This window comes from Bos taurus, chromosome 9 (assembly GCF_002263795.3).
Source record: "Bos taurus isolate L1 Dominette 01449 registration number 42190680 breed Hereford chromosome 9, ARS-UCD2.0, whole genome shotgun sequence".
NCBI classification, from domain to species: domain Eukaryota; kingdom Metazoa; phylum Chordata; class Mammalia; order Artiodactyla; family Bovidae; genus Bos; species Bos taurus.
In genome coordinates, this window is record NC_037336.1 from 21,224,166 (window position 1) to 21,296,254 (window position 72,089).

Sequence of the window (72,089 nt, forward strand, 5' to 3'; positions counted from 1 at the left end):
CTCTATTATTTAATTCTATGGCTACAACATGCAATGTTAGCTACCCAAATACACAGTTCCAACCGAGATTTCACTGCTGAATTCAAGACATATACGAGCGGCCATGGATGTCTGAAGTGCATCCTAAATGCAACACATCCAAAACTGGATTTGGATCCTCATCCTCAAACCTGCTCCTCCTAGGTTTTAAGTAAATTGCACCATCTAACCTAAATTCCTGGTAGACATGTTTCATGCCTTCCTCCCCTTCTCATGCTTCACATTCTATCAAACAGCACATCCTACCAGTTCTACCAAAATACATCTTGCATCTGTTTTTTTTTTTTTTTATTTCTCTATTATATTATCCTCATCCAAGCCATTATTACCTTTTGAGTGGATTCTTTTCTCAGCCTCCTAAATGTGATCCCTGCTGTCTTTGTTTCTGTTTTTGTCTTGCTTCATTTCTTACACAGCAGCTACATAAAGTGAAAGTACATCTGATCTCTCTCTCTTCGACTTAAGATTATTAACTGGATCCCAGGCAATGCCAACCCACTCCAGTACTCTTGCCTGGCAAATCCCATGGATGGAGGAGCCTGGTAGGCTGCAGTCCATGGGGTCGCTAAAAGTTGGGTATGACTGAGCAACTTCACTTTCACTTTTCACTTTCATACATTGGAGAAGGAAATGGCAACCCACTCCAGTGTTCTTGCCTGGAGAATCCCAGGGATGCCGGAGCCTGGTGGGCTGCCGTCTATGGGGTTGCACAGAGTCGGACACGACTGAAGTGACTTAGCAGCAGCAAATTCCTTTCTTATCCTGCAATATCTGACATGATCTTACCTGGTGGCCCACCTACTCTCTCTACTCCAATCAAAACAACCTCCTGTTCCTGAAATTCTCCAAGCTGTTCCATGGTTGAATTATTTTTCTTGGGTTCTTTTTTTTGTTTCTGCCCAGAATGTTCTTTACCCTCTTAATTTTTTTGCATGGCTTAATCTTCCTTTAGGCATCAGTTTATTATCTCAGAGAAATATTCAGTGATACTGCCAGCAGTTCCCCCCCACCCAGAGAATTTATTATTATTAATTGATTTACTTATTCTTACATCTGTCTCACTAATCTATACACATCATGTGGGAAGGCAGTCTTTCTCTTTCACTGGCTTCTATCTGAATACCTCATACAATGTCTGGCAGCTGGTTATCAAGATAAGTATTTTCCAAATAAGTATATTTTAATTGAATAAATGAATGTCAAACTTCTGTAATTTAAATTGATGTTCTAATTTATGAGCCAGTTGTCTGTTCACCTGTGATCAAAGTTGTTATTACTGGGACTTCCCTGCTGGTCCAGTGGTTAAGAATTCGCCTTCCAATGCAGGGGACATGGGTTCAATCCCTGGTCAGGGAACTAGATCCCAAGTGCTATGGGACAACTAAACAAGCCCAACTAAGATCCGATGGTGCCAAATAGATAGATATTTTTTGAAAGTCTTTAACATTGAATGACAGATACAAGGATTGGATAGCCTTAGCATTTAAATCAATGACAACAAAAAGAGAGACAAGCCAGTCATGTTTGTTATACCTAGTACATTAACCTATGAGATAGCCTGTTTTTATTTATGTGGCTTACTTTTCACTCAATTAAAATTCAGAACTATATACAAAATTTTAAGGAATTAATTTTCCAACATCTTCAGGATATCATTTGGCATATATCTTTTTTTTTTGGTTAGTGAATTTCTTCGAAGATATAAACTTTCAAAGTATTACGATTTTGAAAAAAAGTTTTTAAGATCATGATAGCAGGAAATAAATAGTCTAAATGATAAAGATTTCTGATGGCAAAATTCATACACTTTGCTTTTATATTCTGTAGTCTATCTGGAAATTCCTTCCGCCAAAAGTATGAATCATTTATTACAACCTAGCAAAGACTCAAACACAGTTAAGCATGGGTTAGTGATGGAGGAGCCTGGTAGGCTGCAGTCCATGGGGTCACTAGAGTCAGACACGACTGAGCGACTTCACTTTCACTTTTCACTTTCATACATTGGAGAAGGAATGGTAACCCACTCCAGTGTTCTTGCCTGGAGAATCCCAGGAATGGCGGAGCCTGGTGGGCTGCCATCTATGGGGTTGCACAGGGTCGGACACGACTGAAGCGACTTAGCAGCAGCAGCAGCAGTGTCTTCTTCAGTTTAGGTTAGAATGTTAACACTTTTTAGTTTAAAGTAGGAAATGTGAAAAAGAGAAAAATGAAATAAAATTTTAGGTAATTCCTTTAAGCCAATCACCAAACCAAACTTTATTTCAATAGAGCATTGAAATAGGTCATACCAATGGCTGTTAAAAATAGAGCCCACTGAAACCACCTGGCAGCGGCACTGGACACCAAGGAAATATAATCAGTTACAGAACGTTTTGCCTTACTTCGTGTACATAGCTTAAGAACTATAAGTTCATAAGGGCCTGGTTGATCCTTTGTTCCCAATGGGTGCTCATAAAATAGTTGTGATGGCCAAAATTAATTGATTTGAGTAGGAGAACAGAATTTGAAATCACTAACATCTCTTCTTCCAAAGCTGATATTATTTTTCAAAAACACCATCCCACGCCCTGGAAGGTATCTGTTCTAAACATTAGATGCTTCTATCTGTTCTTAGCATTAAATTTGAGCTTTTGAATATCTTAAAACATTTGAGAGTAGTTTATTTGATTTTGCCCTTCAAAAACTTTTTTCCAATCAATATTTGGCTAGCTTTGAGAAATCTGGCAATCATGCATTATTTGTTAATGATGATGACTGTCCCACTCACTTTCCCTCTGCCTTTGAAACCAAATCTGGAGAATACTTCTATTCAATAACGTTTTCCTTCTAAAACATCTGGCTACTGCATTTTTACCTCCCTTCTCAATTAGGTTCAAAATTGATATAACCTATGATTATCTGGTAACCATATTTGTGGAATAAACTAATGCATTTATTCTAAGTATCAGATACCTTGGCGGACAGAAGAATGAAACAGTTGAAATACAAACTGAATCAGAGAATCTAGGATATGAGGTTAATATGCACACAGTGATTGCAGGTAATTCTGAAGCCTTGTTTTTTTGTTTTTCTGAAGCCTTCATTATTGTTTACCAGTTGAATAAAGTGCTCAAAATAACTGGTTTATTTTTTACAAATATGTCCTGGTAGTGGAGATCTTTCATAAGCTATGGGTGATGGATGCCAGAAGTCTTGCCTTATGGTGACAGAGCAGAGCACAGAAGATAGTGGACCTCAGACCAGTGGAAGCTGGGGCATTTACATGAATGAAGGTGCTCAAAAATGTGTACAGAGATTACGGGACAGATTAGTAGAAATAATTCCCCAAAGTCTCCTATAGATATCTGAGTACCCTCAATGTCCTCCATGTCTGGGAAAGAATTCATGGAGGAAACCAGACACCTCGCATAGAGGGCAGTGGAATTTGGGGACACAGAGGAGATAATTACTCAAAGTCCACAGTTTACCTTAGGGTTCACTCTTGGTGTAGATTCTATGGATTTGGAAGTTTGTTTCTAATTGTAAGTTGTAACCACACTTTTTTCTAATAATGCTGTTGTTTAGTTGCTAAGCCATGTCTGACATTTTTTGTGAACCCGTGGACTGCAGCCTGCAGGCTCTTCTGCCCACGGGATTTCTTAGGCAGGAATAATGGAGTGGGTTGCCATTTCCTTCTCCAGTGCATCTTCCTGACTCAGGGATCCAACTCGCATCTCCTTCATTGCAGACAGATTCTTTACAACTGAGCCACCTTTGGGTTGGAGAAGGAAGTGGCAACCCACTCCAGTGTTCTTGCCTGGAGAATCCCAGGGACGGGGAGCCTGGTGGGCTGCTGTCTATGGGGTCCCACAGAGTCGGACACGACTTAAGCAACCTAGAAGCAGCAGCACCTTTGGGTTAGTCCCTTTCAAGAGATTTATTCACTTATTTACATTTCTTTTTCTACTGTGTAAAATGTATTTATTTGAAGAGCTTTAAAAGTCATATAAAATGTTTCTGAAGAGGTAAAAGAGGTGAATTTCAGGAGGGAAAAACTATTCCAGTATTACATTTGGAGTCCTTGTAAATGGAATTAGCTTGTTTCTGTGAGTAAATTTCCCAGTTATCTTGGGGATTTTCAAAGTATTATGAAATAGTCAACGAAATAGTGTGTGAAAAAAAAAATAAAAAAAGTATCTCAGGGTATAATGCCTATGGGTATTCCAGTACAAGTTACATCAAATTAGATCATTATGGAGGTGGCACATAGAATTTATTCATTCATCTAGACTGTCAGTTATGTGCCACATTTTCAGCATGTTTCATATGAATATCCTGGAGCCAGGGACAGACGATGTGTCCTGAATGAACACACCCCACTGCCATACTCTCAAGAAACTTAAAGACAGACAAAGAGGTTGTTTCACTGAGTTATATGAAACTAGGAGGTGATGCAATTACACACAATCGCCACTTGATCGGCAGTTCTTCCAGACTAGAGGGGGAACATAGAAAGCAGGATGGCAGTAGATGCTTCATAGGTGGCATGCCCCTTGAGGTAAGACTTGAAGCAACTGACGAAAATGCAAGACAGTCATCTGAGTTAGCTTTCACATGAGATAACTGTCTCATTTGCCAAATGCATCATTACTACTATTAGAATCATACTAACCAAACATGATGGTGATAGATGGGACAGCAATCTTGGAGGGAGAAGGAGTCATAAAACTGAGAAATTAACTAGACCTGGCCCTCTGACCTTCTCTCACATAATTTTTACTCCAACAGACATGGTACTCTAAGCTTAGTGCTAAATCATGGACTTTTTAATCAAATTGAAGTACTGCAATGATAACTCTGCAAAATAATTTCTGTAAGAAGAGTGGAAGTACACATTATTTTGTTTCAATTGGAGGCCTTCTCTGTACCCTCATTGAATTGTTTTCCTAGATGTAGCAGGGCTTCTTTTTCTTTAGTCCTTCTGCCTCTTCAGTCATAGATTAACGGCTCTACCCTTGGAAGTTTTCAGACTTTGGAAAAATAGCAAACAACATAAATGCAAAATATGTTAGCAGGTAGAAGATTTATGCTCTGCTTCCTTTACTTTGGCATATTTGGATAAAACATCAAGACACTGAAAAGTCTAGGAAAATGGAAATCTTGATTTAGAATAAGTATCCCCTCTCTCTCTATTCTCTGTCTCTGTTTACTTCCAGCCACTCTCCTGTAACCACATTCATAGACATTTTATGTGTTTCTGAACTTGCAAATCATACCATCAATCTATCTGTAAACACACACACACTTTTTCATCTTTTTCCTATAACACATGCTTCAATGGATTGGGTGCTGAGATCAAACAAATAAGACATGGTCCTTGCTTCCCTAGAAGTTCTAGTTTAAAGCAGACAATAGGAACACAAACATACAAACATTCATGCAGCTTTGCAAACAATTACAGTAATGAATAATGCATATACATGTAAAAAATGTCAGTATACACCACCATGTGTAAAATAGATAGCTAGTGGGAACCTGCGGCGTAGCGCAGGAAGCTCGGCTTGGTGCTCTGTGTATGAGCTAGAGAAGTGGGATGGGGCCGTGGGAGGCCCGTGAAGAGAGGATCCTTGTACACACACAGCTGATTGCCTGGTGCCTCAGTGTTAAGAACCCGTCTGCCAACGTAGGCGATGCAGGTTTGGTTCCTGGGTGTGGAAGGTCCCCTGGAAAAGCAAATGGCCACCCAGTCCAGTCATTTTACCTGTGAAACCCTATGGACGAGGAGTCCGGTGAGCTATCGTCCATGGGGTTCTCAAAAGAGTCAGATAAGACTTGGTGACTCAACAACAACAAAATTAGCTGATTCACTTCATTGCACAGCAGAAACTAACACAACATTGTAAAGCAATTATGCTCCAGCTTTAAAAAATGTTAGTAAATACGGGTTATGAGGGAGAAAATGGAAAGTGAACTGAAAAACCTTTCAATGGTTAGAACTGAAAGAGGACAATGGTTAGAACTGAAAGAGGACTTTGAGACTATCAAGGTCAGCAGGCTCATTGTACAGAAGGGAAATCTGCCAGCACTGTTTCAGAGCGTGGGTGAAGGGGAAAGAAATCATAACATTACCTTCCATTGGTGGAGCCAGGCTCTTTGTAGGTCAGATTTCTGAAGGCTCTGAGCAGAAGGGATTGAGCTCTCTGTCCAAATGATGAGATACGTTATCAAGAATTTTTCAAGTGGTGACACTTGAAAAGGCCTTCTAAACCCCTATTTGGACTCAAAACCCTTCTCTTGTACCTTTAAGTAATCCCTTTTCTCAGAATCAGATGCCTTGTGCAAATCTTCTCTTGCCATCTCAAACAAGCCTCCCAGCTTTTTGCCAAAGACACAGAAAATGGTCTCCAGGATAGATTTCAAGGTTTCCTGATGGTCAGACTACTGCTGTTAGGTTTCAAAAAAGGTATTCCTGATTTCTGGGGTAAAGGATGAAGCTACATAGCACCTTTTCCCCCAAACACTAGCTTTTCTTTCTTTTTCGAGTGGTCCGAAGCCATCAAAATGAAAGACCATGAAAGTCAATTTTAACAAGTCCAGCTCAATATAACTGGGTGCAGAGGATCTTCAAATGTCCTATTTTATTCAAAATGCTATGTGGAGCAGAACAAGTAGTAATATAAAATGAATGTCTATCTTTTTTGACCCCAAGTTCAACTGCATTATTAAAATATAAACCCTCATTTCCAAATATTGTAATACTTTGAAAAGAACCTATAACATAAAAATGTTGAAACAGGCTTGACTTTATTTTGGAAACTCTGACTGTCACCAATTTATCCCCAAAGGGAGGCATCAGCATTAATATTGACAATACATTCCCTAAAATAGCCACCATGGAGTCCTGCATACACGGTGTACTCAGGAAAGCTTGCTCATCAATTTACTGACTCACTAAGACTGTTTCTGCTCTGTGTCATCAATTTAAAACATCTTTATCTGGAAATAATTTATAGAAATCCATGGTCCTTGAAAATTAAAAAACATACTGTATTGTTTTCAGATTTCACCATTCTGTTTTCTGATAAACATTCAAATGACAAGGCAGGCTTCAAGAACAGTCATTGCAGCCTCCTTTAATCCTTTTTCATGAGTTGTCCTTTCTTTTTCTTTCTTTCTATGTTTTGGCATCAATAGAAAGCCCTATATTTAAATATTTAATCTAGAGGAGATTTCATTCCTGTTGGAGAGTTTTGGTTGATCAGTATGTCCAGTGATAATATCATCTCATTTAAGCCAATAAATCATCAAAACCATGAACTAAAGCCTCTGGTATAAGAGCACCCCCTTCCCATAAAAACTTAAAAATCACGTGTAACTAATGTTATTTAGTTCCCTGAAAAATATAAAACTTTCAACCTACTTGCATTTAAAGTTAAAAAACTAAGCATTTTCATTTATTGAAGCTATATGATCTGCTTTCTACAAGAAGTTTGAAGGAGCTTATAGTGGAGAGAAGATAGCATAAACAGGGCAATGGAAAAGAAATGGAAAAGAAAACTTGAATATCAAAGTAAAAGATATGAAGATTACACCAGGAGAGTAAGCAGATTATTGTATTTGTTTCTGATTTTCTGACACTTAATGTGAATTTGTACTTCTATTTCAAGACCCAGGTCAGACAGCACCCTCTCTGTGAAGCCTCTTCTGAGTACCTAAGGGCCAGAACTCTAGTGGTCTTTTATACTTATGCTAATATGAGTACCTATCTGATTTTGTTGCAGTACTACTTATAAATCATCCTTTGTTTCTACGGTCAACTCAACTCGCTAAAGTCAGGAACCTTCACCTTTCTTAGGTCCCTATTGTTAAAACAGCATTTGGCATCCTCCAGTAACCTGATTTTCCTCTTCTCTGGATACTTTTGCAACTTTCCCATTATCCCTTGAGTTCTGAGGTATCATGTGTAGATGAGTCTTTCTTTCTGAAGACTTGCACTACCTTTCTTTGACTAGGACAAAACATGTATTAGAAATTTTTTCTAATACATATTACATTATGTCTAAATTAAATTATGGCTTTTTCATTTTCCCTACATTCTTTTCTAAAACTCCTAAAAAAAAAATCAGAGCCCCTGAATTGATTTTCAATAATCCATCCCTATTCTACTCATATATTTAATTCTTTTTCAATGTTTTGTGAGTTTATCAACTTTATCTTTCAGAATAGATCACTAATTTGGTATGTTTGATTTCCTTTGTAATTGTTCACAAAAAAAATTTTTTAGTTCCAAAAATGTTTGCTTATTTTTAGTCGTAATCTGGTTTTCCTTTCTTCTTCCTTTTTCTTAAATATATTTAATATTGAAACAAATCTTTCTGAGAATGTAATCAGAATATTTAAGTTCTCTTACCTTCATTGAACTATTTCTTTTTCGTCTACAGTCATTCGTTCTGTTCCTTTAGCTTGTTTCTTGGCATCCTTTGCATTTAAGAAAATCAGAACTAATTTTTTTAAACTCTCTGATCTTTTAGTTGGCAAATCATACTTGTGAATAAAGGACTTTATTGATGAATTAATGTAGCTGTTGCACCCTCTCTGAGTAGGTCTGGATCTATTTCCTCAAAAAGGCTTTCCCTGGAAGTGAGCAGGCTGTTTTCCTGTCCGTGTGTAAATACATGAGGATGTGTCAACGTGGAAGAATGATTTACGGATGTGTGGCCAGAAGGTAAGCAGGCTACCTAAAATGCCAAAATAACAAAAAGGTTACTCTGAGAATTGGGTATTTCAGTATGTTTTTCTCCTGACTTGAGAGGTCTTTCCTCTTACATTCCTTTTTGTGGTTGTACAGCTTGATGTCCATTCAGCTGGGCTTCTGTCGCAAGAGACAGATGTCACATTGAATGGCTAGACCATCTTAGGCAGTTTATTTAATTTCTTTAGGAAGATGTTCTCTGGCTTAAGCTAAGGAAGAAATGCCTCTGCTGTCAGTCAATTTGTGGGGAAGTGGAGAAAAGCCACTAGAGTCCTGTTAGCCGACAGATTTTTAAATACTTATCTTGACGACTGGTTTCAGTTCTCCCCCACCCCCATGCCTCCTGACTGAACTTGGAGCTTTTCCCAACATACCCAACACATCTCCTCTGACTGTGCTGGACTTCCTGTATGCTTTCTCCCAGTCTGGATTATTTATCAATAAGAACTTATTCTCTGGAAATCATTCACAATTTCATTTGTGCTGCTGGTATCACTTCTTATTTGCTTTGCAACTATGGATTTATTTTCCCTGTAAAACAACTTTGATGTGTAATGGAACTGGGAAGGCAAAGGATAAACCCACTCCCTATGTTCTCCGTTTTTTAAATAGGGGCTCTGTGAGCTTGGATTCCCAGTTGGAGTTTAGATTTGCTGCTTCATTTGGCCTCTGAACTTCCAAAGGTAAGCATTTGTTATCTACTGTACTTTTAAATGTTTATTCAACTGATTTGCCATTCTTTAGAATGTTTCCTATGTCTAGTTATTAATCTTTACAAAGGTTCTAGTTTTATTCAGAAAATTACAAAAGCCAGACTCATAGAAATTATCTTTGTGTCTGTAATAGTGTTCAAAAAACATGAAGGTCAGCTGAACTCAGGCTCAGGGATGAATCTGATACCTGAGTCACAGGTGTCAATACAGCTGTGAATATTAAAGGGATAAAAATGTCCTTGATACAGATCATTTAATAACAACAAGAAGTAGGCTGCTTAAGTGTTTTTAAATCTTCTTAGTTTCAAAAAGTGTATCTAAGGTCCAATAAAAATCTGAATAATTGAAAGCATACATATAATATATGCTGTATCCTAATATAATATATAAGTACTATATATTATATATAAATATGTATAATTATTATATTTATATACCAATTTTTCTTAAAAAAGAAAAACAAAAGTAGCTCTCAGTTTCTTCATCACCTTTGATAAAAATTATCTTCTAAGAATTCTATCTAATTCTCTTCATGAAAAGTCACCAGCCATATGCTCATTTAATCCCACAATTAGAGTCTGTCTTCTATTACTTTGCAGGCAGTGAGAATGAGAGGCCCTGACCTTCTCAGATTGCTCTGAAATCATAAGGGCACTTTGAAAAGACAGTAGCTGTAGCTTCTCTCTTGTCAGTTATTTAGTTTCAATACTTTATAGTAATTCCAAAGACAAATTACATTTTCATTCTCCTTTGTGTTTCTCCATATTGATTCAGGCTAGAACATGGGTTTGTCTTTTGCTTCCTGGTGAAATTTATTTCATTAAATCTTTTTTAATAGGATAAAGTATATATTATGTTCCCCATATTTTTCTTTCTGTTTCAAACATACATTAAGCCACCTTTCACATACCTCAAAATACACTTTAAACCTTACCCAAGTATAAAATCATTGTGAAATTAAATATAATCTCCTGTAACCAATTAGTTAAAAAAAAAAAACCAATGTGTTTCATTTATCATTTCTAATTTTTCCAGTGAAAAAGTCAATATGCATCAGATTAGATGACATGAAATTCATTTCACTGAATGAAGTCAAAATGCAAGACAATGCAGGAATATAATACTATATATGAAAGTGTGAAATGTACACATAAGGGTGAAATGTAGACATAAGGACTTAGGTGGATTAATGTGGACTGAAATACACTTCTCATCAACATTGAAGTAGGGACATAATAGCTACTGAATAAATGGTTATTGAATTAACAAAACAAATCATTAAGCAATGATGCTATCACATTGCAATAGCCTGATGCATTCATTTCAACCATAGGATTGTTCCTCATTACGGAATTTGATTTATATTCCATACTAACATTTCTTTACATGGTTTCTTCTTCTAGTAACCTGTGGGATCTCTGGGTGCAAGGACTGTGTCTTATTTATTTTTATACCACAGTGCCCAGCAGCATACCTGACACTGTTAGATGCTTAGTGATTTTTCTAATTGAATTGAAATCAGTTCAGTTCAGTTCAGTTTAGTCATCCAGTCGTGTCCGACTCTTTGCAACCCCATGAATTGCAGCATGCCAGGCCTCCCTGTCCATCACAAACTCCCGGAGGTCACTCAGATTCACGTCCAATCGAGTCAGTGATGCCATCCAGCCATCTCATCCTCTGTCGTCCCCTATATTAGCTAGACAAAATAGCCTCTCCCATTTAATAAGTCTAGGAAAATTCCTAGCTCTAATAGATGGGCTTTTAAAGATGGTACTTACTGGGAAAACTATTTAGCTATACTAGCTTCATGAAACTCTCCATTCTCAGAAAATGACACTTAACAGAACACAAGCCAACATCTGATTTATGCTACACATATCACTGTCTGGTGAAGCTGGTCAAATTCTCAATAATTGTCCAAGTTGCATTTTTCTCCTTCTTAAAAATTCTCACTCGGTTCCTTATCTGTTCTTGCATGGTTTCCACTGCAAATGGGACACTGGTGTTGCATCTCTGAGGACCACCATCCACCCACTGGAAACAGTTGTTTCCACCCACTGCACTACTGTTGTCCTAGATGTTTCTCTAACCCAGGGTCCTAACACTAACTGCATGTACTCGACCAGCACCAAAGTGACTCTCAGCCTCCACCTGAAAGTGGTTTAAGGAGTTCTCCAGCAGCTCTCTGCTATCCCAGTGTATCGTATGCTCAGGAGCCTTGGCAGTAAAGTTAGTAGTAAACTGAGCGCTGACACATCTCTATTACAACATGTACAAAGATTTATTCTTCTCTGCCTTTTTATATGCTGATATCTCCAGCAAAAAATCCATATAAAATGCCACAATCAATATTTTATAAATTTTTCATTAAATTAACGAGCACCTTGATGAAATAATACATTAATCAATGGATTAAGAAAGCTGCATGTGCTTGGCAGAGCTGTTTACCTGGACAAGACTGCCTTGTTTTCTATTTCCTGTTCTCCAGCACCAGGGCAGCCAACTTCATGCCTTTTCTTTTTCGAGATTTCAGGTAACTCCTTGCCTTCTGTTCTGATGCATTTAGAACTGATAGATATAAATATCCATATAAATATAAATATCTGACACATATAGTGAACTGATAGACTTTCTATAGCTGGCATCCCAGTGGCACTGGACAAAGCACCAGTTTTCACTGGAAACCCTTTTATAACTCTATTCGAGGGATTTCTTCTGATTTTTTTTTTATATTAACATCACAAAGGACTTTTGCCTTTGGCATAACCACCAAAACAAGCTGAATAAACTATTGCACTATTTGTTTTTAATCCACCAGAGCGCTGAGGAGGCAAAGAACCCTAGTTGATTCAGCTTCAAAATGTTAACAAATCCTGCTCTTATTTCTGGTGAGACACATGCCCGCTCTCATATTTGTTGAGTCGTTGTTGGGTCCGACTCTTTGCAACCCCATGGAGAGCAGAACATCAGGCTTCCCTGTCCCTATCTCCCAGATATCTCCTCACTATCTCACTTTTAGTGGAATGGAAAGAGAATAAATATCTTATTAAAGGGTATAAAGAGGAAGAAACAAGCCACAGCTTGAATGAACTTCTAATGACCATGGGAAGGCTGGCCTGACAGATACAATGCCAAGAAGACCCTGTGAGAGAGTGAATCCACACTCACCCAAGGACCCTTTTCCATACACAGGTCTCCATTTGTAATACACTTACAGCTGAGAGCTGGGCTAAGGACCCTCCTGGGAGAGCCTCCAGTGTGGCAGCCACAGAAACTAAGGTAGGCAACTTCAGAAGCCTGGAGGTAAGAGGAACAGAGAGAAAGCCTCCCAGGCAGCTTGCAGTGACCCTCGCAAAGCTAAACGCAGAGGGGGAGGGCAGAGAGAGATTATCTGTAATACAAAAAGAGCTGGCAGCTGAACTATAAACTGGAGACAAAATCTCCATGGTTCAAAAAGATAGTGACTTTGCTGTAAAATGCAAAGATATCTCTGGAATCATGCTAGTATCCAGATGTTAGACTTATCAAAGAGGGATTATTGAATAATGACAATAAAAATACCAAAGGATCTTGTGGGAAAGATGGACCACATGTGAGGAGATGAGGAATTTTAGTGGAGAAATGTAAAACCCTGCAGGAGAAATATAGAAAAGATAGAAATGAAAAATGTTACCAGAAATGAAGAATTCACGGCTTCACAGTTGGGCACGGAGGAAAACATTGGTTCACTGGAAGTCGGGACAATAGAAAGTATCCAAACTGAAATATAAAGTGGAAAAGAGTCCCTCTCTGTAGATCCATAGTAAATAGTCAGCATTGATGTAAAAATAATTTCAGGAGGAGAGGAAGGAGAGAAAATGAAAAAAGGAAATATTTAATAAAACATTGGATGAGAGCTTTCCAAAATTCAAGAAAATCATCCTCTCCATAGATATCAGAAACTCAATAAAACCTAAGCATAACAAATCCAAGGAAAACACATATATAGGCATATGATAAACAAAATACTGAACACAAAAGATAATGAAAGCATCCTGAAGAAAACAGATACATTTCAACAAAGATATGTTATAAAAGATACATTGCAAAAAAGATACCAAAAAAGAACCACAATATGTGTGATGTCTGACTTTTCAACAGAAAGGAAGCTAGAAAAAGGAGGAACTGCACCATTAAAATGCTGAAAGAAAAAAAAAATGAAAAAGAAATTAACCTAGAATTTTATTTTCAGCAAAATGTATCTATAATAATAATAAAGAAAAACATTTTCCTACTGACAAAAATCAGATATAGCTTTTATCTAGACTATTTGTACTATAAAACAAATACTTTAAAAAGGCAGAAAGAAAATAATAGATTAAACCTGGATCTACAGGAAAGAATGATGAACATCAGAAACATAAAATATATTTTATAAACTATATGTACCCTTGTATCTTTTCAAACTTTTCACTTTTTAAAATAAAAATAATAATGTATTTGGGGTTTATAACATGTGTGAAGTAATATATAATGCCATTAGAGCATAAAAACTGGGACCATATGTTTAAGACTCATGAAAAAGTATCCAATTATTTAAAAGTGGACTATGATAAATTAAAGATACTTATTTATATTATAGAGTAGTTACTAAGCATATAACAAACACACACAGAGGTATACACGCACACACACCCACACACACAAAAGGGTACAATAAAATACGAAAAATACTTGATTCACCTAAAAAAGGCAAAAAAGGAAGAACATATTAAATAATGGATAAATATAAAACAAATAGTAGTTTCATAAATTTAAACACTACAATATCAATAATTGTCAGACAAAATGAAAAAGCAAAGTTCAATAAATGCTATTTATAAGCAACACATGATAATTATAAACAGTAAATACTTGAAAGTAAAGATGTAGAAAAAGCTATACATGCAAACACTAAACATAATAAATCTGGTATGGCTTTATTGCAAACCAGGGGTATCCAATTGTTGAACTCAAAACAAGACTCCCACTTCTGACCAACATAGAGTAAGAGAGGCTGAATTTATCCTCTTAATTGAATCAACCAAATAGAAACAAAATAAAGGAAACCACCATTCTGTATGTACTGGGCAGGAGGCAGTGAAGAATAGTCACTCCTGAGGGTGAGGAGAGGAACCAGATGAGACCAAAGGTTCTCCACAGAGGGTCTTGGTGCGGGGGGTGGGAGGGGGGGTTCCAGAGTGCAGCACAAAGTGGGAGAATGTCTTTAGAACCATACAGATTCCCCGAGTTGAGGAGACCAAGGAGGCTACAGTTCACAGGATCGACAACAGGAATCAGAGTGATAAAAGGAATTAAATATCTACCACATCATGGTTTTTACCTCATTCAACAAATTGTGTTGATGGTTTTTCCTCCATAACAGTACTGATCAAATCTGGGGTATTTATTATTCTTCCTTGAAATTTCAGTAAGGCTCAAGCTTGGTTGGTTGAAGATGGTTGTTGTTGGTGGTGGTTTAGTCACTAAGTCATGTCTGACTCTTGTAACCCCATGGACTGTAGCCTGCCAGGCTCATCTATGCATGGGATTCTCCAGGCAAGAATACTGGAGTGGGTTGCCAACTTGGTTGGTAGAAGATAGCTGCTATGGGGTAATTTAGCATAAATCACTTTCACTTTTAGATAGCAAATGACCAAAAGTGCATTAGTCATCAAAAATACTTCTTAGCTCATCTTCAAGTATTAGACCTTTCCTGTATCACAGCAGGGAGAAGGCAATGGCACCCCACTCCAGTACTCTTGCCTGGAAAATCCCATGGATGGAGGAGCCTGGAAGGCTGCAGTCCATGGGGTCGCTAAGAGTCGGACACGACTGAGCGACTTCACTTTCACTTTTCACTTTCATGCATTGGAGAAGGAAATGGCAACCCACTCCAGTGTTCTTGCCTGGAGAATCCCAGGGATGGGGGAGCCTGGTGGGCTGCCATCTATGGGGTCGCGCAGAGTCGGACACGACTGAAGTGACTTAGCAGTATCACAGCAGAGGCCCTTCACTACACTATAACCTCAACCACTGAGCAAGCACAGTTATATATAGTATTAACAGTTGCTTGGTTTCACTCTCTAGCTGACTGAGTTTTAGCAAGGGATGAAATAATTTTTACTGACAAAAATGTAGATGGTTTACATAGCCCTTTACAACTTGGGCTGGAAACTTTAAAAGGAATATGATAAACACCCTCCCACACTCTTTTCAGGCTACTTGTAGATTAAACAATATCACATCTGTTTGTGAGTCAAAAGACTTACTCTATGGCTTTTGCATTTTATCTTCATGTTTTCTACTCTCATAAATAATACATACATGACTATGCTGCTGCTGCTGCTGCTAAGTCGCTTCAGTCGTGTCCGACTCTGTGCGACCCCAGAGACGGCAGCCCACCAGGCTCCCCCATCCCTGGGATTCTCCAGGCAAGAACACTGGAGTGGGTTGCCATTTCCTTCTCCAATGCATGAAAGTGAAAGGTGAACACTGTATTTTAGTCACTATTATTACATTCATACCTTTATAACTTTTTATAACACACTGTATTATTTATATAATCTCCTGAGATCATATGGGAAAAACATTCACTGTAAATGATATGAAAAATTACTGCCTCTTACAAAAAAAAAATGACTTGCATAAAGAATTAATTCAATAATGCAAAGTGCACTTTTATTTAGTGGACTTATTTATCATCCAATGGAGAGAAAAGACAACCGTGTCTACCCTCCTCAAACATATTCCATTAGTTTCAAATGAGTTGTTAAGGAAACTGTGATTCAGGATATTAGGAAAGACACCAAAACTAGAAAAGATGAAGTACAACAGATCACAGAATTCATCAAGTGCAGGTATGAGTTTAGCCACAGGGATACAGAGCCAGCACGAGAGGCTTAGGGAGCTGAATCTGGAGCAAAGTATTCGAGAAGAGACCACTGGGTCATGCTGGGGTCTGAGCTACAAGGTGAGGTCTCAGTGGAAATTTTAATACCTTCCAATGGGAGAGTAAAGATTAGTCTTGTTTTCTCCAAACTGTATTTCTCTGACATTTGTACCAACTGTAGAAACAAGCTTAAACACAAAGCCTACAGTGTTTGAAAGGGGTTCTGGTTTGTAGGCTCCAATTACATCTCCAAGAAATAAGTGTGTACCTTGGTTCTTCGAGGGGCTTCTCCGAGGCTCAGACTGTAAAAATCTGCCTGCAATGCAGAAGACCCAGGTTTGGTCCTGGGTCAAGCAGATCCCCTGGAGAAAGGAATGGCTACCCACTCCTGTATTCTTGCCTGGAGAAATTCATGGACAGAGGAGCCTGGCAGGTCACAGTCCATGGGGTTGCAAAGAGTCAGACATGACTGAGCGACTCACTTTCACTTTCACTTTGGTCTTTTGAAGCTTTGAAACAAGACACACTCTTCTCCTTCTGCAATAGCCTATTTGGCCATAGTTTTTCTCAAAATAAACTATTCCATCCATAGGAAAATCTGCTGACGTGGGCAATGTCTCTCTTGATAACGATTACAGCAAATCACTTCCTCAGCAGTCAGCAGGCACTACCACATAATCTGATGATATATAGAAAGGATAACTGGCCTTGAGCTTGTGACTCATTCTACTTTTCCAGAAAAAAAAAAAAAAAAAAAAACTTTCATCATCACTCTTTCATCTCTACCTTCTCAAAGTTTTCCCCTCTCTTGAGATAGTATTAGTTCAATAGGCATTTGCACTGATGCTGATTTTTCTAACCATGGTGAGTATTTTTAAATGAATAGTTTTTATTTTATCTGTAACCATTCATTATAACGATTCCTTACCTTTTGCTGAGATAAGAATGCATTAACAGCCTAAATAACATGCATCATATGTTCAATGAATTTTTTTGGTGTGTCCTTTCAAATTTTTCCTATACTCAAATAACTTTGCACTTCCAATGAGCTCATTTTTGTTTCCATCATCATCATAATGCCTCTTCTTAAAACTCTCTTTCCTTTTGTATCTGTTGACCGTAACAATTAATAATGGCCAACAGCATCACAGCATGAAAGGCATCAAGCCTTTAAACACTCACTGAAAGTGATTTTTAATCAGTTAAATTCAATTTTTTTAATTTAACAGTTTATTTAATTTTTAATCTTAGTAAGCACTTACCATAAATGTATACATTTCAGTTAACTTACTTATCTGCATTTATATTATGTGAAATGTATTTATAAGGATAGACTGAGGAGAAAAATACTACATTTATGAAGCTAGATCAGTAATAAATTGCTGTAGAATTATCTTCACATTTTTAGTATAGTGTTTTCCTCCCTGATTTTTTCAAGATATTGTCTTGAAAATGATTTCACTGCATGTCTTAGAATAAAATAAATCTTCAAAATACCTTTTTTAAAAAGACAGAACTCAATAAATGCTCTTTCTAGGGGATGAAGGAGACCCAGAGACTTTTAAAACCCGGTTTGTATAAAAGCAAAGACCATTTTTAGTGCTATCTTAGTCATTATTCATATTTAAACAATAATAGTGTGAAAATGATAGTAGCAATTTGTATAAAAGCAAAGACCATTTTCCATGAGCTATTGCCTCTGTGTGAAGAGTCCTTCTTCTTCCATATTATTCCTTACCTTCAATTCCATACAAGTACAATTCTATACAGAAGCCACCTCTTTCAGTCAAACTCTCCCTGATTGCATCATATGGTAAATATTTGTATCTCCCTCAAATTCATATGTTGGAATTCTCAAGCCCAAAGTGATGGTGTGAATAGGTGAGGCTTTTGGGGGTAATTACGTCATGAAGATGCAGCCCTCGTGAATAGGATTAGTGCCTTTATAGAAAGTGACCCAGAGAGATCCCTTGCCCCTTAACCTTATGAGGACACAGGAATAAATCAGTGATCTGAAAACAGAAAGAGGGTCTTCATGAGAACCCTACTATGCTGGCACCTTGATCTTGGCTTTCCAGCCTCCAGAACTTTGCAAAATAAGTTTCTCTTGTTCTGTTGTATATTACTCAGTTTTTGATATTTTATTATAGTGGCTCAAATTGACTAAGACAGTAATCTAGCCAAAATGTGGGACTAAAATGTTCATACTTCCCTGCTCATGCCAGTTGTCATGGTAGGCAGATTTGAGTCACTATTCTTTTGGATCACAAGTTGAAAGATGTCATCTATACGTAAAGCAAAAAACTGTAGGTAAATTTGCTTTCTCTTTGTCCCATCCACCAGCCTGAAAGCTCTGTGAGGGCAAAATCTAAGGTCAATATCTCTAGTACATTCCATCACAAGTGTTCCATAATAATAAAGCTTAGTGTGTATTTTCTGAATTCAAATTAAAAAAAAAAAACACAAATTTATAAAAATCTCTGATTTCAGAGGAAAGGCAAAATTTCTTGAGTCACCTTTATCCACTTGCAATTGAACAGCAGAATTACCTAGGCAGATTTGTTTGAGGCCACATATACTATCTTCTCCACACTGAATATGCTCTCATTTAAAAAAAGTTTCCAGAAAATAGTACTATGTGTTTCTGATTTAAAATCATAGAAATAAAATAATTTTTGATATTTAATATGCTACAATCACAAGGCAATGAAGAAATAAATATGTATATGCAGGCCTTGTGAGCATGTGAAGTGAGTGCAATTGTGCAGTAGTTTGAACATTCTTTGGCATTTCCCTTCCTAGGGACTGGAATGAAAACTGAATATTTCCAATCCTGTGGCCACTGCTAAGCTTTCCAAATTTGCTGGCATATTGAGTGTAGCACTTTCACAGCATCGTCTTTTAGGATTTGAAATAGCTCAGTTGGAATTCCATCACCTCCACTAATTTGTTCCTAGTGATGCTTCCTAAGGCCCACTTGACTTCGCACTCCAGGATGTCTGGCTCTAGATGAGTGATCACACCATCATGGTTATCCAAGCCATCAAGATATTCTTTGTATAGTTCTTCTGTGTATTCTTGCCACCTCTTAATATCCTCTGCTTCTGCTTCTGTTAGGTCTATAACCTTTCTGTTCTTTATTGTGCCCATCTTTGCATGAAGTGTTCCCTTGGTATCTCTGATTTTCTTGAAGTGATCTCTAGTGTTTCCCATTCTATTGTTTTCCTCTATTGCTTTGCATTGATTGCTGAGGAAGGTATTCTTATCTCTCCTTGCTGTTCTTTGGAACTCAGCATTCAGATGGGTATTTCCTTTTCTCCTTTGCCTTTTGTTTCTCTTCTTTTCTCAGCTATTTGTAAGAGTTCTTCAGACAACCATTTTGCCTTTTGAGTAAGGTCATATTCAAAATCCTCCAAGGTAGATTTCAACAGGATATGAACTGAGAACATCCATATGTTCAAGCTCGATTTAGAAAAGGCAGAGGAACCTGAGATCAAATTGCCAATATCCCTTGGATCATAGAAAAAGCAAGAGAATTCCAGAAAAACATCTACTTTGCTTCAATTGACTATGCTAAAGCCTTTGACAGTGTGGATCACAACCAACTGGAAAATCCTTAAGAATGGGACTAGCAGACCACCTTACCTGCCTCCTAAGAAATCTGTATGCAGGTCAAGAAGCAACAGTTAGAAAAGGACATGGAAAAATGAACTGGTTCCAAGTTGGGAAAGGAGTACGTCTAGGCTGTATATTGTCACCCTGTTTATTTAACTTAAATGCAGAGTACATCATGGAAATGCTGGGCTGGATGAAGCACAAGCTGGAATCAAGATTGCTAAGAGAAATATCAACAACCTCAGATATGCAGATGACACCACCCTTATGGCAGAAAGTAAAGAGGAACTAAACAGCCTCCTGATGAAGCTGAAAGAGGAGGGTGAAAAAGCTGACTGAAAACTCAACATTCAAAAAGTGAATGGGACAGCATCCAGTCCCATCATTTCATGGCAAATAGATGGAGAAATAATGAATTTAGTCACAGACTTTTTCCTTGGGCTCCAAAATCACTGCAGACAGTGACTGCAGCCCTGAAATTAAAAGATGCTTGCTCCTTGGAAGAAAAGCTATGATAAACCTAGACTGCATATTAAAAAGCAGAGACATTACTTTGCCAACAAAAGTCTGTGTAGTCAAAGCTATGGTTTTTCCAAAGAACTGATGCTTTCAAATTGTGGTGTTGAAGAAGACTCTTGAGAGTCCCTCAGATTGCAAGGAGATCAAACCAGTCAATCCTAAAGGAAACCAACCCTGAATATTCGTTGGAAGGACTGATGCTGAAGCTGAAGCTCCAATACTTTGGCCACTCAACGTGAAGTGCTGACTCATTGGAAAAGACCCCGATGCTAGGAAAGATTGAAGGCAGGAGGAGAAGGGGACGACAAAGGAAGAGATGTTTGGATGGCATCACCAACTTAATGCACATGAGTTTGAGCAAGCTCTGGGAGATGGTAAAGGACAGAGAAGCCTGGTGTGCTGCAGTCTATGGGGTCACAAAGAGTTGGACACAACTCATGACTGAACAACAACAATGAAAATGTGCACGACCTGCACTTATTTGTATACTATACATGTGTATATATACATATATATACTATACATACTATACATGTGTATACTTACTATATATGTATATACATATGTACATATTTAGAGGTAAATATGCATGTGTATATTTACCTATGAGTTTATTTACAGATTGATGAATATATAGGCAGATGAAATGGAAATAGTAGTGAGATACTTTATGTCTTTAAACCTAAGAGTTGTAAATGTGAAATTCAAAAAAAGAATAATATCAATTTTTTTGAATATGCACAAAGATGATTTAATTATTATAGGGAAAAAAAAGAAACAACAAGCATTTTTCAAAGTATCACATAAGCCGTTGTGCCCATTAAGGTATTAATCTGGCTTTCTTATAAATGGAGGTGCTTCTATATGTTGTCCTTCAATATTTCTAAATGCACATAAGGCAGGAGATTTACTAAACTTTTCAAGAAAAAAATTAGATATAAAGCATGTGTGGGACATCCCTGGTGGTCAAGAATCTTCCTGCTAATCCAGGGGTCATGAGTTTGATCCCTGGTCCGGGAGGATCCCAGATGCTGTGGAGCAACTAAGCCTGTGTGCCACAACTAGAGGCTGTGCACTGCACCCAAGATCCTACGTGCCACAACTAAGACTCAGCACAACCAAATAAATAAATAAACATGTTTCACAACATGTTTCCATCTCACCAGAGCATTTTAACAATCAAAAAGCAAAGTTGAAGCTCATTTTTCAGCTTTAATTCTGTAGTGCCAAAGCTGGCCTTGAGTATAATAAAAACAAATGAGAGAAGGAGGGCCTTCACGATTACTTTTAGATGATTATGAAAATTATGTACTACAACTGTCAAACAGATAAAATTGAATAAAAGAATAAGTTGTATATATGCAGTATCATAAAGATAATAGTCAACTGTAGCAAAATACTAAGCATAAAAGAAACGTAATTACCTGGTTAAAATCTGTACCCTTCCCCCATTCAGCCCTTATAGAGAGACTATTTGTTTTCTCCTGCTGCATAGCAAACTACCCAAAATTTGGCAGCTTAAAACTTGTAGACATTTAGACTCCACATGTAAGTGGTATTATATGGTATTTGTCTTTGTCTGACTTACTTAGTATAATAATCTCTCTGTCCTGTGAACTTATTTACAAAACAGAAAGGGACTCACAGACATAGAAAACAAACTTATGGTTACCAAAGCAGAAAGAAGTGGGCAGGGGGTGGATAAGCTAGGAATTTGGGCGTGACATACACACACTACTACCTATAACATAGATAAACAACAAGGACCTACTATATCGCACAGGGAACTCTACTCAATATTTTGTAATAATCTATAATGGAAAAGAATCTGAAATAGAATATATGTATCTAACTGATTTACTTAAATATATACCTGAAGTTAGCATGACATTGTTGGTCAACTGTTTTTTTTTTGGTTGTTTGTTTGTTTGTTTGTTTTACAAGTTGTTCAGTCGTGTCTGACTCTTTGGGACCCCATGGACTATACAGTCCGTTGAATTTTCCAGGCTAGAATACTGGAGTGGGTAGCCTGTCTCTTCTCCAGGGGATCTTCCCAACCCAGGAATCGAACCCAGGTCTCCCGCATTGCGGGCAGACTCTTTACCAGCTGAGCCACAAGGGAAGCCCTGGAATACTGGAGTGAGTAGCCCATACCTTCTCCAGGAGATCTTCCCAACCCAGGCATTGAACCGGGATCTCCTGCATTGCAGGTGGATTCTTTACCAACTGAGCTATGAGGGGAGCCCACTTCAATAAAAAAGAAAAAGAAAAAAACAGACACGTAGTTTCAGCAGACCAGAAATCCAGGAATAGCTTAGCTAGATAGCTGCTGCTGCTGCTGCTAAGTCGCTTCAGTCGTGTCTGACTCTGCGACCCCATAGACGGCAGCCCATCAGGCTCCACCGTCCCTGCTAAGACTCACTATTTCTCATGGCCTGCAGTAACAACTAGGTTGGGTAGGGAGGTCTTGAAGAAGAGCCCTTTCAAGCTCACTCATGTCACTGTTGGAGGCCTTACTCCCTCACCATGTGGGTTTTTCTACAGGGTTGCCTCAAGGACTTGAAGCTGTCTTTCCACAGCTCTGAGCTATCCAGGAGAGAATGAGAGAGCTCAAACACCCACAAGATAAAAGCCACAATCTTTTAAACCCAATCTTGGAAGTGGCAGCCTCTTACTTCTGCTGTATTCTGTTTACTGGAATCAAATCACTAACTCAAGCCTACACTAATTTCCTGGTATCACACAAAAAGGATTATATGAAGATCATTAGATGTCATCTCAGAAACTTTCTACATCAACCTGAAAAAGAACACTGCAAGCAATTTTGGTAATATCCTAATTCACAACTCTGATGATGCCAGCAATTAAACTAGGTAAGGCTGTAAAAAGAGTAGGAATTTGCAACCCACTCCAGTATTCTTGCCTGGGAAATCTCATGGACAGAAGAGCCTTGAGGGCTATAGAGAATAGGGTCACAAAGAGTCAGACACAACTAAGCAAGAGCACACACGGAGAGATGTAAAAAGGGTAATCAAAATCCCCATCAAAGACACAGACAATTACTTCTACAAATCAGGATGGAAAAATGCCCAAAGTCTCTGACTGCTGCTTCCCAGTGGCTCAGATGGTAAAGAACCTGCGTACAATTCAGGAGACCCAGGTTGGATCCCTGGGTCAGGAAGATCCCCTGGAGGAGGAAATGGTACCCCAATCCAGTATTCTTGCCTGGAGAATTCCATGGACCGAGGAGTCTGGTGGACACAATCCATGGGGTCGCAAAGAGTCAGACACGACTGAGCAACTAACACACACACACACACATAGAAGCTGAATACCGCCCTCTGATTGTTTTCTCAAAGTTCCACTGAGAAAGATATCTTCCCACTCAATAGCTCCCATGCCCCATGGAACTGTGGAAGAGGTCTAGTAGGCTCCAAGCTGTGTTTGAAAGGATTCGAGCCCAGGAGTCAGAAGGACTGCAGTCTGGTTCCAGGTCTGATGATAAGTTTTCTAGGTATCAGCACCTCTAGGTATAAATGTTTTAAAGAGCTCCTTATGCCTTGCCAGTATTCAATAAATAACAATTGGAAGAAAAACTGAGTAACACTACTTTCATGAGGCATTATCATTGTTATTCTGCATATAAAATATAAACAAAAGTCTCATTTGAACTGCTTACACTTTACTCAATGCCTAGACTTAAAACATCAAGTGAAAGTCGACAACTGAGCAACTGAACACAATGAAAACATCATTGCTGTAATTAGTCTTTCTTAAAATTGTAATTAACTCTTGACTGCAGGGTGTGTATATATGCATAGGTATTTCATGAATATTTAATTGGGGGATAATTTTGAATTTACTGAAAGGTTGCAAAGTTAGTACAAAAAGTTTCCATATACCCATAACATAATTTTTCCTAAAGTCATCATCTTATGTAGGAATAGTGCATTTGACAAAAATGAAGAATAACATTGGTAAATGATGATTAACTCAACTTCAGTCTTTATTAAGATTCTACCAATTTTTCCACGAATGTCCTTTCTTTGTTCCAGGATCCAGTCCAGAGCACCACAATGCATTAAGTCATCTGGTCTCCTGATCTCCTCCAATCTGTGCGAGATACTCAAATCTTCCCTTATTTTTCACGACCATAACAATGTTGAGGAGTAGTGGTTATTTTGTAGACTATCCTTTAGTTTAGCTGTGTGGTATTTTCTCATGATTTGGCTAACAACATGACTTGAGACTTAGTGACTAAACAACAACAATAACAAAGGTTTGAGATAAAAACATAAGATAAGCTGACTGCTCATCACATCCTATCAAGGGGTACATGATATCAGCATGAATTATTACTGATGTTGTTAACCTTTATTCTTTGCTTAAAATGCTATCTGCCAGCTTTCCCCACTGTACTCTTTTTGTTTTTCCCTTTACTATACCCTCTCAATAAAGATGAAAGTCACTACGCTTAGCCCACAGTCAAGTGGACCAAAGGGCACATTTTATTATAAACATTATGCTGCTGCTGCTAAGTCGCTTCAGTCGTGTCCGATTCTGTGCGACCCCATAGATGGCAGCCCAGCAGGCTCTCCTGTCCCTGGGATTCTCCAGGCAAGAACACTGGAGTGGGTTGCCATATCCTTCTCCAATGCATGAAAGTGAAAAGTGAAAGTGAAGTCACTCAGTCGTGTCTGACTCTTAGCAACCCCATGGACTGCGGCCTACCATGCTCCTCCATCCATAGGATTTTCCAGGCAAGAGTACTGGAGTGGGGTGCCATTGCCTTCTCTGATAAACATTATACCCAGTGGCAAAATTCATTTTGGAAATTTGAATATGAATACGCCTTATCTCTAAACTTAAACCTCTACGATTTTTCATAAAAATTCATTTCCCAGTAAATGCTTCCTTACTCCATACTTCTCTCTCTTTAGGTCTACCTCGGAGAACATTTTGAACAGGAAAAAGAAGTATGAAACATTTAATCATTATCCTTTTTATTTTATTTATTTATGGCTGCCCTGGGTCTTCATTGCTGGATGTGGGCTTTCTCTAGTTGCAGGGACTACTCCTCGCTGCAGGGCACAGGCTTCTCATTGCGGTGGCTTCTCTTGCTGCAGAGCATGGGCTCTGGGCCCCCCAGAGTTCAGTAGTTGTGGCACATGGGCTTAGTTACTCCAAAGCATGTGGAATCCTCCCAAACCAGGAAAGGAACATGTCTCCTGAATCTGCAGGCAGATTCCTAAACACAGGACCACTGTGGAAGTCTCCCATTGTTTTGTTTTGTTTTTGATTGCAAGGCTAATGAGATTTTAGTTCCCTTAACAGGAATTGAACCCAAGCCCTCAGCAGTGAGAGCCCTGAGTCCTAACCACTGGCCCACCAGAAAATTCCTAACCATCACTGAAGGACAAAGCAGAATAGAAACTACTGTCAAAATTGCAGTAAATATTAGTCATTTATCCTCAAGTCAGTACGCAATGGTTCTGATGATGTATGCGGAAACAAACAAAAGCAGAAAAATTGATTTTTTAAGAACTGGAAAAAATCCTGTATCTATAATTTCATGGCAAACACTTTAAATCATTCTGATTTTTTTAAAATGACAGTTAATTAGGCTAAAGATTTCAGAGACAAACTTTACAAAGTGATCTGTCCTTGCTAGGATTCTAACTCAAAGATCTTTCAGATTTCAGTCCTCCCAATTAGACTGTATGAACCCTGTCCACAGCTCTGAAGGGGATCTTCACCCATCTCAAAGGGCTAAAAAATAGCTGTTTGCACAACAGAGTCTCGTCTTTCCTGAAAACTTAAAATAACAACATTTCTCTGTATCCCCTTCATTATTTAAGAAGCTTGGGTGTGATTCTCAAAGTAATGATTTGTGTTGCTGAATTTTGAGACTGGCAGAAAACAAAAAAAAAAAATCTCTCGATGAAGAAGTCCTACAGCTGTGAAATATTCTCTCCCTGACACAGTTTCAGTCTGGAGGCATTTAGACTATGAGTAAGAGTCTTAGCTTTTACTGGCTATGTGTGGGTTGTTTGGTTTCTTGGCAAACATGTTTTGCATGTTGAATGTTTCCCATGAATACTTTGTTTTTGTTTCATGTTTGGGGGCCTCTGGTTCTAGTAGGTAACCAATAAATTAAGCAAAACAATTTAGATATCCCCTTTTTTCATGCTTTGGTTATACAAACTTCAGAGGAAAGTGTTTGGGGCCTAAATTTTCTACTTAATTGACTAAAGTTTAGATTTTTGTTTTGCTTGTTATAAGCCTTAAATGAGTTAGTAATTTCCTTTGAGGGTAGGGATTATCTAGTGTTTATTTTTTTCTACAGGCCTCCATACAGCATTCAGCATAACACATGACTTCAAAGTAGAAAGGGGAAAAAAAAAAAAAAAAAACCCCAAAAACAAAACAGAAAAAAACGACAAACCATTTTAGATTTTACTCATTCCTAAAAATTTTATAAAATGTTTATTCAGAAATGAATACTATACTACTAAATCAGGATATAGCTTAAATATACAGTGACCAAAAGTTACACCAGTATTTCAGTAACATTTTAATACAAATCCTATGTTAAATATCAGTTGTTCTCATTTATTTGTACAGTAGTCTGCATAGGCTTCCCTGGTGGTTCAGAGGTTAAAGCATCTGCCTGCAAGGTGGGAGACTTGGGTTCGATCCCTGGGTCGGGAAGATCCCCTGGAGAAGGAAATGGCAACCCACTCCAGTATTCTTGCCTGGAGAATCCCATGGACAGAGGAGCCTGGGGGGCTACAGTCCACGGGGTCGCAGAGTCAGACACGACTGAGCAACCTAACTTTTCACTTTTTCTTCTGCGTATTTACTTTTCACCTCTCTACTAAATTTCTCATAATTAACTTTTAAGAAAAATCTAAAACTCTTTCCTTTTTTCTATTCTTTAAGTTGTCCATTGTGTTACACCAAGAAATCAACCTATTGAGATGAAACAACAACTCACACATATTCATGTATAATCTCACCTTATACATGATCTCACTGCATCTCCTTTTCCATTCTACTATCTAGGCTCACATCCTTATCACCATGGCAGTAACCACCTACTATAGCCAGTTCCTTCTTCATTTCATTTTTCAAATTATTAATACATTTATCCTTATAAATCATTTCTTGATCTTATCTCTTTCTTACAAAAATAACAGTTCTTTCTTTGTTTCATTTTTCAAATTATTAATACATTTATCCTTATAAATCATTTCCTGATCTTATCTCTTTCTTACAAAAATAAGTCCAATAATTTTCTATGTCCCATAAAGTAAAAAAAGAAAAAGAAAAAAGACTCCTAACAAACATTTCAAGAAAAATACAACATACAACAAACCAAGAGTTTATGGAAAAGAACATATGAGATGAAAATAGAAACATTAGATAGGTAGATAGCTAATAGAATAGACATGAAGATGCTAAGTCGCTTCAGTTGTGTCCGACTCTGTGTGACCCCATAGACAGCAGCCCACCAGGCTCCCCTGTCCCTGGGATTCTCCAGGCAAGAACACTGGAGTGGGTTGCCATTTCCTTCTCCAATGCATGCAAGTGAAAAGTGAAAGTGAAGTCGCTCAGTCGTGTCCGACTCTTTTCGACCCCACAGACTGCAGCCTACCAGGCTCCTCTGTCTGTGGGATTTTCCAGGCAAGAGTTCTGGAGTGGGGTGCCATTGCCTTCTCCAAGATATGAAGATATTTCTCTATAATTTGAGGGGCTTTATTTGCTCTTTGGTAATGAGAAGTACTGAAAGATTGTTAGCAAGAAAGTGATACACTATTTGTATTTTAAGGACAGCTTTCAGACTTTATTCAAAAGGAAGACTAAAAAGGAACTGATAGAAAATTTGGACAGAAGCCTATCTCAGTTGAGTACAAGTAAGAGATAAGTGGGTAGAAAGAAAGAGATATAATCAGGAGAAGAGTTGAAGGTACCTGATGACTGATTAGAGAACAGGATGAGGAAGCTGAAAGAACAGAGAAAGACTTGAGGTTTCTAGTTTGGATGGTTTTATCAATAACAAATATAGGAGATATTAGTGGAAGAGTAGATTTGCTTGTAAGTGGAAGAGCTGGGTGGTTAGTGATGGGAGTGAGGTATGAAGAGCCTGTTGAATTTAGTTTTGTATCTGTTGAGGTTGTGTATCTTGTGGAACATACACAAAAGGCATTTAATATGAAAAAATTAGGCAGGATTCTGTGTATAATGTTTCTTTTATTTCCTGTAGTGTTCAGTACAGTGCTTTTAGCTTTCAATAGAAACTTACTTGAGTGAGCAATTATGGTTGAGGGAATGAATAAGTGAACGATTGCATTCAGGTTCCCAAACAGCAGAGGGATGTTCATAATTTTCCTCTACACCATCCTTTAGGTTGGCTCATGAGCACCTCAAAGAGAGAAGGTCCCAGTCGAGTTCTCTGAAGGAAGATACCCTGTACTACCAATGTGATCAAGCACCAGTGGCCATGTCCCATTTACTTGGTTCACAGAAACAACTAGCAAAAATAAAGTGCCCACTGATCAACCTCCAAATGTTCATCTATGCACAAAAATATGCTAACAGAAGCAAGAAAGGGTTTTGTGAATGAAAGTAGTAGTTGCTCAGTTGTGTCTGACTCTGCGACCTCATGGACTGTGGCCTGCCAGGCTCCTTTGTCCATGGAATTCTTCAGGCAAGAATACTGGAGTGGGTTGCCATTCCCTTCTCCAGGGGATCTTCCCAAACCAGGGATTGAACCCAGGTCTCCCACATTGCAGGCAGATTCTTAACCATCTTAGCAGTTCTGTTCAGTTCAGTTGCTCAGTCATGTCCAACTCTTTGCAACCCCATGAACTGCAGCATGCTAGGCCTCCCTGTCCATCACCAACAGTGCCCCTTAATGCCCCATGTGCTTGGAATTTATGTTTATTTTGTGTCTTCTCCTCCCCCACCATCCTCCTTTTTAAAAATTTCTTTTGTTTCCTAGGGCATCTTCTCTTCTTTTTGCCTTTGCTTTCCTGTTCATTAACTTTATTTATATGCAGAGTACATCATGAGAAACACTGGGCTGGAAGAAGCACAAGCTGGAATCAAGATTGCCGGGAGAAACATCAATAACCTCAGATATGCAGATGACACCACCCTTATGGCAGAAGGTGAAGAGGAACTAAAAAGCCTCTTGATGAAAGTGAAAGTGGAGAGTGAAAAAGTTGGCTTAAAGCTCAACATTCAGAAAACGAAGATCATGGCATCTGGTCCCATCACTTCATGAGAAATAGATGGGGAAACAGTGGAAACAGTGTCAGACTTTATTTTTTGGGGCTCCGAAATCACTGCAGATGGTGATTGCAGCCATGAAATTAAAAGATACTTACTCCTTGGAAGGAAAGTTATGACCAACCTAGACAGCATATTCAAAAGCAGAGACATTACTTTGCCAACAAAGGTCCTGCTAGTCAAGGCTATGTTTTTTCCTGTGGTCATGTATGGATGTAAGAGTTGGACTGTGAAGAAGGCTGAGCACCGAAGAATTGATGCTTTTGAACTATGGTGTTGGAGAAGACTCTTGCGAGTCCCTTGGACTGCAAGGAGATCCAACCAGTCCATTCTGAAGGAGATCAGCCCTGGGATTTCTTTGGAAGGAATGATGCTAAAGCTGAAACTCCAGTACTTTGGCCACCTCATGAGAAGAGTTGACTCATTGGAAAAGACTCTGATGCTGGGAGGGATTGGGGGCAGGAGGAGAAGGGGACAACAGAGGATGAGATGGCTGGATGGCATCACCGACTCGATGGACATGAGTTTGAGTGAACTCCGGGAGTTGGTGATGGACAGAGAGGCCTGGCGTGCTGCAATTCATAGGGTCACAAAGAGTCGGACACAACTGAGTGACTGAACTGAATTGATTCTTCTTTTGATTCTTCTCATAAATATCATTTATCATATTTCAGAAATTGAGAAAAACTGCAGAGAGATTGTAGAAAATTTGAAAGTCATAGTAGAAAAACTCAAAAACAATTTAATTCCACCGCAGTGGAAAAAGGGACTTTTAACTTATGGTTAAAAACCATTCAAGCAATATATATTGTAACATACGGATTCCCAGGTGGCACAGTGGTACAAAGAATCTACCTGCCAATGCAGGAAACACAAGTGACACAGGTTTGACCCCTGAGTCAGGAAGATCCCTTGGAGGAGGAAATGGCAACCCACTCCAGTATTCTTGCCTGGAAAATTCCATGGACAGAGGAGCCTGGCAGGCTACAGTCCATGGGGTCACAGAGACCCAGACATGACTGAGGATGCACGCACAAACTCATGTTGTAATATAATATAACTATTATAAAAAAATCCAGAAATTGTAAAAATTAAAACCAGATAAGTAAAATTTTGTTAGTAAGCATTTATTGTGTACATAAGAACAGTTCACAAACTGGTAATCTTCAAACCAAAAGTGGAGAAGCTCAGGGATATGATACTGCAGAATCATATTTATAAGCCATTATAAATATAAAGTGAAAACGAGGACATCATTTAACCTTTACAATGGTTGGTCATTACAATGAGGATTTCCAGATGGCAAAGGATTGGTTAAAACTGCAGATTTTATACCATTTTAGAAAGATGAGTTAAGTTTATTTTATGATTATGAGATGAATACATATCTAAGTACACTAGAGTTAAGTACACTAAGTTAAGTACACTAAGTTAAGTTTTGTTCATGAAGTAAGCTAGATTTAGTTTTGTTTATGTGACTTAAACAACATTTAGCGCAGGCGGCGGCAAGCGGCACACTTAGTGTGGGTGGTTGTGAGCCTCGCAGCCAAGAGGAGCTACCCCACGTCTGAGGTCAGGAGCAGAAGCAGGGAGGACCCCATGCCCGAGGGAAGGTGGCCAAGAGGAGTTACCCCACGTCTGAGGTCAGAAGTGGCAGCCGGGAGGAGCTACCCCACGTCCGAGGTCAGGGGCGGCAGCCCAGAGGAGCTACCCTGCGTCCGAGGCCAGGAGCGGCAGCCAGGAGGAGAAACCCCACCTCCAAGGAGCGGTGGCTGCATGGGTGCAAGAGGGCCTAGAGGATCGATTCCACGTTCAAGGTCAGAAGGGTGGCGGTGAGGAGATACCCCTCGTCCAAGGTAAGGAGCAGCGGCTGTGCTTTGCTGGAGCAGCCGTGAAGAGATACCCCACATCCAAGGTAAGAGAAACCCAAGTAAGATGGTAGGTGTTGCAAGAGGGCATCAGGGGGCAAACACACTGAAACCATAATCACAGAAAACTAGTCAATCTAATCACACTAGGACCACAGCCTTGTCTAACTCAAAGAAACTAAGCCATGTCCGTGGGACCACCCAAGACGGGCGGGTCATGGTGGAGAGGTCTGACAGAATGTGGTCCACTGGAGAAGGGAATGGCAAACCACTTCAGTATTCTTGCCTTGAGAATCCTATGAACAGTATGAAAAGGCAAAATGATAGGATACTAAAAGAGGAACTCCCCAGGTCAGTAGGTGCCCCATATGCTACTGGAGATCAGTGGAGAAATAACTGCAGAAAGAATGAAGGGATGGAGCCAAAGCAAAAAGAATACCCAGCTGTGGATGTGATTGGTGATAGAAGCAAGGTCCAATGCTGTAAAGCGCAATATTGCATAGGAACCTGGAATGTCAGGTCCATGAATCAAGGCAAATTGGAAGTGGTCAAACAAAAGATGGCAAGAGTGAACGTCGACATTCTAGGAATCAGCGAACTGAAATGGACTGGAATGGGTGAATTTAACTCAGATGACCATTATATCTATTACTGAGGGCAGGAATCCCTCAGAAGAAATGGAGTAGCCATCATGTTCAACAAGAGTCCGAAATGCAGTACTTGGATGCAATCTCAAAAACAAAATAATGATCTCTGTTCATTTCCAAGGAAAACCATTCAATATCACAGTAATCCAAGTCTATGCCCCAACCAGAAACGCTGAACAAGCTGAAGTTGAATGGTTCTATGAAGACCTACAAGACCTTTTAGAACTAATACCCAAAAAAGATGTCCTTTTCATTATAGGGGACTGGAATGCAAAAGTAGGAAGTCAAGAAACACCTGGAGCAACAGGCAAATTTGGCCTTGGAATACGGAATGAAGCAGGGAAAAGACTAATAGAGTTTTGCCAAGAAAATGCACTGGTCATAGCAAACACCCTCTTCCAACAACACAAGAGAAGACTCTACACATGGACATCACCAGATGGTCAACACTGAAATCAGACTGATTATATTCTTTGCAGCCAAAGATGGAGAAGCTCTATACAGTCAACAAAAACAAGACCGGGAGCTGACTGTGGCTCAGATCATGAACTGCTTATTGCCAAATTCAGACTTAAATTGAAGAAAGTAGGGAAAACCACTAGACCATTCAGGTATGACCTATATCAAACCCCTTATGATTATACAGTGGAAGTGAGAAATAGATTTAAGGGCCTAGATCTGATAGAGTGCCTAATGAACTATGGAATGAGGTTCATGACATTGTACAGGAGACAGGGATCAAGACCATCCCCATGGAAAAGAAATGCAAAAAAGCAAAATGGCTGTCTGGGGAAGCCTTACAAATAGCTGTGAAAAGAAGAGAAGCGAAAAGCAAAGGAGAAAAGGAAAGATATAAGCATGTGAATGCAGAGTTCCAAAGAATAGCAAGAAGAGATAAGAAAGCCTTTTTCAGCGATCAATGCAAAGAAATAGAGGAAAACAACAGAATGGGAAAGACTAGAGATCTCTTCCAGAGAAGGCAATGGCACCCCACTCCAGTACTCTTGCCTGGAAAATCCCATGGATGGAGGAGCCTGGTAGGCTGCAGTCCATGGGGTCGCTAAGAGTCAGACATGACTGAGTGACTTCACTTTCACTTTTCACTTTCATGCACTGGAGAAGGAAATGGCAACCTACTCCAGTGTTCTTGCCTGGAGAATCCCAGGGACGGGGGAGCCTGGTGGGCTGCCGTCTATGGGGTCACACAGAGTCGGACACGACTGAAGTGACTTAGCAGTAGCAGAGATCTCCTCAAGAAAATCAGAGATACCAAGGTAACATTTCATGCAAAGATGGGCTGGATAAAGGACAGAAATGCTATGGACCTAACAGAAGCAGAAGATATTAAGAAGAGGTGGCAAGAGTATACAGAAGAACTGTACAAAAAAGATCTTCATGACCCAGATAATCACGATGGTGTGATCACTGACCTAGAGCCAGACATCCTGGAATGTGAAGTCAAGTGGGCCTTAGAAAGCATCACTATGAATAAAGTTAGTGGAGGTGATGGAATTCCAGTTGAGGTATTTCAAATCCTAAAAGCTGATGCTGTGAAAGTGCTGCACTCAATATGCCAGCAAATTTGGAAAACTCAGCAGTGGCCACAGGACTGGAAAAGGTCAGTTTTCATTCCAATCCCAAAGAAAGGCAATGCCAAAGAACGCTCAAACTACTGCACAATTGCACTCATCTCACACGCTAGTAAAGTAATGCTCAAAATTCTCCAAGCCAGGCTTCAGCAATACGTGAACCGTGAACTTCCAGTTGTTCAAGCTGGATTTAGAAAAGGCAGAGGAACCAGAGATCAAATTGCCAACATCCACTGGATCATCAAAAGAGCAAGAGAATTCCAGAAAAACATCTATTTCTGCTTTATTGACTGTGCCAAAGCCTTTGACTGTGTGGATCACAATAAACTGTGGAAAATTCTGAACGAGATGGTAATACCAAAACACCTGACATGCCTCTTGAGAAATCTGTATGCAGGTCAGGAAGCAACATTAAGAACTGGACATGGAACAACAGACTGGTTCCAAATAGGAAAAGGAGTACGTCAAGGCTGTTTATTGTCACCCTGCTTATTTAACTTATATGCAGAATACATCATGAGAAACGCTGGACTGGAAGAAGCACAAGCTGGAATCAGGATTGCCAGGAGAAATATCAATAACCTCAGATATGCAGATGACACCACCCTTATGGCAGAAAGTGAAGAGGAACTCAAAAGCCTATTGATGAAAGTGAAAGAGGAGAGTGAAAAAGTTGGCTTAAAATTCAACATTCAGAAAACGAAGATCATGGCATCTGGCCCCATCACTTTATGGCAAATAGATGGGGAAACAGTGGAAACAGTGTCAGACTTTATTTTTTTGGGCTCCAAAATCACTGCAGATGGTGACTGCAGCCAAAATTTAAATCACACTTATTCCTTGGAAGAAAAGTTATGACAAACCTAGATAGCATATTAAAAAGCAGAGACATTACTTTGCCAATAAAGGTCCATCTAGTCAAGGCTATGGGTTTTCCAGTGGTCATGTATGGATGTGAGAGTTGGACTGTGAAGAAATTGAGTGCTGAAGAATTGATGCTTTTGAACTGTGGTGTTGGAGACGACTCTTGAGAGTCCCTTTGACTGCAAGGAGATCCAACCAGTCCATTCTGAATGAGATCAACCCTGGGATTTTTTGGAAGGAATGATGCTAAAGCTGAAACTCCAGTACTTTGGCCACCTCATGTGAAGAGTTGACTCATTGGAAAAAAACTCTGATGCTTGGAGGGATTGGGAGCAGGAGGATGAGATGGCTGGATGGCATCACTGACTCGATGGGTGTGAGTCTGAGTGAACTCCAGGAATTGGTGATGGACAGGGAGGCCTGGCATGCTGCGATTCATGGGGTCACTAAGAGTTGGACACGACTGAGCAACCGGACTGAACTGTACTGATGTGCCTTAAATGGTTTTATCTTCTTGGAGGATTATCAGTCCTGGTCTGCATTTTTTAACAACTCCTCCCTTTTGGTCACTCTCTCCACAAGCTGAGCGTATGACCAACCAGTATAGTGCTACTTTCAGGTACCACTATGGACACAGTCATTCAGACAGATGGTCATGTAGCTGCTGTTACATGACTAACAGTTGCATCATCATAACAGATATTGATACATGTGGTTGGATCAGTGAGTCCTTTGACGTCTAATCTTGATGATACCATTTGAGACGTGAGTGGCAGCTGCGATGTGTTTAAAAGCCTTGAGAGGATACAATGCACTAGGGAAGTTGTTAATACAATGACTGTGAACAGGATAATAGCCAAGGATTTAAAATAACCCAGAGCAGACATTCCCAGGAGTAAAAATTGAAATAAATCAAATGAGTTATAATCAGATTCATGTTTCACATTTCTAAGTCAACTTACATATGCAGAGTAATACGCACTTGGGTTTGCTTTTTTTCTGAATTATTTACCAAGCACAACATGTTGTATGAGCATCTCATATTCTCACGATTACTTAGGAAAGGATGGCCTGAGGATGTTTTAATTCAGGAGACAGTGTTGCAGGTGAACTTCCACCTAAATTAGACCACTCTATGATTTGAGCAATCAAGCAATTTAGTAAAAAGAATTTCTATGGAAACCAAAGAAAAACAATGGTTAATAGTTGGAGCAAAATATAAACCCAGTATCTGAAATGAAGAGGTGCTAATTAAGAAAATTTCTAGTTTTGAATTCAAAGCATCTTTAGATGGTAAATGTGGGTGGCAGTTTCAATCTGATGAACCCTCTGAGTTTGCAGTTTGACTGTCTTTGATCATATCCATGGGTGTTCCGCTGAACTCTTTGGAGTGTCCCATACAACAACAAGTTGAAGGTTGTTTGAAGGTTGTCCATATATCATCTGTTATGATTTCTCTGAAGTTTACATGGAAATAACAATATCTCAAAGACAATGAAGAAGATTAGAATCTAATAATAGGTATACTATAGATTTCCATTAAAACCATTTTTGTCTGTATTTATATATTTTTGTCTACATTTTGTAAAAGTACTTTTATCAAAAATAGTTACAGTGAGCCTAATTTGTTTATAAGTCTAGCCTCATTAAGTATGGCCTGATTATTTACATGAAAGTAGCAAGAATAGTGGAGAAGACAATGGCACCCCATTCCAGTACTCTTGCCTGGAAAATCCCATGGACAGAGGAGCCTGGTAGGCTGCAGTCCATGGGGTCACTAGGAGTCGGACACGACTGAGCGACTTCACTTTCATACATTGGAGAAGGAAATGTTCTTGCCTGGAGAATCCCAGGGACGGCAGAGCCTGGTGGGCTTCCATCTTTGGGGTTGCATAGAGTCGGACACGACTGAAGCGACTTAGCAGCAGCAGCAGCAGTAGCAGCAAGAATAGTGATTACATGTATATTTTCAAATATAATGTTTTAGTCAAAGCTTTGCTAATATCCAATGTGTTTATTAGCTCCATAAGGTTAACATTCAGTACTTAAAATTCTCAAGTAATAATAAATTCAGATGAGAACTTTAAAAGTCTCTGGGCAGAGAAGCCAAGTTAGAGACTTTCCCAATTGTGTTCTAGTGTAGGGAGAACAGATTATTTAAGAACTTTTGTAAATACTTGTATTGTCATGAAAAATAAGAATATTTAATAAATGTTTCTGAGTTCTAGAGGAAATAGATAAGGAGGAAAAGATAAATGTTTCAATCTTTGCTTATAAAGGTATATTTTGCCAAACTGTTGCAAGTTATAGATAGCTTAAAATTAAGGAGAAAAGTAGTTTGTTTAAATCTGGGGGGGGCGGGGGGGGAGGTGGGGGGAGACGGCACTAAAGCACTAGCACTATTTCAAGCAAAGTCATAAACATTATAACCATCTTCAATTGTTCATTCATTTTTATGTAAACAATTCTTATTTTTCTTGATCTCAGACTAGCAGTTATTTGAATTAGTCAATTTTTCCGTTAAAAATTCTCACTGAATTCAGCGTTTTGATCTAAAAGTTAATAGAAACTTGTATTCTAGAGCCATCATCAAGTACTTTTCCATGAACCTGCTTGAAAGTGAAACAAGTTCGCCTGTAGTTGATTGTAAATGCTTTCAGAGGAGAATCAAGGACAAAACAGTAATTGCCAGTGAATGATAAAAGACCTAGAAAAAGCTACAGTAAACCATATAAGAGATAACATCAAACATACTAACATTTGCATTATGGGGATCTGAGAAGGAGGAGAGAGAGGAAAAGGGACAGAAAACATTTAAAGAAATCAAGATTGAAAACTTCCCTAACCTGACAACAAAAGTAGACATTACATAATGATTAAAAGAGCAATCCAAGAAGAAGATGTAACAGTTATAACGACATATGCACCCAACATAAAAGTACCTAAATTCATAAAGCAAATACTAACGGACATAAAGGGAGAAATTGACAGTAACACAATAATAATAGGGGATGTTAACTCCACACTTAAATCAATGGATGCATCATCTAGACAGAAAATCTATAGGGACACACTGGCTTTAAGTGATACATTCAACCAAATGGACTTAATAGATTTAAATAGAATATTCCATCCAGAAGCAGCAGAATACACATTCCTTTTAAAGGCATGGTAAAAATTTTCCAGGTTGGATCACATGCTGGCCACAAAAAAACACCTCATAAATTTAATAAAATTGAAATAATATCAAGTTTCTTTTCCAATCAAAACATTATAAGAAATCAGCTATATAAAAAAATGAAAAAAATAGAAACATGTGGAGGCTAAATACTATGCTACTAAACAACAGATGGATCACTGAACAAATCAAAGGGGAAATAAAAATATACCTGGAGATAAATGAAAGCAAAAAGAAATCATAATGATCAGAAAAGAAATAAATGAAATAGAGACAGAAAAATAATAGAAAAGATCAATGAAACTGAGATCCAGTTATTTGGGAAGATAAACAAAATTAATAAACTTTTAGCCATACTCATTAAAGACAGAGAGAGCCCAAATGAATAAAATCATAAATTAAAAAGAAGTTGAAACCAACACTACAGAAATAAAAGAATCATAAGAGGCTACTATGAACCAGTATCTGTCAATAAAATGGACAATCTAGAAGAAATGGGCAAATTTTTAGACACATACTAAATCCCCACATTGAATCAGGAAGAAATAAAACAGCTACCAGCAATGAAACTGAATCAGGAAAAAAAAAAAAAACTCCTAACAAAAGTCTTGGACTAGAAGGCTTCACAGGAGAATTCTCCCTAATATTTACAGAACATTAGGTAGGACCTATCCTTCTCACATTATTCCAAAAAATTTCATATAGAGGAACACGTCTCACTTATTCTACAAGGCCAGCATCACTCTGATACCAAAAGCAGACAAAAATATCACAATAAAAAATACAGGCCAATATAATTGATGAACATAGATGCAAAAATCCTCAACAAAATACTAGCAAATAAAATCCAACAATATTAAAAGGATCATACACCATGATCAAGTGGGATTTATCCCAAGAATGCAAGGATTCTTTAATATCTGCAAATCAGTCTGATAGTCCACAGTAACAAATTGAAGAATAAAAACCATATGATCATCTCAGTAGATGGAGAAAAAGCTTTTGATAAAAACTCATCCATTTATGATAAAAAACTTTCCAGAAAGTGATCATAGAGAGAACCTACCTCAACATAATAAACGCCATTTACAACAAACTCACAACAAACATTATTCTCAATGGTGAAAAGCTGAAAACATTTCCTCTAAGCTCAGGAACAAGACAAGGATGTCCACTCTAACCACTTTTTTTCAATAGTGTTGGAGGTTCTAACCACAAGCAATTACAAAAGAAAAAATAAATAAATGGCATCCAAATCAGAAAGGAAAAGTAAATTTTCTCCATTTACAGATGATACAATCTTATTATGTACTTTTGAAAGTCCCCAAAACTACAGTTATCTCCTTTTCTGAACAGAAGGATGACTTACTAAGAAGCTTCCACAAACACAGGTATGCAAAATAAACTCAGAAAGTTCAAACTGCAAAAAAAAAAAAAAAAAAAGAGCTTGAATCCAGTGGAAACTTATCCTAGGACCCTGAGATAAGTGAGAAAGCAGTGAGTGCAAGGGGCTCTTGGGTACCAGCACATGGTTGCACATCAGCCTCACAGTCACTGAGGGGCGTCTTCTTTGGTTCCCATTTCTGACTCCAAGAACCATCAAAAATCCAGTAACAGTAAAATTAAAACCAGATCAATAAAATAGTGTTTGTTGTGCATACAAGAGCAGTTCATGAACTAAGAGTCTTCAGACTAAAACTGTAATTAAGCTCAGAGGCATAATACTGCAGGGACGGCTTATAAAGCAAAAATGAGGAAACTGTTTAACTCTTACAGTAATTGGTTATTACACTGGGGGTTTCCAGATGACAGAGGACTGGTTAAAAATGATTTATCTTAAACCATTTTGGGAAAATGAGTTAAGTTTCTATTGTGATTATCAGAGGAATACATTTACAAGAAATGACCTAAGTTTCACTTATTTTCATGAAATAAGTTAGATTTGGTTTTGTTAACATGACTTAGGGGCTTCCTAGATGGCAGTGGTAAAGAATCTGCCTACCAATGCAGGAGACGCAGGAGATTCAGGTTCAATCCCTGGGGTGGGAAGATTCCCTGGAGGACGAAATGGCAACCCACCCATATTCTTGCCTGGAAAATTCCATGGACAGAGGAGCCTGGTGGGCTACAGTCCATGGGATCGCAAAGAGGCGGACGTGACTGAGCACGCACGCGTGCGCGCGCACAACATGGCTTGGGCAGTTTGCAAGCCTGGTCTCCAATTTATTTTAACACTATTATTTAATGTAAGGGTTTGTTAAGTTTCAAAATATTTCAACAATGATGGCTTAAAATATCCGTTTAACAACTAGAAATTCTGGTATTTAAAAGTTCTTTTTCAAAGTATAATACTTCAGATGCAAACTCCAGCCTGAGAGAAGAAACAGAATGTGTTCAAGATTTCTAGTAGGCTCAACAGTTTAACATTGACAATAGATGAACCATTGTTTTTTATTTTATTTTTGCCTGGGAAATGAGTATTCTCTTCCCAAATAGGTCTCCTATAACTGAAATGGAAAAAAATATTTGAGTAGCTTAGGGGAAAAAAAAATCTCTTTTACACAACTCTCACCCAGTAAATCTTTAAATATTTGTTAAATTAACAGATTTATCCTCAGAGTAGAAATGTGTATGACTGTTTTGGTTAAATTATTACAAATTCTGTTAGGCAGATTCAGAATTAGTATAATTCTTCTTTCTTGATGTTGTATAGCAAAGTGGAGAAGAACATAGACTTTAGAGGATAAAAGTTTTTATTTAATTAATCCTCCAATTCTTATTAGCTACATGATAACAACTTGTTTAATCTAACTAAACTTCAGTTTCTGCTCCTGAAAAATGAAGACTATAGCACCTATCTCTTTGGTTTAGGTCAAATATGACTGTGAAACATTTAATACAGTAACCCCAAGTAGTACCTGTTAACTATTGCTATGTTCTGCAACAGTTTTTAATGGTATTCATATAAACAAAATGAAATGTAAATTTATCACAACATCAAACTACTGCTAAACAGTAATAGAAGAAATTTAAGCTTTCTTTTATCAAATAATGCATGATGCTGAATGATGTCGACTTTTCTATTGCTAACAAGTCAAATTTGGTTTGCTTTACACATATTGAATTTCAGGGCTCTTTCTAGGGTACCTGGGGTCAGCATCATGTACCCAGATTTCTCAGGGGAGTTTAAGTCAGGTAAGAAGATCCTTGCACAGAGGCAGGGCAGGTCTAGTGATCTCTAAGATGTACACTGAAGAAAGTGCCAAGTGGAATTAATTTTACAGATGCTATTGATGAGCATGGACAGCTAGAAAGTCCTTGAACAGGGGTGGACGGCATGAGCCATTATTCTCAGCGAGTGACCTTTCTTGCAAAGATGGACAACAGGTGTGATATTCATGGAAATGACAGAGAAGGATGACTCACCTGCATTTCAATTTACATTACTTGTAGGGAGTAAGAATGTTCCAATTCAGAAGAGAGACAAAAGTTTCTATTATTCCTTTGGCCAGCTCTTTTGGTTTGTCTTTGACCCTGCTTATCTCCAAATTAGATAAAGTAACAGAAATAGAGGTAAGGTTCATAGAGAGACCAAGATAAAAGAAAAGCCTGTGAAAATTCTGTCAGAATAGGATGGGAGAACTGCCCTGACTGAAAGGAACATGATCCAACTGTCACAAACTGAATAGGAGAAGAACCAGGACATATAATAGCTATTTTTTTTTCTATTTCAGAGAAGTATAACTACACATTTTTTTTTTCTTTCTCAACTTAAACACTAGTAATGTGGGAGTCTTTCAAAATATTTGAGATTTGTCTAGCACCTAGAAAATCTACTAAGACTTCCAATCTCTTCCTAGGCAAATAAGACTTGAGCCATTACTTTTTCCCCTTTCAGTTTGTTATCTTAATTTTGTTAAGGGAGCTTAAAGACTTTATTAGCTAAAAACAAGGAAAGATCTGAATGGTGACAGATAATGGTGAGTGATAATATGGCAGGGTAATATACAGAAAGACTGTACTATTTTGGAAACGAGGATGAAACCGACAGAACAAGCACAGCACATGCTCACATCAGTAACCAAACAACAGAGGGTCACTCTTTCCTTGACCAAAAGTATAAATATTTTGTGCTTTTAATCAGCTCACATAATTGAGTCTTACCAGTCCTTGGAAATCTGTGACAAAAAGGATCTCTTGCCCAATTTTCCTAAATGAACCTTTTAGGAGAAAGACTGAAACATATTACCTCTCCTCCCTCTCTCAAAGAGCTCAAAGCATGTTCAAATGAATGAATGAGTGAATAAACAAATAAGTAAATAAATCAATGCCTGGCTTAGTTATGACTATTTAGCTCTCCCTGATACATGTTCCCTCCTAGCAGCCTCGTAATCAGCTGCAGCTAAAACAATTTGAAATGGTTTGCTCTCATTGTCATCATTTGACCCTTGTTTCTGAACTCAGCCCAGCATTTTTCTTATCACTGCATGAGGCACCATAAATTATAGTTCCAGGAACACTTCATTGACCTGCTTGCAGAGACTGTTTAAAGGGAATGAGTGTGGGGTTTTGGCACCAGTGACTTGCTCTGTTATGGCTCAGTAAACAGGAACTATAAAAGACTGACTCTCTGTCTATGGTTTTGAGAAGAGTTCAAAGCCTGTGTTAGATACTTTCCTGCTGCTGAAGAATGGAGACATTCCCAAAATGCAGGGGAAAAACATGTAGACTTACAACTGAAAGTTGATCTCAGATTTATACAAAATGGGATTTTTTTATTGTCTAAATAATGACTACAATGCAGTTTCCCTTGAACTAGACACAGCATAAAATATATTTCCAAAAGTTTACTTAGAATAGTCATCCTAATGTAAAGCTACAAGCTCTTGTGTTCTTCCAGTTTCTATGTGATATTCATCAAGTACCCATTTCTAAGATAGCAACCCATACCTATAGACATCCTAGGATATCAGGGCAAATGAATATATGAGTAGAAATAAATCATGATTTATAATAATAAATTATGTTAGCAGCATATATGTTTAACTGATTTTAAATTGTGAAAATTCTTAAACATGTTTCTTCCCTGGTGGCTCAGACGGTAAAGAATATTTCTGCGATGCAGGAGATCTGGATTCAATCCCTAGGTCGGAAAGATCCCCTGGAAAAGGGAATGGCTACCCACTGCAGTATTCTTGCCTGGAGAATTTCACGGACAGAGAAGACTGGTAGGCTACAGTCCATGGGGCTGCAAAGAGTTGGACTTGACTAAGCAACTAACACTTTCTTTCACTTTCAAGTAGTTTAAGGATTCTAAATATGATAAATTCTACTCACAGTTCTCATGAATATTTGTGTCCATTTTTTAAGTCCCAGGTGAAATAGAATATTGAGTGGAGAGAAACCCACTTTGGTCAATCCAGGAATAAGTCAAATGAAGGGAAAGACTCCAGTTAGAATATAGGCAACTCCATTCTTATTTGATTCTTCAACTTTCATTGACTGCTTTAGTAGTTCACAGATGAAAAGTCTGTGTTAAAATATACCACCCAAGACTGACATAAAAGTTCAATGAATGTCTAAAGCAGTCAGCCAATCACAGAAGGAAGACTGATACTAAAACTGGGTCATAACAGATGGTTCACAAGACCACGGCATCTGTCTACATCCCAGGCAACCAGAAGGTGAATAAAACAAAAGCATTTGTGTTTAGGGGTCTTCCTTGGTGGTCCAGTGGTTAAGAATCCTCTTTCCAATGCAGGGGATATGGGTTTAATCCTTGACTGGGGAAATGAGATCCACCTAAGCCCATGCACCACAACCAGTGAGACGCCTACATGCCCCAACAAAGAGCCTACATGTGGTAACAGAAGATCCCAGATGCCAAAACTGAGACCAAAAGCAGCCAAAAAGAAATAAATAAATGTGCTTAGGCGCATTTTTATGAATGAGGTTTGGAAGTGGAAGATTCACTTTTATCCCATTCTGCTACCTATAATTCAATCACATGTCTACATTAACTTCAAGCAGGGGCTTCTCTGGTGGCTGAGTGGTAAAGAATCCATCTGCCAATGCAAGAGACACTGGTTGGGCTCCTGGGTCAGGAAGATCCCCTGAAAAAGGAAATGGCAACCCACTCCTGTATTCTTGCCTGGAAAATCCCCATGGACAGAGGAGTCTGGTGGGCTATATTCCATGGGCTCTGAAGAATCAGACACGACTTAGTGACCAAATAAACTTCAAGGAAAGCTGGTTATACACACAAGTTGTGTGCCCAGGAAAATGAAGAGAATATGAATTTTAGTGAATGTACAATAATTCTTTCCATACAGTTAATCCTCAAACTTTTCTAAGTTTGAATCTTGAATACATTCAGATAGTCTTTTTTTTTTTTTTAATGTGAATAAGTCAATAAGGTGAAGAAGATCAAGGTTCCAGGAAAAAGAAAGTATAAATGGTTTCCTATAAGGTATATTTCATGCAAACATGGGCACAATAAAGGACAGAAATGGTATGGACCTAACAGAAGCAGTAGATATTAAGAAGAGGTGGCATGAATGCAGAGAAGAACTATATAAAAAAGATCTTCATGATCTATCACAATAGTGTGATCACTCACCTAGAGCCAGATATTCTGAAATGCAAAGTCAACTAGGCCTTAGGAAGCATCACTAGGAACAAAGCTAGTAGAGGTGGTGGAATTCCAGTTGAGCTATTTCAAATCCTAAAAGATGATGCTGTGAAAGTGCTACACTCAATATGCCAGCAAATTTAGAAAACTCACAGTGGACATGGGACTGAAAAAGGTCAGTTTTCATTCCAATCCCAAAGAAAAGCAATGCAAAACAATGCTCAAACTACCGCACAATTGCACTCATCTCACACACTGGTGAAGTAATGCTCAAAATTCTCCAAGTCAGGCTTCAAAGGTACATAAGCCATGAACTTCCAGATGTTCAAGCTGGATTTAGAAAAGGCAGAGGAGCCAGAGATCAAATTGCCAACACCCACTGGACCATCTAAAAAGCAAGAGAGTTCTAGGAAAACATCTACTTCTGCTTTATTGACTATGCCAAAGCATTTGACTGTGTGGATCACAACAAACTGGAACATTCTGAAAGAGATGGGAATACCAAACCATCTTACCTAACTTCTGAGAAATCTGTATACAGGTCAAGAAGCAACAGTTAGAACTGGGCATGGAACAACAGACTGGTTCCAAATTGGGAAAGGAGTATTTCAAAGCTGTATATTGTCATCCTCCTTATTTAACTTATATGCAGAGTACATTATGTGAAATGCCAGGCTGGAGGAAGCACAAGCTGGAATCAAGATTGCCAGGAGAAATATCAATAACCTCAGATATGCAGATGACACTACCCTTATGCCAGAAAGTGAAGAAGAACTAAAGAGCCTTTTAATGAAGGTGAAAGAGGAGAGTGAAAAAGTTGGCTTAAAACTCAACATTCAGAAAACTAAGATCATGGCATCCGGTCCCATCACTTCATGGCAAATAGATGGGGAAACAATGGAAACAGTGAGAGACTTTATTTTGGGGGGCTCCAAAATCACTGCAGATGGTAACTGCAGCCATGAAATTAAAAGATGCTTGCTCTTTGGAAGAAAATCTATGACTAACCTAGACAGCATATTAAAAAGCAGGATATTACTTTGCCAACAAAGGTCTGTCTAGTCAAAGCTATGGTTTTTCGAGTAGTCGTGTAAGGATGTGAGAGTTGGACTATACAGAAAGCCGAGCACTGAATAATTGATACTTTTGAACTGTGGTGTTGGAGAAGACTCTTCAGAGTCCCTTGGACTGCAAGGAGATCCAACCAGTATATTCTAAAGGAAATCAGTCCTGAATATTCATTGGAAAGACTGATGCTGAAGCTGAAACTCCAAAGAACTGACTCATTTGAAAAGATGCTGATGCTGGGAAAAATTGAAGGTGGGAGGAGAAGAGGATGACAGAGGATGAGATGGTTGGATGGCATCACCGACTCGATGCACATGAGTTTGAGCAAGCTCTGAGAGTTGGTGATGGACAGGGAAGCCTGGCATGCTGCAGTCCATGGGGTCACAAAAAGTTGGACACGACTGAGTGACTGAACTGAACTGAACGGTACATCATGAGAACGTCTAGGTCACCTCTGAGGAGAAAAACAAAATTGATACCCAGGAGTATTTTAGCCTGTTACATGAGAAATTATGTCAACATGAACATCACAGTGATTTTACCAAAGATCCATAAACATCTTTCTCTTGGAGTCTTTAATCACTAGCAGAATGTTTAGGTGTTTGAGACTATTGAACAAGCTTATTTTGTAATTATTTGAAAACTAAAATCCCATCTGTAGTCAAGAGTTCCCATTTTTTTTTAAGTCTGTTCTGCATAAATTACACTCTAATTTCAGTTATAATTTTCCTATTCAAAGCATTGTCATTCAAATAAAAATACACTCAGTCTTAAAAGTTAAAAATTAAAATATATGATATTTTTTCCTCTTTAAGTATGTCTTAGTTAATAACATAAGATTAACATTATAGATACATTAGAGATACATTGTTTGAGGAAGAATTAAATCTATGCCTAAAAATCATTATTTCTTTGATTTTTTTTCAAGAAAATAAATTCTCTTCACTCAGCATGTGTATTAATTTATCTAATTCTTTGAATATACGATTAAGATAATTGGGACATTTTGCCAAATTCTGAATGAAAATGGCAATGAGCCATTTTCCCATTTCCTATGAATATTTGAGGGGAATTGATGGCAATTAAACCTAATAAATCTTTTGTTTTCATTTTTGATTGAACATTTTATTTTGAGATAATTGGAGATTCACTTCTAGTTGTAAGAAGTAATACAAGGAGATATTTTGAATCCTTTACTCAATTTTCACCAAAGCTTGCAGAACAATAGTATAATATCACCACTAGGATATTGACATTGATATAATCCACTGGTCTTACTCAAATTTCCTCAGTTTTATTTGCATTAATTGTGTGTATGTGTGTGTGTGTTCATTTCTGTGCAATTTACCATGTGTGTGTTTGTGTACCTACCACCACAGTCAAGATGCAGAAAGTTCCTTCAGAACAATGATTCCTGACTGTATTCTTTCATTATCAAGTCCACCTCCCAATCCTTCACTACCCTTCACCTTCCCTAACTCCTGGCAATCACTAATCTGTTCTCTACTTCTATAATTTTTTCATTTCTAGAATATTATATAAATAGAATCATACAGTATATGTGAAAATGAGTTTATTTCACTCTATGTAATTCTCCTGAAACTTACTCAAGTTGTTGTGTATACTACTAATAAAATTTTTAAATGTTAATAAAACAAATATAATCTTATTCTTAACCTAGTTTTAGAATCACTAACTGACTTTTTTCTTCTTTTAATGGACTAGTTTAGTGCTTCTTAGTCACCTAGAAGCCTGTTAAATTAAAATAGCTTGCTGTACTTGCCTCTAGAGCTTCTGACAAAGTAGCCTGAGAATGTACCCTGGTGGCTCAGATGGTAAAGAATCTGCCTTCATTGCAAGAGACCCAGATTCAATCCCTGGGCTGTGAAGATCCCCTGGAAAAGGGAATGTCTACCCACTCCAATATTCTTGCCTGAAGAATGCCATGGGCAGAGGAGTCTCACAGTCTATAGTCAATGGGGTTGCAAAGAATCGGACATGAGTGAGTGACTAAGCACATAAAAGGCTGATGCTGCTGGCTCTGCTTTGAATAGCTCTGTTTAAATTTACATCAATAACTAAGAGAGCTCATCCTAATTCATGTTTGAAATATTGTTCTAAAAGAATTCATTCTCACTTGTCTCTACCCAAAAGTTGTGGGTCTGAGAGAGAAGGTAATCTGCTCTCAGACTTCTCAAGGAATACTCCATGGTTCCCAGGAGGAAAACAGATTTTCTAAATCAGATACTAAATAAACAAATAGAAAACAGACAGTTTACAAAGGAGGAAATATAAATATTCATAAACATATGAAAAATGTTTCTCAGTAGTAATTAAGGAAATGCAAATTAAAGAAGTGAGTTCATAACATCTTATAAGAAAATCATTTAAAATTTTAGTAACATGACATGTTGGTAAGAGAACAGAGAAACATGCAGCCATAATATATAGGGGGTACAACTACTTTAATGGGTAATTTTTCATAATTTAGTAACATTAAGTATGCCTTATGATTCAGCTATGGCAGTACCAGATCTCTTCTCTGTAAAGAGAACAAAACATATGCCTAATACAACCTATTGTAAGAGAATTTGTTGCAGCTTTTTGATAAAGTAAACCTACATAAATGTCCATAGATAAAGTGAAAACTAATTAATATCTCGGTATTTTAAGAAAATGACATCACTCTCCATGCACAAAGATGGAAAAGGCTTATAATTTAGCACATATCTAGGGTCTGACTGACATCCTACCTGACGACCAGGGAAGCCAGTGGACATTTCCTCTGCCTTCTTCCTCTAGACTACTATAAATTACCAGTATCTCCCTGGAAGGAGCTTGTACATAATCTGCACTCCCAGCTAGGTGGCTGCCATGTGACAGAGAGGCTCCTGGATTGCCTGGTTCTGAAACCCAACAGTACTGCATTCACAAGTCCCATAGGATTGTAGCAAACAAAGAAGCAGTTCTTAACTGGCTATCTTCCCTGAACTCAGAGCAGAGGGGACAAACAAAAACAACAGAAACACTCATCTCCCAGTCTGTCTCTGAAAGCAGTCGATTTGCATACTTTGAAAGCTGCTGCCTGAGCATCAAATTTCTAATTTAGCACACACCTATGGACTGAATGACATTCTTCCTGGAGACGAGGAAGCTTGTGGAACCTCTTCTGCTGTCTCCCTAGCCCACTTAAAGATGACAGTATTTTTTCTGGAAGAAGCTTGTACACACACTTGGCTCCCCAACTTTTCCAGCTCTGCCCAGGATGGGCACTTGGATTACCTGACTAAGAGCTAACAATGCTTGCATTCCCAAGTCCCATAGGACTTTAGGAAAGAAGCATTAATGGGTGCAGGAGCACCTTTACACACAAAGTTTTACACTTGGACCAAGCACAAGGGGAGTAGGCAAAATGCCAACATCCTGGCTTTTCCCTGGGTGTGGCCAAACTACAAATTTTCTAAGATGCTGAGAGCCCTGTTTCCAATAAACTGGCATCTAAGTGCTGGCTGTGATTCTCCCCCCTTTAGGAAACTGATGGGTCTTGGTACATCCTCAAATACTGACAGGCATCAAGAACAAAGAAAGCAGCTTGCTATTTACAAAAATTTAAGGGACAACCAAGACTTCAGCTAGACTAATAGACAAGGTTCATCTCCCACATGAGATCATTCAGTCAAGACTGGGAGAGGTGGATGCTTTATCTATGTGCAAAAATCAATACAGAGAGCAAGAAAAATGAAGAAAGAGAATATATTCCAAAGAAAAAATAAAACTCCAGAAATAGTTCTTAATGAAATGGAGATGAATGATTCATATAATAGAGTTCAAAATAACAGTCATAAAGGTATTTACTGAGGACATGAACAAAGTAAGAACATCAAAGTATGAATATAAAATATTTAAAAGTATCAAACAAATCATAAAGCTGACAAATACAATAAGTTAACTAAAAAATCCAAGAGCAGGAAGTCAACAGCAGGCTAAGTGAAGCAGCAGAAAGGATAAGTGAACTTGAAAACAGGACAATAAAATTCATTTAGTTTGAGAAACAAAAAAAAAAAAAAAAAGAAGAAAAACAACAAAGATAACTTAAGACACTTTTGGTACACCTTCAAATGGAAAAATATGTGCTTTATAGGAGTCCCAGAAGGACAAGACAAGTACAAAGAAGCTGAAAGCTTATTCAAAGAAAAACAATGGTTGAAAATTTCCCTAACCCAGAGAAAGAAAGAGACATCTAAACCCAGGAAGCTCAGAGTTCCAAATAAGAACCTTGGAAGAAAAGTTATGACCAACCTAGACAGCATATTCAAAAGCAGAGACATTAATTTGCCAACAAAGGTCCGCCTTGTCAAGGCTATGGTTTTTCCTGTGGTCATGTATGGATGTGAGAGTTGGACTGTGAAGAAGGCTGAGCACCGAAGAATTGATGCTTTTGAACTGTGGTGTTGGAGAAGACTCTTGAGAGTCCCTTGGACTGCAAGGAGATCCAACCAGTCCATTCTGAAGGAGATCAGCCCTGGGTGTTCTTTGGAAGGAATGATGCTAAAGTTTAAACTCCAGTACTTTGGCCACCTCATGCGAAGAGTTAACTCATTGAAAAAGACTCTGATGCTGGGAGGGATTGGGGGAAGGAGGAGAAGGGGATGACAGAGGATGAGATGGCTGGATGGCATCACCGACTCGATGGACGTGAGTTTGAGTGAACTCCAGGAGTTGGTGAGGGACAGGGAGGCCTGGCGTGCTGCGATTCATGGGGTCGCAAAGAGTCAGACACTGAGCGACTGAACTAAACTGAAGGAGACCCACAAGACATGGTGTAATGCTTTTTGACATATTGTGATTAAATTGTCAATTGTTAGGAGAAAAACTTAAAGAGCAAGTACAAAACAACTTGTTACATACAAAGGACTCTCCATAAGACTATCAGCAGATTTTCAGCAGAAACTTGGCAGACCAGAAGGAAGTGGTATGATATAGCCAAAGTACTGAAAGAAAAAACTGCCAAACAAGAATACTAACCCTGGCAAAGTTGCCCTTCAGAACTGAAGGAGAGATAAAGAGACAAGCAAAAGCTGAAGGAGTTCATAACCACTACACTGGCCCTATAGGCAATGTTAAAGTGAGTTTTTGTTGAAATGAAAAGACACTAACTAGAAGCAGGAAAACAGTGAGTGAAGTCGCTCAGTCATGTCCAACTCTTTGCGATACATGGACTGTAGCCTACCAGGCTCCTCTGTCCATGGGATTTTCCAGGCAATAGTTCTGGAGTGGATTGCCATTTCCTTCTCCAGGGGATCTTCCCAACCCAGGGATCAAACCCGGGTCTCCCGCATTGTAGACAGACACTTTACCGTCTGAGCCACCAGGGAAGTCCAAAAAACAGGAAAAAGGCAGGAAAACATATGAAAGTATAAAACTCACTGGTAAAGGTAAATATATAGTTAAATTCAAAATACTCTAATGTAACAGTGGTGGGTCATCACTTATAACTCTAGTATAAAGTTCAAAATACAAAAGTATTAAAATAACTGTAACTACAACAACTTTGAATAGATACACACTTTAAAAAGAGGTAAGTTGTGATATCAGATACATAAAATGTGAGCTGCTGCTGCTACTGCTGCTAAGTCACTTCAGTCGTGTCCGACTCTGTGCGACCCCAGAGATGGCAGCCCACAAGGCTCCCCCATCCCTGGGATTCTCCAGGTAAGAACACTGGAGTGGGTTGTCATTTCCTTCTCCAATGCGTGAAAGTGAAGTTGCTCAGTCGTGTCCGACTCTTTGCGACCCCACGGACTGCAGCCTACCAGGCTCCTCCACCCATGGGATTTTCCAGGTAAGAGTACTGGAGTGGGGTGCCATTGCCTTCTCCAAAATGTGAGCTGGAGTGGATAAATGTAGAGCATATATATGTGTGTGTGTGTGTGTGTGTGTGTGTGTGTGTGTATATATATATATATATATATATATATACACACATATACATGAAGCTGATAAATTAGTGTGATACATCACATTAAGAAAAAGATAAAAATCATATGATCTTTTTTATCTTTTTTTATTTGATGCATTTGATGAAATTGAACATCTGTTCTGGATAAAAACTCTCAACAAAATATGTATGGAAAAAAAAACACATACCTTAGCTTCAGTTCAGTTCAGTTCAGTAGCTCAGCCATGTCTGACTCTGCAACCCCATGGACTGCAGCATGCCAGGCCTCCCTGTCCATCACCAACTCCCGGAGTTTACTCAAACTCATGTCCATTGAGTCAGTGATCCCCATCCAACCATCTCATCCTCTGTCATCCCCTTCTCCTCCCGCCTTCAATCTTTCCCAGCACCAGGGTCTTTTCAAATGAGTCAGTTCTTTGCATCAGGTGGCCAAAAGATTGGAGTTTCAACTTCAGCATCAGTCCTTCCAATGAATATTCAGGACTGATTTCCTTTAGGATTGACTGTTTTGATCTCCTTACAGTCCAAGGGACTCTCAAGAGTCTTCTCCAACACCACAGTTTACAAGCATCAATTCTTTGGCACTCAGCTTTCTTTGTAGTCCAACTCTCACATCCATACATGACTACTGGAAAATCCACAACCTGACTAGATAGACCTTTGTGGGCAAAGTAGTGTCTCTGCTTTTTAATATGCTATCTAGGTAGGTCATAGGAATCTTCCCTGGTGGCTCAGACAGCAAAGCATCTGCCTGCAATGCGGGAGACCCGGGTTCAATCCCTAGGTTGGGAAGATCCCCTGGAGAAGGAAATGGTAACCCACTCCAGTACTCTTGCCTGGAAAATCCCATGGACAGAGGAGCCTGGTAGTTTATGGTCCATGGGGTGGCAAAGAGTTAGACACTTTAGGTTGGTCATAACTTTCCTTCCAAGGAGTAAGCGTCTTTTAATTTCATGGCTGCAGTCACCATCTGCAGTGACATTGGACCTCAGCTTAATAAAGGCCATATATGACAAGCCCATAGCTAACATCATACCAAACAGTTAAAAGCTGAAAGCTTTTTCTCTAAGATCAAGAACAAAACAAGGATGCCCATATTTCCCATCTTTATTCAAAATAGTATGAGAAGTCCTAGCAAAACAATTAAGCATGAAAAAGAAATAAAAGACATTCAGATCAGAATGGAAGAAGCAAAACTGTCACATTTACAGATGAAATGTATTAAACATAGAAAACTCTAAAGATTCTACCAAAAAACTATAGAACTAATAAATTCAGTAAAGTTTCAGGATACAAAATCAACTGCATTTTTGAACATTAATAACAAACTATCAAAATAAGAAATTAAGAAAACAATCTAATTTATAATAATATGAAAAAATAAAATACCTCAGAAAACATTTAATCAAGGAAGTAAAATAGCCATATACTGCAAACTCTAAGGCACTGATGAAATAAACTGAAGAAGACACAAATAAGTGGAAAGATATCCTATGCTAATGGGTTAGAAGAACTAATATTGCTAATTCCATACCACCCAAAGTGATCAACACAATGAATGCAATTCCTATCAACATTCTAAAGGTACTTTTCAAGAAATTGAAAAAAATAATCCTAAAGTTTGTATGAAACTGCAAGCAACCTCAAAAAGCCAAAGCAATATTGAAAGAGAAAAACAAATCTGGAAACATCACAATTCCTGATTTCAAACTATATCACAATGCTATAGTAATCATAACAGTATGATATGGGCTTAAAAACAGACACAGATCAATGGAATAGAAGTCCAGAAATAAACCCACACGTATATGGTCAACTAATTTTTGATAAAGGAGCCAAGAATGTAAAACAGGTAAAATGCAGTCTTTTCAATAAGAGTTGTAGGGAAAATTTGATAGCCACATGCAAAAGAATGAAACTGTACCTTATCTTACACCATATGCTAAATCAACTTTGAATGGCTTAAAGATCTAAGTAAACATGCAGTAGATAATCTCCTTGACAGCTATCTCAGCAGGGATTTTTCTGGATTTTATATGAAAGCAAAGGCAGCAAAATAAAAAATAAACAAATGGTACTACATCAAAGTAAAAAGTTGCACAGAAAAGAAACCATCAATATAATGAAAAGGAAATCTACAGAATGGGAGAAAATATTTGCCAATCACATATCTGATAAGGGGTTAACATAAAATATATATAAAGGATTCATACAACTCAATAGCAAAAAAAACAACAACACTTTGATTAAATATGGGCAGAGGAATTGAATAGATATCTTTTCAAAGAAGATAGGCCATAAAAAAGCATCACTAATAATCAGGAAAATGCATATCAAAAACACAATAAGATATCATCTTACACCTGTTAAAATAGCTATCACCCACCAGACAAGAGATAAAAATAGTATTAGTGAGGATGTGGAGAAAAGTGTGGATAAGGAGGTTGGTAGAAATATAAATTGCTACAGCCATTATGGAAAGCCATACGGAGGATGCTAAAAAATTAAATAGTTTACCACAGGATCCAGAAATCTTCCTTTTGGGTATATATTCATGAGATACAAACAGATTCCTGCAGTCCTGTGTTCATTGCAGCCAATGGCCAAGATATGGAAACAATCTAAGTTCTATCAATGGATTAACTAATAAAGATACGGTGGGGCTTCCCTTATGGCTCAGCTGGTAAAGAATTTGCCTGCAGTGCGGGAGACCTGGGTTAGAGACCTGAGTTGGGAAGATCCCCTGGAGAAAGGAAAGGCTACCCACTCCAGTATTCTGGCCTGAAGAATTCTATGGACACAGTCCATGGGGTCTCAGAGTCGGACACGACTGAATGACTTTACACAATGATATATTACTCAGCCATGTATCTGAAACAAAGGATATTTTCTTGCTTGCAACAAGAATGGATCTTGAAGGTGCTATGCTAAGTGAAATATGTAAGATAAAGAAAGACAAATGCTATATGATCTCATTTATATGTGGAATCAAAAAAAGTCAAGCTCAAAGACTAGAATAGTGGTTATCAGTGGACAGGGGACAGGAGAAATGAGGAGATATTGGTCAAAGAGTACAAACTTTCAGTTATTAGATGAATAACTTCTGCAGATCTGATGTACAGCATGGTAACTATAGTTAACAATACTGTAATACTTACTTGAAAGTTTCCAAGAGAGAAGATTTTAAATGTTATCACTGCACACGAAAAAAAGAAATAATAATTATGTGATGTGATCCAGATGTTAGCTAATGCTATGCTGGTAATCATTTTGCAATAAATAAATATATCAAATACACATGTTATACATCTTAAACTAACCAATGTCATGTTGAACTGTTATAACCACCAGAGAAGCCCTTCACTTACTGAATGCTTACCGTATCTCAGGAACTGGTATATGCACACTACACAGCCCTGTTTATTTTTTGTCTGTTTCATAGGTTTCCAAGATGTACTTAATAATCTGACATAAGAAGAAAAGATATCCTGGTAAAGCTAAGGGTGTTAGCAGCGATTCAAAAAGCTTCTCCTAGGGGCCAGTCATTAATTGACTCCACTCTAGTAACAGTGAAAGTTTGTCTCCCCTATCAAAGAACAAATTCCCAGAAGACAGGCTGGGTTATCTCAACTTGGGGATAATACCTACTCTATGGGTTAACGAGCTTTGCCCAGATCACCAGATCAGACATCTGTACGTTTTGTATAGTCAGTATCTACATATTTTGACTGATCTCTGAGATGAGTGAAGTTGGAGGAACTGGGCAGGAACAGAGTTAAAAGCCAGGGTGTTCACTCCAGCTCTTGTCCCCCTTATTCTGTGAATCTTCTGGTATTGGCAAGCAGTAAGTGGGAGAAATTGATTCGACTAATACAAAAGGTTTTTATGAGTACCTCAGCTGTGCCTGGTACTTTAACAATTTGCCTTTGAGTGCCACACCTTACAGAGATCTTTTACATAGACCTGTCTTGTTTTATTCCCCAAACCACGATGGGAATACAAGTAGTGAAAGAGCACACTCCCCTATTTTTAGAGATGAAGAAACTCAAGCTGACAAGTAGCTTGCCCCAAAGTCACATGTCTGGACGGAGGGGACTGGAAATGGGATCTGACCCATGACTTCTTAATCCCCAGCCAGTACTCTTCCCGTTAATGCTTACTTGATGTGAGCATTTAGTACTGACTTGGAGGAAAAAGTACTAAGAACAGCTTATTTCATTGAGAAGGAGGAACTTAATGTTCAAGGAGGTGAGTAATAGCATCCAGATGAAAGATGTGACTAGCTATAAAATGAAAATGATAGCAGAGACAATTTATTCACAAAGGAACAGCAAATTTATTGATGGGATTTATCTAGTAAGTGACAGTGAGGAATAAAATAGACTGCTATTCTGATTTAGGAGAAAATCACTCTATGCAGAATAAATAGAGCAATTTTCTCTGATGATACAGAAATACTCCACACTTATGTCAAGATGATGAGCAATGTTGTCAGGCCAGCATTAGCTTAGGGAAGAAAATCAGTGGTGAAAAATATCAGGCTTAATTTTAACATTCTTGGAGAAGATACCCCTATAGGATGACTAAAGAATTGCTTCACTGCACACACTCTTCCTTGCATCATCTCTGTCAGGTTAGGGTTGAATTGGAGTTACAAAGTATTAGTCGCTCAGTCATGTCTGACTCTTTGTGACCCCTTGGACTATAGCCCACTAGGCTACTATGGACAATTCCATAGAATTTTCCAGGCAAGAATACTGGAGTGGGTTGCCATTTCCTTCTCCAGAGGATCTTCCTGATCCAGGGATCAAACCCGTGTCCCGAGCATTGTAGGCAGATTCTTTACCATCTGAGCCACCAGGGAAGCAAATGAAATTGTCAGGTCAATGTCCCAGGCTCCTCCTCAGCCAAGTTAATTCCTTATTAGGAAATAGCCCCATGAGGACAGGGCACAGATATAACAAGAATAAGAAATGGGCTATGGGGCTTCTCTGGCGGTCCAGTGACTAAGAATCCAGCTGCCAATGCAGGGGACACAGGTTCAATCCCTGGTCTGGAAAGATCCCACATGCTGCAAGGTAACTAAGCCTGTGTACCACAACTACTGAGCCCACATGCTGAAACTACTGAAGCCTGATAACCCTAGACTGCAGGCTCTGTAACAAGAGAAGCCACCACAATGAGAAGCCTGTGCAACACAAGCCCCGCTCACCGTAACTAGAGAAAGCCCTCGTGCAGCAACAAAGACCAAATGCAGCTGAAAATGAAAAGAGAGAAAGAAAGACATTGGCTAAGTATCTTTCGATACAAAGAAAATGATTGTTTCACCTTGCTTTCTAGAGTTTTTTAGGCAATTTCATTATGTTACCTCTGCTGCTAAGTCATTTCAGTCATGTCCGACTCTGTGTGACCCCATAGACAGCAGCCCACCAGGCTCCCCCATCCCTGGGATTCTCCAGGCAAGAACACTGGAGTGGGTTGTCATTTCCTTCTCCAATGCACAAAGTGAAAAGTGAAAGTGAAAGTGAAGTCATGCCCGACTCTCAGCAACCCCATGGACTGCAGCCCACCAGGCTCCTCTGTCCATGGAGTTTTCCAGGCAAGAGTACTGGAGTGGGGTGCCATTGCCTTCTCCGATGTTACCTCTAACCATAGCTAATATAAAATGAAGAGAGAATTGAAGAAAAACAGAATATTGTCACTTTTATTGTCTTCTGTTGCCACAAGATGAAGGAAAGTATTTTGCCTCCATAGTCATCAAGTAAAAATATTGAGTCTTTGAAAGTCAGCGTGCTTTTCACTGAATTTATCCTGAGGATGGGTTCCAAAGGCATTGTATCAGCTAGTTGAACTGTGGTCTTGTCATTGTCATTCTCTGTGATAAATGTTGGGTTCATTCGATTACATTCCCTCACTCTCACTTTCCTTACTGAAAGAAAAAAACCTTTCTATTTATGTGGTGTTAAGGTTTCTTTCATACCTCCAAGATATGGAAAGAGAAGAAAGCAAGTTGCAGAACAATGTTTCACATTCAGTGGTGTGCACTTAGGGTCCAACACAGAGCACTGGACGGAGGAACTCCAAACAGTCGAGAATTGTTGCATCTGGGGATAGAAGGGGGAAGCAAAAACAGCGTCAGATGGGAGAAGGGGCACATTCATGTTTTTTTCTAAATATTTCTGTGTGGTTTGAATCTTTTACAACAATAACATATTCATGTATGACTTGTGTGATTTGTTTAAAGGACAATAAAATAAAAGATGCATTCAGTCAAAGAGAAATGGGGCTTTTGCTTGAAATGCTACTTAAAGGTTAACTTTTGTGAAATCAACCAGTGGTCTTAGGTTCCAAGGCAATTTTTTGTTTGGGTCTGTTACCCAGGAGATCGTCTCTCTAGGAGATTTTCATTATCTTTAAATTATTAGCCTGAAAAGTTGAAGATATCAAAATATTTCCAATGTACTTAAAGTTTTAGCTTTGGGCGGCATTAACCAGAGCTGTCCAGAAATGAGAATATACTACCAAAAATTTAGACTCATGACTTTTCTTCTAGTACTTTTCCCAGAGTGAAGATATAAAAAAAAATGCTTTTAAGGGTCTAAGTTGAGAACTTAGGTATTACCCTTCTCCACAGCCATTTACCAAACTCTACGAGTGGCTTAAACCCTGGCTTTGGGTCCCTAAACCACTTCTTTGCTGTTGTCGTTTCCTTGGTGGTTTAGTAATTATCATGAGAGAGTTGTGCAAGGGTGCACTTGTTGAGAGGCACAGAGGAAGAAGAGAGAAGACTCTCAAGCTGTCCTTCTTGGTCACTTTGACCACCACAGCGTTTTCAATTTACTTCAGCTCCAAAACTGCAGATCCGAGGTGTTTGATCTTGGTCTTCCATTTTTCTTACACTTGATCCTGCCTTTTCCCCAAGTCTCAATTAATCATATGGAAATAATATTCTCAAGCTTGTAAAATAGCTCAGATCTTTCAGCTCTGCACCAGGTACTTACCTACCTCCAGCTGCATAGTTCACATCTTCGATCAGATAGCCCAGAAGAATGAGAAACTTAAAAGGGATGAAAGTGGACACATCTCTCTCTACCCTAAAGCTACTCTACCTCCTATGAACCCAGTAGTTCCCAACTAGTGGTGGTTCTACACCCCCTAGGGCTATTTGGCAATAATATCTCAAGACAACTGTGGTAGAGGAATACTGGGCATTTGATGGCTAGATCCAGAGATGCTGCTAAACACCCTAAAATTTACAGGACCCTCTCTCCCACTACACAGCAAAGAATGTTTCACCTAAAATGTCAGTAGGGTCAAGTTTAAGAAAATATTCATTTCTGAAATGACTGAGAAATGGTTAATTTAATAGTTAGGTCATGGAAAATGGGTTAACGACTCATAAATAGGGACAGCATACTGCTGCTGCTAAGTCGCTTCAGTCATGTCTGACTCTGTGCAACCCCATAGACGGCAGCCTGCCAGGCTCCCCCATCCCTGGGATTCTTCGGGCAAGAACACTGGAGTAGGTTGCCATTTCCTTCTCCAATGCATGAAAGTGAAAAGTGAAAGTGAAGTCACTCAATGGTGTCTGACTCTTCATGACCCCATGGATTGCAGCCTACCAGGCTCCTCCATCATCCATCCTTAAAGTCATCCCTGTTTTCTCCTTCTCTCACTTCTGAATCTAGGTATTCATGAGTCCCGTGGATTCTAGATACAATGGATCTTCACGCTGCTCCTGCCACAATCCTGACTTTGGTTCCTACTGTCTTCAGGGATACATCACTATTTTGATTCACTTCCCCTTTCCCCATCTCCTTCCATAGTAGTCTATTCCTGCTATTGAAGGAATTTGTCAAAGCATAAACATATTCATTTCAGTTCAGTTGCTCAGTCATGTCCGACTCTTTGCGCACCCATGGACTGCAGCATGCCAGGCTTCCCTGTCCATCACCAAGTCCTGGAGCTTACTCAAACTCATGTCTATTGAGTCGGTGATGACATCCAACCATCTCATCCTCTGTCGGCCCCTTCTCCTCCTGCCTTCAATTTTTCCTAGCAACAGCATCTTTTCAAATGAGTCAGTTCTTCGCATCAGGTGGTCAAAGGATTGGAGTTTCAGCTTCAGCATCAGTCCTTCCAATGAATATTCAGGACTGATTTCCTTTAGGATGGACTGGTTGGATCTCCTTGCAGTCCCAGGGGGTCTCAAGAGTCTTCTCCAACATCACAGTTCAAAAGCATAAATTATTCAGCGCTCAACTTTCTTTATAGTCCAACTCTCACATACATACATGACTACTGGAAAAACCATAGCTTTGACTACACGGACTTTTGTTGGCAAAGTAATGTCTCTGCTTTTTAATATGCTGTCTAGGTTGATCATAGCTTTTCTTCTAAGGAGCAAGCGTCTTTTAATTTCATGGCTGCAGTTACCATCTGCAGTGATTTTGGAGCCCCCCAAAATAAAGTCTCTCACCGTTTCCATTGTTTCCCCATCTATTTGCCATGAAGTGATGGGACCAGATGCCATGATCTTAGTTTTATGAATGTTGAGCTTTAAGCCAACTTTTTCACTCTCCTCTTTCACTTTCATCAAGAGGCTCTTTAGTTCTTTTTCACTTTCTGCCATAAGGGTGGTGTCATCTGCATATCTAAGGTTATTGATATTTCTCCCAGAAATCTTGATTCCAGCTTGTGCTTCATCCACCCCAGCATTTCACATGATGTACTCTGCATTTAAGTTAAATAAGCAGGGTGACAATATACAGCCTTGACATACTCCTTTCACGTCACTCTCAACAAAAAGCATCACACTGTTTTCATTGCCTGTGGATAAAATCTGAGCTGAAGGCCCTGTTCTAATTTGATTCCTTTCAATCTCTTTAGTGCCTTGTTTTTCAAATCCCCCATCTTGGTTACCAGCTCCTCCAGTCCTCCACACATATCAATGAATTGAAGATCTAGAGAATTTATTGCTATTTTCGGCTTCTGTGCCTTTGTATGTCAGCATGGAATGCCATCTCCTTACTCTGTTTTTTCTGGTTCACTCATAGGTGTTATTCAAGATGCAACTCATGTGTAAATTTTTCTGAGAATACCTTTTTCCTAACCAACCTAAGTCTACAGAGAATCCCATACTTGTCAAAGTTCATGGTTGAAAGTAAAATAATATGATTCTAGATAATTTAGGTCTAAAAAGAAATTGATTAAAAAGGGTAGTAACAGCTGTACTGGGTTGAGTAGTGTCTTTCAAAAATTTATGTCTTACCCAAAGACTGTAAATATGACCTCATTTGGAAATAAGGTCCTTGCAGATATAAACAAGTTAGGATGAAATCATACTTAGTTGGGCTTCCCTGGTGGCTCAGATGGTAAAGAATACACATGCATTGCAGGAGACTGGGTTCATCCATGGGTCAGGAAGATCCCCTGGAGAAGGGAATGGCTACCCATTCCAGTATTCTTGCCTGGATAATACCATGGACAGAAGAGCCTGGTGGGCTACAGTCCATGGGGTTGAAAAGAGTCGGACATGACTGAGCATGATAAGGCATGCATATACGCGTGTCTGCACACACACACACACACACACACACACACACACACACACATACAGTTAGGGGAACCTTAAATTCTACATGACTGGTATTCCTATAATAAAAAGGAAATTTGGACATAGACATAAAACCGGGGGAGAAGGCCGTGTGCATGTGATGGCAAAGGGAGAGACTTAAGTGATATGTCTCCCAAGGAACATGCCAAAGGAAGTCCAGGGCCTCCCAACAACCACTGGGAACCAAGCAGAGAGGCTGGTTCCTTCAGAAACTTCAGAAGGAACCAACCTTGTAACACCGTGATTTCAGATGTCTGGCCTCTGGAACTTGGAGATAATTACTTTCTATTGTTTAAGCCACCCAGTTCGTGGGTATTTGCTATAGCAGCTTTAGGAGACTACTTACAAAAGCCCAGATACTCAATAGGAAGAATAAAAATGTGTGGTATATGTGGTGTTGCTAATTAGTCAAGGTAGAGTTAAAACCCTTCTCCAGAATGATTTCATGAGAAAGCTGTCTTTTGACACCTGCTATTACCACCAGCCCCAACAGCCCACCAGCCCACCAGGAACACTTCTAGTACTTCTGAACTCTACCACTTCTAGACATTTCCTGTTGCATCCTGAATCTACAGCTCATTTCCAGGCACCATAAGCTCTTCCCAGCTTCCTACATGACTCTGTTCACTCTCTTAAATTGGGTGAAAGGTGTTCCTGGCAGGGACAAGCTGTACAATTTGTGGAACACAGCACAGAATGAAAATGTGAGGTCCTTCATCCAAAAATTATTAAGAATTTTAAGACAGTGAGAGAAGAGCATTAAGCCAATTGCCTGACCTTTCTATGCACAGGTCACACACCTATGACACTAGCCTTGGCTTGTAATCATTCTTGAGTGACATACCCACAGTCTTCACTGAGAATATTCAGAGACATACTGTTTACTCTCCTCAATCTTTATAATGAGGAACAGGTTCCCCCTCTATTTACATGTGCATCCCTCTAAAATAGGAAAGTGATCTGATATTTGGCAACAAAAAGATAAATGTTTCAAGGTAGAACTATATATATTTTATAGCACTGCATTACAACTGACTATTTTCACCTCTGTCTCCTTTGCTAAACCGTTAGAAGACAAATGCTGAATTGAACAACTATAATCTTCTTCTGTGGCCAACACTTTAAATCAGGGATGACTCACATATATGATATGCAAAATTTTCAGTTTTTGATGCTTTTTCCTCTTTGCATAGATAACTTTAATCATATGAAATATGTGCAGGAAGTTGTGACACTTTGTGTTTATTTCATATGTACTAAATGGCAAGAGAGCACATTTTTTAACGAATCCATTATCATGAAGATGTGTTACATGTATTTAAACGCAAACTATTGTCTAGGTTCTGTCTTGTAAAACATCACCCATTTGTAGGCAAATCAGTTTCCAAGTGTCCTCTCTCCTTCCTACCAACTAGTAAAGGGCTCTGTTTTCTGACCGCCCCCACATGACTTCATGCGCTCATCCAGTTTCTGTTCCAACTTTTCTAGGCAGTCCAACCTCCGGAAAGATTGGATCTCAAGACTGAATGAACTCTCCACATTCTCTTTCGAAAGATAAACATGCACTCTATAAACTTCATGGGCCTAAACAACAGAAACATCTGTTTAGGCTCATGTGCAGCTTTTTGGCTCAGTTTAGCAACAGGGAGGTTTACGAAGTGTGTTCATCAGCTGTGTTCTGCAGCACCCAAACATCATCGCTGGTCAGAATGATACACTCGAGAGATTACCAAGCCTGGGAACAACTAAACTGGATAGCTATCCATAAACAATCCTGGTAACGCTATTACACTGTCCTCACATCCCAGTTTTGTCTTCCATGAGAAATGATTTTAGGATATAAATAAGCATGAAATGTAAAAGATTGCTTAACTAGACAGGGTCATTAGATCACTTCAATGGACATAAATATTGAGTTATAGAACAAAGCCCAGATGAGCTTCCCAAAGGCTATTTACTCTACCCACCAATGCCTGTAGTCAGTCATTCTCAGCAGATTAAAAGCCCCAAATATTCTTCTCTGTAGGTTACAAGTAACATCAGAACTGTTAGCCTTAGGATTCTAGTCCTGTGGATATGGTGACTCAACAGTGAGTGGAGAAATATTTATTAAGTACCTACTATTTGATATAGTCCATGTGAAAAATCATACAGACTCTTAACAGTCATCATCAACCTTCAAAAGTATGTGTCATTATCTCCATTTGATGAAAGGAAGAACCAAAGCTCAAAGAGTTTCAGGGACTTAAATTCAAAAAGATAACAAATGAAATGATCAAACTATAAATGTAGAACTCTTGAATCTATATTTCCTTATTGTTGATATTTTTCTTTTTTCCTATGCACTACAAACCCCTTTTAAAATTTCACATGTGTCGGGCAGTTTGAATTTGATCTTTCTAAGTCACCTGTAATTTAGTAGGAGCTAAGTTACCATATAATTTCTAACATTACAGTTAGTAAAGAGCAAGTTTTGAGGAAGAAGGGTACAGAAGAGACTTCCTGGAAAGAGCTAGGAGTCGATAACAAAGAGTAGCCAACAGGAAAGTATGAAACAGCTGAAGAAAATCCACCCATTTCACATGTTTAACAGGCACAATCCTGTTCCTGTGTATATTTCCTGGGGGAAAAAAAAAGTATAAGACTCTGTACCTAACTTTATGCAAACATTTATGAAAGCTTTTTATGACTCTACTTGATGTTACTGGTTTTTATAAGATACATATATATTCCACCCGAGTCCCACTGCGTTTCTTAGTATTAACTTTTAAAATATGATATGTGTATATGTAAGATTATTTACATATGTCTCTGTGTATGCTTATGTTTATGTGTGTTCTGCAATTATGTTTCATAAATCTGTAGAGAATCTCTGATTGACTTTTAAGATTCTGGCAACAAAAATGAGCATTCAAAGTACTGAATTCGCTACGTTTCTACAAGAGCCTTGGTTCTGTCATTCAGATTCAAGTTGAAATACAACTGACTGAATATAAAGGTTGAAACTGAATCAAGTCCTTTGACCTCAGGCAGAATAGAAAAGAAATGCAGACTGAGGCTCAATGGTAAAAAATCTGCCTGTGTTGTAGGAAACTCTGCGAGTGAGTTCCATCCCTGGGTTGGGAAGATCCCCTGGAGGAGGAAATGGCAACCTACTCCAGTATTCTTGCCTGGAAAATCCCACGGACACAGGAGCCTGGTGGACTACACTCCATGGGGTTGCAAAAGAGTTGGACACTAGTGAGCAACTAAACAACAGCAACAGACTGTTTACGCAAATCGCTTCCATACTTTATTTTCCAGAAATGTTATTCATGTTGAATGCCAAGTGGTGATCCCTGCTGCTGTGGCCTAGATGCTCAGTACTGTCTGATTCTTTGCGACCCCAAGGACGGTAGCCTGCCAGGCTTGAACACTGTGAAGCTAAAAATCAGAGGTTCACCCTCTAATTCAGCAAGAAAAAACCCCATTCTGAAATTAAGGGTCCTTTCGTGTTGCTTTGAGTCAACACTTTCATCATACTCATTTATAGAACAGTTCAATGGACCTTTAAAGATATTGTTCGAATTTAAAAAGTTAATGCATACTTATTGACAAAGATTTAAAATACAGAAAAGTACACACTTCCTATATTCACAACCATCTTTTTTAGGCATATGAATAAATATTCAGTCTTTTAGATAGAGTGATAGAAAAAATAACATTAGTAATATTTTAGTAAAAGAGTATAGTGTCTTTTTTAAATTTAAAGAATTATTTATTTAATAAGTCTCATCAATGAAAACGTATGAGCACAGAAAAATAGAAGAAAAAAAATCACCATACTCACCATGCTTCTAAAGGTATTATTTTACATTAGTTTATTTTTGTGCCTTTTTGCTGTGCATGATGCTGATGACATTGCAGGCACATATTCTGGGGCAAATATTCACAGATAGAAGAGATGGGATAACATAGAGTCTTGATGACAGATAATATCTATCGTGGCTAGTTTATTAATCTTTTACAATGTAAAATACAGCCCACAAAGACTCAGGTCTTTCCATAAGAGCTTTAACGATCCAGAAAAAAGATGACTGAAATTCCTTGGCACTAAAAATGATTTCTCTTTGTGCAGTTCTGCTTTTGCGGATAGAGGCAAAAGCACTGTATCCAACTGCTCAATTTCATAGATAGTTTAGACACGGTTAACAAGGGCAAGTACAGAAGGACAGTCTTGAGGTTTTAAGCACCTTGCATCCATACTGTGGGATAAACAGAAATAAAGACTTTTCCTATGATTGTCAAAGGGCAGAAGCAGAAACAAAACAGCTGAAGAAAACATACAGGTCCAAATTCCACCCTGAGCTACAGAATTCACTTGACAACATATGACCCAACTGGATCCTTGGGACTGGGATTTCAATTAGTTAACAGATCAGAAAACGAAGATCATGGCATCCAGTCCCATCACTTCATGGGAAATAGATGGGAAAACAGTGGAAACAGTGTCAGACTTTATTTTTGGGGGCTCCGAAATCACTGCAGATGGGGACTGCAGCCATGAAATTAAAAGACGCTTACTCCTTGGAAGGAAAGTTATGTCCAACCTAGATAGCATATTCAAAAGCAGAGACATTACTTTGCCAACAAAGGTCTGTCTAGTCAAGGCTATGGTTTTTCCTGTGGTCATGTATGGATGTGAGAGTTGAACTGTGAAGAAGGCTGAGCACCAAAGAATTGATGCTTTTGAACTGTGGTGTTGGAGAAGACTCTTGAGAGTCCCTTGGACTGCAAGGAGATCTAACCAGTCCATTCTGAAGGAGATCAGCCCTGGGATTTCTTTGGAAGGAATGATGCTAAAGGTGAAACTCCAGTACTTTGGCCACCTCATGCGAAGAGTTGACTCATTGGAAAAGACTCTGATGCTGGGAGGGATTGGGGGCAGGAGGAGAAGGGGACGACAGAGGATGAGATGGCCGGATGGCATCACTGACTCGATGGACATGAGTCTTAGTGAACTCCGGGAGTTGGTGAGGGACAGGGAGGCCTGGCATGCTGCGATTCATGGGGTCACAAAGAGTCAGACATGACTGAGCGACTGAACTGAACTGAACCCATAAATAATCCACAAATCCATTTATACCAACACTGCTCCATTCTTAAGATTTTCATTTTGACTTATCATACATTTGACCAAATTTAACCTTTAGGTATTTTTTAAGAACAGTGTGACATTGTGCAAGTCCTTGCATATTTAAAAGAATGTGTTGTACAAAAGAAAGACAATGGTATTAAATATAATTGGGGAGTTACCACCTTGTCCTTTTGAAGTCCTATTAGGGAATCTCTTTTGTTGACCAACATTTTGTTTTGCAAAAGAATCTGATTTTGACTGCTATTACCCTGCTGTGGCAGATGATACTCAAAACCTATCACAGCCCTCTTTCAGTGCCTCTTCCTGTACTGCAAAAGACACAAATCACAATTTGCATTTTCCTAATTTCTCTGCAGCTAGGAATCTGGATTTGAGCTACATTTTACCACTTAGATGCAGGCACATGGTATCTAGACAGAGGAAGTAAGGAGAAGGCCATTTTCTTATTTTGGCTATTTCTATGGCCAAACACAGCTAACAACAATAGATGCACTGGGTTTCCTTGTAGCAACATTCAGCGATCCAGTCACCAGCTACATGAGTGTTTAACAGCCGTGTGGCAGCTTTCTGAGTCCTTCATTGAAATTACAGCAGTATGCTATTTTTTAATTGAAATGTAATTGTATGTTAGTTTCAGGTTTACTACATAGGGATCTGACATTTATATACATTTTTAAATGATGTGGTAAGTCTAGTAACCATTTGTCTCCATACAAAGTTAGTTATTGCAATATTTCTGTCCATATTCCTTATGCTATATGTTACATCACTGTGACTTATTTCTATAATTTATTTATACTTCTCAGTCTCCTTCACCTATTTATTCCTCCATCCACCTCCCTTCTAGCAACCACCCATTTGTTATCTGTATCTATGAGCATGTTTTCATTTTTTTTGTTGTTATTATTGTTTTGTTTTGTTTTATTAGATTTCAGATATAAGTGAGATCATACGATAATTGTTTTTCTTGAAGTCTGTGTGCACGCATGCTCAATTGCTTCAGTTGTGTCTGACTCCATGCAACCTGATGAACTATATAGCCTGCCAGGCTCATCTGCCCGTGGGATTCTCCAAGGTAAAAATACTGGAGTGGGTTACCATGCCCTCTTCCGGGGGTCTTCCAGGAATCAAATCTGTGGCGTCTCCTACGTCTTCGGCATGGCAGGAGAATCCGTTACCAGTGAGCCACTGGGAAGCCCTTCTTTAAGTCTAGAAGATTTCAAATGGTGACCAACTGATTCTTCCCCTTCCTAATTAAGATGTGGGTATTAGCTCCATTTCTGGCCAGTTCAGTGATGTCGTTCAGGGAGTTTTTAACTTAAAAGGCCAACCAAGAGACTCCCTAAAGACCTTCTAACAATAATTCTTCTACTACATTCTCTTTTACTTAACATAGCCAGGATGTTTCCGTTTCTTGCAACTGGATCCTAACTGATACACTTTCTTAGATGCTTCTAGAAGTTTGTTCTGTTGTTGTTGTTTTTCTTGTAACTTTCTGTAATCTGAGAAGAGATTTTATCACCTTATGCTTATAGCTGTGGTCCTATTAACACCATTTCAATGGCACCATGCTCAAAATATTTGATCACAATTGTTACAATCTTTCACAGGATTCTTGTCCCCCCAAGTGTATCCAAAATTTTTCAGTGTGCTTCTGTATGTCTATGGATTATCCCTAGTGTTTACCACTGGATTAGCTCAGTTAGAAATTCTCAACTCCATGACTCATTTGTACCACAGGGATGTCACTTACAGCTGGAATTCTGTTCATAGCACTCAAGCCACCCAGTTGTCATTGCCCAGGTCCTGGAGAAAATTAACAACTACAATGTATCTTTTTACCTCAGTGCCTTTTAAGCTAAAACTCAGTCACTTTAAAGTGCTGGAAATCTACAGAAATGTGATGCCATGAATTTGGAATCCCATGAAACTATAACAGTAGAGATGGAATTCAACTGTGTTTTGATCCCAGAAATCCATGTCCTGATTCCTACAAACAACATATACTGTAGTGAAGAGGGACATGCGTGAAGTGTTCCAGAATCCCATGATGGGGCTCTTACAACTCTGCTGGGCATACACAGAACTCCTGGTGGACTGGACAATTTCTAGCAGTGGCCTCCACAAGAGACTGGGAAACATGCTCCAGTGTTCTAAAGAGAACAGTTAGTCACATAACACATTCATTGGACTCTTCTCTACCTGCTTTTGTCCAACAGCCATCTGATTCTATTTATAGAAAGGATGACAGTATCTCCTTATCTTGACAAATCCCTGGAAGTGCCTTAACTATGCAAAGAAATGTTCAAAGAAAGACATAAATGGGAAGGCACATAGCCTAACCCACTGGGAGCTTTTAAGTTTCACCTTAAGTCTAATTAGAACACATTGTTCCAACTTTAGTTTAAAAAATGTTGCCAGTTTTCTTCTAGAACTAGATCCTTTACAGTAATTTTACTTGGAACACAGATCAAAAGTATTTTTCTTAATATCTGTTTTGCTTCTGTTTCATTTTTATTTATACTTCAGAAATGAAAGTTACTCAAAAGTTACATAGTTATTAAGCCTCCTGTATTCATTACCCTCCCTCATTATTTATTATATCATTTCTCTTTCCTTTTAGTTATGAGAACACTTAAAATCTGTCCTCCATCTCACTCATTTCTTTTTCTGCACAGTTTTGCTCTTTAATTCTTTAGTAAACTATAGTAAATTCTTTACTTTAACCCAGTATGAACTTTAATTCTACCATTATTATTTTTATTACCTAACATAGATTATCTACTTTTTTATATATTGTCTAATATCTACTTTTCACTTCACCCAGTCCTCATTTTAGTTCAGTTTCTCATATTCTCTTTAAAGTTTTATGCTTCTCAGGAGGGGAAGGAGGGATGGGATGAATTGGGATTGGGATTGACACACATACTCTACTACGCATAAAATAGATCATTCATGAGAACCTACTGTAGAGCAGTGAAAAACAGTGTCAGACTTTATTTTTTGGGCTCCAAAATCACTGCAGATGGTGACTGCAGCCATGAAATTAAAAGACGCTTACTCCTTGGAAGGAAAGTTATGACCAACCTAGACAGCATATTAAAAGCAGAGACATTAACTTTGCCAACAAAGGTCCATCTAGTCAAGGCTATGATTTTTCCAGTGGTCATGTATGGATGTGAGAATTGGACTGTGAAGAAAGCTGAGTGCCAAAGAATTGATGCTTTTGAACTGTGGTGTAGGAGAAGACTCTTGAGAGTCCCTTGGACTGCTAGGAGATCCAACCAGTCCATCCTAAATGAGATCAGTCCTGAATATTCATTGGAAGGACTGATGTTGAAGCTGAAACTCCAATACTTTGGCCACCTGATGTAAAGAGCTGACTCATCTGAAAAGACCCTAATATTGGGAAAGATTGAAGGCAGGAGGAGAAGGGGATGACAGAGAATGAGATGGTTGGATGGCATCACCGACTCAATGGACATGAGTTTGGGTAAACTCCGGGAGTTGGTGATGGACAGGGAGGCCTGGCATGCTGTGGTTTATGGGGTCGCAAAGAGTCAGACATGACTGAGTGACTGAACTGAACTGATCTGTATAGCACAGGGAACTCATTCAATACTCTGTGGTAACCTAAATGGGAAGGAAATCCAAAAAAAGAGGGGATTTATTGATTCATATAGCTGATTCACTTGTCTATACAGTAGAAATTAACACAACATTGTAAAGCAACTCTAATAAAAATTAATTTTAAAAAAAGCATTATGCTTCTCTGATGGAAACTAAGCCTTTTTATAATAATGCTTCATATCTTAAGTATAATTGACTGCATTAGTAGCTTTCTTTTGATTCAGTTCAGTTCAGTTCAGTTCAATCACTCAGTCGTGTCTGACTCTTTGCGATCCATGAATCGCAGCAAGCCAGGCCACCCCGTCCATCACCAACTCCCAGAGTTTACTCAAACTCATATTCATTGAGTCTCCTCCTGCCCCCAATCCCTCCCAGGATCAGGGTCTTTTCCAATGAGTCAGCTCTTTGCATCAGGTGGCCAAAATATTGGCGATTCAGCTTCAGCATCAGTCCTTCCAATGAACACCCAGGACTGATCTCCTTTAGGATGGACTAGTTGGATCTCCTTGCAGTCCAAGGGATTCTCAAGAGTCTTTTCCAACACCACAGTTCAAAAGCATCAATTCTTCGGCACTCAGCTTTCTTCACACTCCAACTCTCACATCCATACATGACCATTGGAAAAACCATAGCCTTGACTAGATGGACCTTTGTTGGCAAAGTAATGTCTCTGCTTTTTAATCTGCTATCTAGGTTGGTCATAACTTTCCTTCCAAGGAGTAAGCATCTTTTAATTTCATGGCTGCAGTCACCATCTGCAGTGATTTTGGAGCCCAAAATAATAAAACCTGACACTGTTTCCACTGTTTCCCCATCTATTTCCCATGAAGTGATGGGACCAGATGCCATGATCTTCGTTTTCTGAATGTTGAGCTTTAAGCCAACTTTTTCACTCTCCTCTTTCACTTTCATCAAGAGGTTTTTTAGTTCCTCTTCACTTTCTGCCATAAGGGTGGTGTCATCTGCATATCTGAGGTTATTGATATTTCTCCCGGCAATCTCGATTCCAGCTTGTGCTTCCTCCAGCCCAGCATTTTTCAAGATGTACTCTGTACATAAGTTAAATAAGCAGGGTGACAATATGCAGCCTTGACATACTCCTTTTCCTATTTGGAACCAGGCTGCTGTTCCATGTTCTTTTGATTAGCAATTGCCTATTTCTTCTTCCATTTTATTTTCTATCATTCTGTATCCTCATGTTTAAGTTGTCTATCTTATAAGTGCCATATAACTATCATTTGTAGTCTACTACTTGGAGTACTCAGTTCATTTCTTTTCAATATTATTGCTGAAACTATTTGAGATTTGTAATATTACTATTTTTTAATGTCCTGCCTAATCTATATTAACTTTTCTCTCCCTGTCTCTCTTCTTTTTCGATTAATCAAGTAACTTCTAATATGCCACATTTTGTTCCCTGCTGCTGCTGCTAAGTCGCTTCAGTCGTGTCCGACTCTGTGCGACCCCAGAGACGGCAGCCCACCAGGCTCTGCCATCCCTGGGATTCTCCAGGCAAGAACACTGGAGTGGGTTTCCATTTCCTTCTCCATTTCATGAAAGTGAAAAGTGAAAGTGAAGTCGCTCAGCCACGTCCGATTTGTAGTGACCCCATGGACTGCAGCCTACCAGGCTTCTCCATCCATGGGATTTTCCAGGTAAGAGTACTGGAGTGGCTTGCCATTGTTCCCTATTATCCTATTATTTACAATATTGTGTATTACATATGTATATGTATTAAGTCTATATGTTTATGTATTATGTATATGCATTGGGTTGGCCAAAAAATTCATCCAATCTTTCTATCAGCACTTACAGAAAAAAACTCTAAAGGATTTTATAGCCAATCCAATATAATGTATATTAATATGCTCTACTGTATAAATAACAAGGTAATAGGAAACAGTTTCTTTTCCTTTTTATTTCAACAATCATGCTTCTCTTTGATAGAAATAAGATTTATCTCATGCTACTGAGATTGCTTTTCTGGATCATAAAAGGGGCTTACATGGCCATCTTAGTACCTTATTCTTCCAAAAAACTAAGTTAAATGATGTAAGATCATTAGATTTTTCAAGAAGTGC

The 72,089-nt window shown here is 38.7% G+C and overlaps 1 long non-coding RNA gene across 1 annotated transcript; it reads left to right on the forward strand.

Moving 5' to 3' along the window:
• The first annotated feature begins 8,677 nt into the window (after window positions 1-8,677).
• Window positions 8,678-30,970, forward strand: LOC104972971 (uncharacterized). Its single transcript, XR_009495972.1, has 3 exons — window positions 8,678-9,453; window positions 12,676-12,762; window positions 29,590-30,970. It is a non-coding gene; the product is annotated as an uncharacterized lncRNA (long non-coding RNA).
• The last annotated feature ends 41,119 nt before the right edge of the window (window positions 30,971-72,089 follow it).